The sequence below is a fragment of the Zalophus californianus genome, chromosome 2, assembly GCF_009762305.2.
Source record: "Zalophus californianus isolate mZalCal1 chromosome 2, mZalCal1.pri.v2, whole genome shotgun sequence".
NCBI classification, from domain to species: domain Eukaryota; kingdom Metazoa; phylum Chordata; class Mammalia; order Carnivora; family Otariidae; genus Zalophus; species Zalophus californianus.
In genome coordinates this window covers 149485534-149557622 of record NC_045596.1, presented here as the reverse complement: position 1 = coordinate 149557622, position 72089 = coordinate 149485534, and the positions used below count along the sequence as shown (strand labels likewise).

At 37.1% G+C, this 72089-nt stretch overlaps 2 protein-coding genes and 1 pseudogene across 2 annotated transcripts; all 3 read right to left on the bottom strand.

Moving 5' to 3' along the window:
• Positions 1-6429: 6429 nt before the first annotated feature.
• LOC113924103 (beta-defensin 43-like) lies at positions 6430-24809 on the bottom strand. Its single transcript, XM_027597404.1, has 2 exons — positions 24752-24809; positions 6430-6584 (listed from the first exon to the last, which is right to left on the bottom strand). Exons 1-2 carry the CDS (start codon positions 24807-24809, stop codon positions 6430-6432), a joined length of 213 nt encoding a protein of 70 aa, XP_027453205.1.
• Positions 24810-38738: 13929 nt separating this feature from the next.
• Positions 38739-40481, bottom strand: LOC113925430 (annotated as a pseudogene).
• A 10603-nt stretch (positions 40482-51084) lies between these two features.
• Positions 51085-51363, bottom strand: LOC113925431 (DNA-directed RNA polymerases I, II, and III subunit RPABC4-like). Its single transcript, XM_035726354.1, has one exon. It carries the CDS (start codon positions 51361-51363, stop codon positions 51085-51087), a length of 279 nt encoding a protein of 92 aa, XP_035582247.1.
• Between the last annotated feature and the right edge of the window lie 20726 nt (positions 51364-72089).

Genomic DNA, 72089 nt, shown 5'->3' with positions numbered 1-72089 from the left:
TTCCTATTGACAAAGGCACTGCTCCCCGACCTGGATTTTCTAAAGATACTAATGGAGACCTGAGAACTACACTTTTTCTTTTTTTAAGTAAATAGAAATAATTTTTTTGTTACTACAGAAATTAAATGTTAATTTTGGACAATTTATAAAATATTAAAAATTACAAAGAAGGAAGAGTTAACACTTGAGCCCCATCTCTCAGAAACAACCCATGTGTTTCTTAAGAAAGTTTTAGGTATGCCTAGTTTATTATTTAATATTTTGTTATGAATAGTTCTGAATCATATACTTGTAATCAGATATCCTGCTTTTGTAACATGATATATACCATAAGTATTTTTTGTCTCATTAAAATTCTTCATAAGTGATATTTTTCAAAGTTGCATAATATTCTGTCAAGGTCTTTTTAAATAGCTATCACTATTTAAAAAAACTTTCTTGAGATATAAATGCCGTAAAAATTTAAATATTAAAGTGTACAATTTGATAAGTTTTGACACATATACTTTTGTGAAACCATCATCACATTCAAGATAGTGAACATATCTGTTACCCCAACCATTCTTTTTAACTTTTCTTCCCCAGGTTTATTGAAGTATATTTAACAAATAAAAATTGCTTAGGTTTAAACAATCAAATGTGATGATTTGAAGTATATATACATTGTGAAATGATTCTCACAATCAAACTAATTAACACATCCATCACCTCAAATAGTTACAATTTTTTTTTTTGGTGGTGAGAATATGTGAGATTTATTTTCTTAGCAAATTTCAAGTATACATTGTTTTATTAACTAGAGTCACCATACTGTACATTAGATCCTCAGAACTCATTCGTCTTATAACTGAAAGTTTGTTTCCTTTGGCTAACATCTCTCCATTTCCCCCACTTTCCAAGTTCTGGCAATTACCACTTTACCTTCTAGTTCTATGAGTTTGACCTTTTTGAGATTTCACATATAAGTGAGATCATACAGTATTTGTCTATATATGGATTTTTTCACTTAGCATAATATCCTCTAGATTTTTCCATGTTGTTACAAATGGGTTTCCTTCTTTTTTTTTTATAGCTGAATAATATTGCATTGTATATATACCACATCTTTTTTTTTAAGATTTATTTATTTGAAGAGAGAGAGAGAGCATGGGATGGTAGAGGGGCAGGGGGAGAGGGAGAGAATCTCAAGCAGACTCCCAGCTGAGTGCAGAGCCCCCTGAGGGCTCGATCTCACTACCTTGAGATCATGACCTGAGTTGAAACCAAGAGTCAGATGCTTAACAGACTGTGCCACCCAGGCACCCCTCCTATATATTTATTGGAAAAAATCTGTGTGTAAGTGGAGCCATGTAGTTCAAACTCATGTTGTTCAAGAGTCAACTCTATACTATCTATTAGAAGTGAGTGGCTCAATAGGAAAGGATTACATAAAAGCATGGATACCAGGAGGCAGGAATCATTGGAAGCCATCTTAGAAGTTGCCTACCCTACACCTGAATTTTGTTTGGGAAATTTCTTACTAATTTGTTAGATTTTGATTTTAAGTTATATGAAATATATATGAAATATGTTAAAAAACATATTTCATCTGCTTTTTTCCCCTGTTTTCAAAAGTCTAAAACACTTAATTCACCAATATTATATTCTGAACAATGTGTACCTTTTCCCCTCGAAAAGAGAGAAAGCGCAGACTTCTGCATGTCAAAAGACTATGTTCAATATAACCAAAGTATGGAAAGAGCCCAGATGTCCATGGACAGATGAATAGATAAAGAAAATCTGGTGTGTGTGTGTGTGTGTGTGTGTGTGTGTGTGTGTATTTACAATGGAATATTATTCAGCCATCAAAAAGAATGAAATCTTACTATTTGCAACAATGTGGATGGAACTAGAGGGTATTATGCTAAGCAAAATAGGTCAGTCAGAGATAGACAAATATCATATGATTTCACTTATATGTGGAGTTTAAGAAACAAAACAGATGAACATAGGGGAAGAGAAGGAAAAATAAAATAAGATAAAAACAGAGAGGGAGGCAAATCATAAGACTTAATTATAGGGAACAAACTGAGGGTTGCTGGAGGGAGTGGGGGGATAGGGTAGCTAGGTGACGGGCATTAAGGAGGGCACGTGATATAAAGAACACTGGATGTTAAATACAACCGATGAATCACTAAACTCTATCTCTGAAACTAATAATACACTATATGTTAATTAATTGATTTTAAATTAAAAGAACTTAAGGAAGGTAAAAAAAATAAAAAAAAGAGTCCTAGGCTTTACTGACTGAGCCAGCCAGATCCCCCTAACAATCCAGATTTCTACTTCTATCAAATAAATCAGAAGATGTAGCAACATTCTTTTGGCATCCCTTGCATGGCAAGAATCTGCTAGAACTGAATAGAAGTTACCATTCATGTAAGGCCTATATGCTCCATGGTTCCCCTCTCCTCACCATTCCTCAAACTTGTCCCCAATACTGAGACATGCATTAATTCCCACTTGCCATAATGAACTTTTGTTTTCTTATAATAGAGAAATATATCTCTGTGCAAGACTCTCTCACAAATGGGGAAAGGAACTCAGAGCTGCCAACTCAGGGAAGTCTTTGAGGTACTCTGACATGACAAAGAAACTGTATGAAGTATGGAAGGGGGACCCCCAAGCCATTATGTACTGTTGTGAAATGCACCTCATTGCCTCTGTGAATGGTGCCCCGTAGGGTTGTGCAGTGAGCAATCTGCACAGCTGTTCAGTACATTCTGGAGACATGAGAAAGATACAGAGGTGGCACAGACCTGCGAGAACAGAGCAAGCAGGGGATGGCCCCAAATGGGGTGGGAACAAACTGAGCGTTGCTGGGTAGGGAGGGGAGAGGGTGTATGGGGTAACTGGGTGATGAGCATTAAGGAGGGCACTTCATGGAATGAGCACTGGCTGTTATATGCAACTGATAAATCACTAAATCTTACCCCTGAAACTAATAGTACACTATATGTTAACTAAATTGAATTAAAAAAAAAAAAGACTATGTTCTTTTGGGCACTGGAAGGAACCCTTGGATTCAGATTTTACGATAGATTTTGGAGAGTGCAGATGAATTTAGAGCTTATTCTTTCCCTAAACCAAGTCTTGAATAAGGTAGAGGAAGAGGGATAGAATAGGAGTGAAGGAAGATGAACAGTACAGAGAGTGGGGGGGAGGGATGTCACTGTTTTTCTCTCCAGTCCTGGGTTTCATATAGGGGGAGGCAAGGGAAATGGGAAGAGGTAATGGAGGATAGAAGCTCTGGGTAGTCTGATGGCATGGTGCACTGGTGTTTCTTTATGTGAATGGAGCTCAGTGAGGCGGCAAGACCATAGAGTAGCGCACGGATTGACTGGTTTTCTATGGTAGATAGGTCTGAGGTAGTCTCACAGCATTGGTCCCCCTTCCCTCACACAGGTTCTCCCAGTGTGGGAAGAGAGTAATAGTAGAACCCTTGTATGACTGACATCACCATGGATGTGGTGGAGCAATAGCTATTCCCACTGGAACGTCTGGTAAATTAGAATGATGCTGGGGTGGCAGAATTATCCCATACACTAACGAATGAGCCTCACCCAAAGAGTTTTAAGAGTTTTATGAAAAACAAGAAGCAACTTCGCAGTTCTACATTGGCAAGGGACTGAAGACCAAGAAGGAATGATGATTATGTTGGTAATGTTAACATAATCAATGCTCTCTCAGATGCCTCACCACTGTTTAAGTCCTCTTGAACTTACAAATAATTCAGAGAAAAGAAGCGACTCTGAATACACTGAGTTTAAGTTTCTGTGACCAGGAGGAATGAGGTTCATAATAGGAATTAGGTTCATTTATTAAAAAAATAAAGTTATGCTTTTGCAAATGTGCCCAGTGGACTGATATACATATCCTTTGCATGACTCTATTATGCTGAAACATCTCCTTATTGACTCTCCCCCGACTCCTAACCTACTTCTCTTCTGGCCTCTTCAGTTTAGTATTGCTAACCATCTCTTTGCCAGCTTTGAAATCACAGTATCATATTTCATACCTTCTTCTCATTATGTCCTATGGCCACTAAATTCTGTCAATCCAAAGCAGGAAAGAACGTCCAATGGAAAAAAGACAGTCTCTTCAACAAATGGTGTTGGGAAAATTGGACAGCCACATGCAGAAGAATGAAACTGGACCATTTCCTTACGCCACACACAAAATTAGACTCAAATGGATGAAAGACCTAAATGTGAGACAGGAATCCATCAGAATCCTAGAGGAGAACATAGGAAGCAACCTCTTCGACCTCAGCCGCAGCAATTTCTTCCTAGACACATCGCCAAAGGCAAGGGAAGCAAGGGCAAAAATGAACTATTGAGACTTCATCAAGATAAAAAGCTTTTGCACAGCAAAGGAAACAATCAACAAAACCAAAAGACAACCTACAGAATGGGAGAAGATATTTGCAAATGACCTATCAGATAAAGGGCTTGTATCCAAAATCTATAAAGAAATCTATAAAGATTCTATAAATCTATAAAGACCTTATCAAGCTCAACACCCAAGGAACAAATAATACAATCAAGAAAGGGGCAGAAGGTATGGACAGAAATTTCTGCAAAGAAGACACCCAAATGGCCAACAGACACATGAAAAAGTGCTCAACATCACTTGGCATCAGGGAAATCCAAATCAAAACCTCAATGAGCTATCACCTCACACCAGTCAGAATGGCTAAAAATAACAAGTCAGGAAACAGCAGATGTTGGTGAGGATGCGGAGAAAGGCGAACCCTCCTACACTGTTGGTGGGAAAGCAAATTGGTGCAGCCACTCTGGAAAACAGTATGGAGGTTCCTCAAAAAGTTGAAAATAGAGCTACCTATGACCCAGCAATTGCACTACTGGGTATTCACCCCAAAGATACAAATGTAGTGATCCGAAGGGGCACCTACACCCCAATGTTTATAGCCACAATGTCCGCAATAGCCAAACTATGGAAAGAGCCTAGATGTCCATCAACAGATGAATGGATAAAAAAGATGTGACACACACACACACACACTGGACTATTATGCAGCCATCAAAAAACCAAAATCTTGCCATTTGCAATGATGTGGATGGAACTAGAGGGTATTATGCTAAGCGAAATAAGTCAATCAGAGAAAGACAATTATCGTATGATCTCACTGATATGAAAAATTTGAGAAACAAGACAGAGGATCATAGGGGAAGGGAGGGAAAAATGAAACAAGACAAAACCAGAGAGGGAGACAAACCATAAGAGACTCTTAATCTCAGGAAACAAACTGAGGGTTGCTGGCTGGGGGGTGGGAGGAATAGGGTGACTGGGTGATGGACACTGGGGAGGGTAGGTACTATGGTGAGCTCTGTGAATTGTGTAAGACTGATGAATCACTGACCTGTACCCCTGAAACAAATAATACATTATATGTTAATTAAAACAAATAAAAGTTTTCCTTCAATGTGTCAAAAAAAATAAATTCTGTCAATCCTACTTCTGAAATCCATCCCGAATCTCTTCTTTCTTTAGTCCTCACTACCAGTGTTCCAGTCCTAGATTATTGAAATATAATAGAGTTGAATAAATATATTGGTTATATAAGATTGTATATCTCACAAATAGAAAATATACCTTATTTTCAAGACCACATGAAATTTTAGCAAATATCAATTTTATCTTAGATCACAAAGAATGATTCAATAAATTCCAAAAAGCTATAGAACAGATCACATTCTCTGGTCCCATGAAATTACAGTTAACATGGGGCTTACAATGGGGTCAGGCACTGCTTAAGAACTTCACATATACTAATATAATTCTCCTAACACCATGATGTAAGTACTACTGTTATCTCATTTTGTAGATAAGGAAACTGATGTAGAGAGAGACTCTAGAACTTACCAAAGGTCAGACAGTACATTATGGGCTGAGATACAGTATTATAGATGAAACAACAACATGGTAGTGGATATAAATGAAGTTAATGTAAAAGCACACACATGAAAAGAGTGTAAGCCTTCATAAAATTCATATTTACTTTAACCTTACCATTTAAACATATAATTATCATGAATTTCATTTATCCTTCATATTAATTATCCTTATATAGAAAAGAGAGTTTTAAATACTTTCAGTTTCTTTTCCTGGAATCTGAAGAAGATGGAGTTGGACATTTCACCACTTTTTTTTTTATTTAAGATTTTATTATTTATTTGTCAGAGAATGGCAGAGAGAGTGAGTGAGCACAAGCAGGGGAATCAGCAGGCAGAGGGAGAAGCAGGCTCCCCGTTGAGCAAGGAGCCCAAAGTGGGACTTGATCCCAGGACCCTGAAATCATGAAGAACCCCCGGGATCATGACCTCAGCCAAAGGCAGCTGCTTAACTGACTGAGCCACCCAGGTGTCCCTACCACTTCTTCTTTTTCTGAAGTTTAGTTTTCCTCCCTTTGCAGCAGATGGTCCAGTCAGCGCAGTATCTGATTGCATGTTCATCAGCATTGCACTTCATTCTGCAGTTATAGGCTTCTAAAGAGCACGTGTATTTAACAAATAAGGTCCTGGCTTTGAAAAGAGAAAAAAATTTATATTAGGTTATATTTTTGATTTTTATCTTTTAATGTCTAAAGTGTTCTATAATAAATTAAAACAACATCAGTAGAGAACTTTCTCAGAAAAAAGTAACAGAAAAAAATACAGAAGAGAAAAGCAGAGATACTGAATAAAGATTAATGAAGATCTTTTCCATAGGGTAGGTAAATGGGGCAGTGAGCTGAAGAGGAGAGTTTTCTATGAGAACTGTTATGGCATATTTCTGTGTAAAATGAATAATTTGTTTAGGGGTAGGGATTCATGATGCAAGAAACAATGTTTGACTTCATGAGTGAAATCTTTAAAAAGTGAGTGGGGATAAAAATCTAGTTGAAAGTGGAGGGGTTAACCTTAAATCAGAATGGAGAGAGGGTAGAGTAAGATAAAATTAGGTGAAGGCATATGGTGGTGGGAAAATGAGGAAGTTATCTCTTGGTACTTTTACTTTCTTGGTGAAATAAAAAGAAATCATCAACTGAGAATAAGGGAACAGAGGAAGCTGAGTCTTGGTTCTAACTGCCCAGTACATTTGGGCTCAAAGCCTTGTCTCCTTCACTGAGGAAATTTCTAAGATTGCACAAACTCCCATAAGTCGTAATTTCTCACTTTGGTTTCTCTCTCTCTCTCTCGGTGTCACATAGGCATTTCCTTCTATCCTTTGCTCCCAAAGAAATCTGTTTTTTTTTTTTTTAAAGATTTAGAGAGAGAAAAAGAGAGAGAGAGAGTGAGCATAGGTGGGGAGAAGGGCAGAGGGAGAGAGAAACTCCAACAGATTCCCTGCCTGACCTGGGGTTCAATCTCATAACCCTGAGATCAGACCTGAGCAGAAACCAAGAGTCAGAAGCTTAAATGACTCGCCACCCAGGCACCCTGAAATCTAAGTTTTATAATGATCATTTCTTACTTTAAAAAATAGTTTTATTACCTGGCTTTCATCCCTAGACACTATAGTTTAGTTTTCTTCTCATTACAATTTTTGATATTCCCTTTAAATCTACAGGTTTAGTTTAGTTTTCTTCTCATTACAATTTTTGATATTCCCTTTAAATCTACAGGTCCTTCCCAAATCCTTTCTTTACAATTTTCCTGTTGAGGAACTTGAGATGTTTAAGCTGTAGTGTTTCCCAGTTTATATATTTCTGATTGCATACTCTTAGAGAATTCAACATGTTCTTGTGTCCTCCATATTTCAGCAGACTGGCAACTGGATTGAGAGGCTTGATTAGACTCATGTTTGATTCCCAGAACCAGGTGTATGGTAGTTGGTGTTGTGTGTCTTATCATGATATGACTGACATGTAAAAGCTGTATATATTTAATTTTTTCAACTTGATACATTTGGGGGCAAGTATACACCTGTAAAACCATCACCACCATTAAGATCATAGATCTAACTATCACCTACCAAAATTTCCTTCCACCTCCATTATTACTATTATTGTTGTGGTTGTGGTAAGAATACTTAGTGTAAGATCTATCCCCTTAGCCAATTGTAAGTAAACAATACAGTATTTTTAGCTATAGGTACTATGTGTATAGTGGACCTTCAGAACTCATTTATCTTGTGTAACTGAAACTTTGTACCATTTGACCAATGACTCCCTCTTTTCTGTACCAGGCCCAGGTAACAACTATTCTACTCTCTGCTACGATGAGGTTGACTTTTTCAGATTCCATATGTAAGTGAGATCATGCAGTATTTGTATGTCTGCCTGGTCATGTCTTCTGCCCATTTCTTAACTGGATTATTTATTTTTTGGGTGTTGAGTTTGATAAGTTCTTTATAGATTTTGTATACTAACCTTTTATCAGATATGTCATTTGCAAATATCTTCTCAGATTCTGTAGGTTGTTTTAGTTTTGTTGATCGTTTCCTTCGATGTGCAGAAGCTTTTTATTTTGATGAAGTCCCAATAGTTCATTTTTGCTTTTTTTCCCTTGCCTCTGGATACATGTCTAGTATGAAGCTGCTATAGCTGAGGTCAAAGAGATTTCTGCCTGTGTTCTCCTCTAGGATTTTGATGGTTTCCTGTCTCACATTTAGGTCTTTCATCTATTTTGAATTTATTTTTGTGAATGGTATAAAAAAGTGGTCCAGTTTCATTCTTCTGCATGTGGCTGTCCAATTTTCCCAACACCATTTGTTAAAGAGACTGTCTTTTTTTCCATTGGATATTCTTTCCTGCTTTGTCAAAGAATAGTTGACCATATAGTTGTGGGTCCATTTCTGGGTTTTGTATTCTACTCCATTGATCTATGTGCCAGTACCATACTGTCTTGATGACTATAGCTTTGTAATATAGCTTGAAGTCCAGAATTGTGATGCCTCCAGCTTTGCTATGCTTTTTCAAGATTATTTTGGCTATTCAGGGTCTTTTGTGATTCCATACAAATTTAGGATTGTTTGTTCTAGCTCTGTGAAAAATGCCTGTAGTATTTTGATAAGGATTGCATTTAACGTGTAGATTGCTTTGGGTAGCATAGATATTTTAACAATATTTGATCTTCCAATCCATGAGCATGAAATGTTTTTCTATTTCTTTGTGTCATCATCAATTTCTTTAGTGTTCTATAGTTTTTAGAGTACAGATCTTTTGTGTCTTTGGTTAGGTTTATTCCTAGGTTTCTTATGATGTGTGGTGTAATTGTAAATGGGATCAATTCCTTGATTTCCCTTTCTGCTGCTTCATTTTTGGTGCATAGAAATGCAACAGATTTCTGTACAGTGATTTTATATCCTGAGACTTTGCTAAATTCATTTATCAGTTTTAGCAATTTTTTGGTGGAGTCATTTGGGTTTTCTTTTCTTAAAAGATTTTTTTAAATCTATCTATCATCTATCTATCTAACATCTATCTATCATCACCATCATCTATCTATTTAGAGAGAGCCAGGGAAGGGGCTGAAGGAGAGGGAGACAGAGAATCTCAAACAGACTGCGCTGAGTGTACAGCCTGATAAGGGGCTTGATCTCACAACCCCGAGATCATGACCTGAGCTGAAAAAAGGACTGGCCGTTTAACTGACTGAGCCACCCAGACAACCCTAGTCAGGTTTTCTACATAGAGTATTATGCCATCTGTGAATAGTGGAAGTTTGACTTCTTCCTTGCTGATTTGCATGCATTTTGTTTCTTTTTGTTGTCTGATTGCTGAGGCTAGAACTTCCAGTACTATGTTAAAAAACATTGGTGAGAGTGAACATCCCTGTTTCGTACCTGACCATAGAGAAAAAGCTCTCAGTTTTACGCATTGAGAATGATATTAGCTGTGGGCCTTTCATATATGGACTTTCTGATGTTGAGGGATGTTCCCTCAATCCCTAAAAAACCCTTTGTGGAGGGTTTTTATCAAGAATGGATGCTTTGTAATATATTTTGGAATCAGGAAGAGTGATACCTCCAGCTTTGTTCTGGCTCAAAATTGCTTCAGCTATTCAGAGACTTTAGTGGTTCCATATAAATTTTAGGATTGATTTTCTTCTTTCCTTTCTTCCTTCCTTCTTTTCATTCTTAAATTTTTGTCTATTCTCAAATTTTTAATCTTTGCTTTAAATATTTCCTTAAACAATGTTTTAGTGTTGTTTTTTTCTATTTATATAAAAAATGACATTGGGATTTTCATAAAGATTTTATTGAATCTGTAGATTGTTTTGGGTGGTATGCATATTTTAATAATATTCTTTCCACCCATGAACATGGGATATCCTTCCAATTATTTGTGTCTTCTTTAATTTCTTTCATTAATATTTTGTAGTTTTCAGTGTACAAATCTTTCATCTCCTAGGTTAATTTGTATTCCTACGTATTTTTTCTTTTGATATTATTGTAAATGGGATTGGTTTCAAAGTTTCTTTTTTGAATACTTTGTTGTTAGTGTGTAGAAATGCAACTGGTTTTTGTATGCTGATTTTGTGCTCTGTAGCTTATTGAATTCTTTTATTACTTCTAACAGTTTTTGGTGGTGTCTTAGGGTTTTCTACATACAAAATCAATGCATTTGTGCATTAAGATAAATCTTTTTTTTTAATTTGGATAACTTTTATTTTTTTACTTGCCTAAGTACTAGTTGAATGTTGAATAGAAATGGCAGAGGTGGGCATCCTTGCCCTGTTCCTAATCTTACAGGAAAAACTTTCAGTTTTTTACTGTTGAATATAAGTGAAGAATTTCTTTTGTTTTTGTTGTTTTGTTTTTTAAGTAGGCTTCATGTCCAGTGTAGAGCCCAACTGGGTCTTGACCATGAGATCAAGACGTGAGCTGAGATCATAAGTGAGGCACTCAACCAACTGAGCCACCCAGGCACCCCTGAAGAATTTAACATTTCTTGTAAGGCATTTCTACTAGTGACACATTCCCTCAAATTTGCCTTAGAAATTTTTTATTTCATAAGTCAGACAGAGAAAGGCAAATACTATATCTTATCATTTATATGTGGAATTTAAATAAAGCTGATCTTATAGAAGCAGAGTAAAGTAGTGATTACTAGGGGCTGAGGGAATAGGGGAAATGGGGAAATAAACTTCCAGTTATAAGATGAGCAAGTTCTAGTGATCTAATGTACAGCATGGTAATTCCAGTTCATAATACTGGATTGTATACTTGAAAGTTGCTAAAAGAGCAAATCTTAAATGTTTTCAGTACCAAAAAAAGAGGTAATTACATGCTGTAATGGAGGTATTAATTAACATTATGGTGGTAACCATTTTGTAATGCATAAGCATATCAAATCAACATATAGTTTACCTTAAACATACAAAATGTTATATGTCAATTATATCTCAATAAAGCCAGAAAAAATAAAATAAAATTTATGCTTAGAGAAGATAGAACAAAAACAAAGCCAAAACAGTTCCCAACTATGTTTCATAATAAGTTGTTCTCAGAGATGTGATTGTTTTGTGTAAAAAAATACAAAACAAAAAACCGTTTGCAATGAAATAAAATTGAAATCTTTGTAAGAAAAAAAGGAAATTATTTCTCTTTCAGTTTTAAGGTATAATTTTTCTGGAAAGAAAAATTCTAGGTTGGTAGAGTATTTTTTTTTCAACACTTCAAATATTTCACTTCACTTTCTTTTTGCTTGCATGGTATCTGAGGAGAAGTTTGTTGTAAGTCTTATCCTTGCTTATCTATAGGTCAGATTATTTTCTATTGCTTTTTTCAAGATTTTGTCTTTTATTTTTCTTCAGGTTGAATATGATATTGCTAAGCTCAGATTTTTTGGTATTTATCCTTGGTATTCTCTGAGTTTACTGGATCTATATTGTGTCTATCTTTAATCTTGGGAAATTCCCAGTCATTATTGCTTCAGTGATATCTTTTTTACTTTTCTCTCTTTCTTCTCTTCCTGGTATTCCCATTAGACGTATTTTACACCTTTTATAATGTTCCTCAGTTACTGGATATTCTGTTCATTTTCATTCTGATTTTGCCTTTCTACTTTGGAAGTTTCTAATGACATTTTTTAAGCTCAGCGGTTCTTTCTTCAGGTGTCTCTAGCCTGTTGATGAGCTGTTGTGTTCTCCCAAAATCTGTTTTCATATTCCAATGCCTAGAACTTCAGAATGTGACCATATTTGGAGACAAGTTTTTAAAATAGGTTAAATTAAAATGAGACCACTATGGTGATCTTGGACTTTTAGATTACAGAACTATGAGAAAATAAATAAATAAATAAATAATAAATAAATTTTTGTTTAAGCCACCAATCTGTGATATTTTGTTATGCAGCCCTAGCAAACTAATACACCCATCAAAGGCATTCTTTATTTCTGTTACAGTGCTTTGATTCCCAGCATTTTCTTTGATTCCTTCTTAGAGTTTCTATCTCTCTGCTTACATTATCCATTGGCCATTGCTTGTTTGTCCTCAGCTAAGGGACCTTAGCATATTAATCATAGTTGTTTTAAATCCCCAGTTTGATAATTCCAACATCTCTGCCATATCTGTGTCTGGTTTTGATGTTTATCCCATCTCTCCAAACTGTGTTTTTGGTCTTTTAGTATGTCTCATAAATTTTTTGTTGAAAGCTGGATGTGATGTAGTGTGTTGAAGGAACTAAGGTAAATAAATCTTTAATGTGAGGTTTTATGTTTCTCTTGCTAGGGGTTAGGCTGTGTTTACTTTTTGCTTCAGCAGTTGCTATTAGAAATTAAAATTTCCTAAGATTTCTTTGCTTTTGTATTCCCAGTTGCCTTTGGATTTCCCTCGAGATGACTTCTTGAATAAGGTCTGAGACATGTAGTTCTTTCAGTTGTATTCCCCTATTGTGATATTTTGGTGTGGGGGCAGAGAAACCATTTTACAGTCCCATGATTAGATATCAGTTTTTTAGTGAGCCTATGCCCTTTAAAGGGCTATGACCTTCACAAATTGTTTCTCAGCAACCCCCCCTTAGGTGAGACTAAAAGTCTGGGGGAGACTGGTTGGGTATTTTCCTTCCCCACCATGGAAGGCTAGAGTTGGGTGTTTCACTTTCACCTGGCCACTGAGACCTTGGTAAAACCCCAGGTGGTTAGGTTCCAGTAAAATAGTTCCTTTTGAGGACTGGCTTTGTTAAGAAGAACAGATTGCTCTGGGTATATTTCAAAATGATTACTTTTGCCTCCTTCCCCTAGAAATATGAAAAGATTTTCTTCCCAGTCATCATTGTGAAAACCTGCTAGTCCTCTGGGAGGTAAAATTCACAGTAGTGTGAGAGCACCCCTAAGTCTGTTTTTCTATTTTTTTATCCTTAGAGTGTCTTTTTTTTTTTTTTTTAATCCTTGGTGTTTTAACTCTCAAATTTATATTGAGCTTCCTACAATTTGTCAGTTACCCTGCTACTGATTCTCATGGATATTGCATCTGGGGTTCTTTTCTTGTAAGTTTTGACTCTCTCTGTATCCACCTGTCTATCTCTCTAATTTTGGGGACTGTGGTTTGCCCTGTGACTTCACTTGTCTGAGGTATCTAAGAAGAGTTGCTGGTTCTCAGTTTGTTCAGCTTTTTTCTTTCTTTCTTTTTTTTTTTTTTAAGATTTTATTTATTTGTTTGACAGAGAGAGACACACAGCGAGAGAGGGAACACAAGCAGGGGGAGTGGGAGAGGGAGAAGCAGGCTTCTTGTGGAGCAGAGAGCCTGAAGCAGGGCTCGATCGCAGGACCCTGGGATCATGACCTGAGCCGAAGGCAGACACTTAACGACTGAGCCATCCAGGCGCCCCTGTTCAGCTTTTTCTTGCTATGAAAATTACAGTGATGGTTCTAAGCTCCTTACATGATAAACCAGAAACCAGAAGAAAGTCTCTATAGCAATTTTAAATTGTTTATATTAAATTTGGAATTATAGTTAAGAGCTTAATGTTGTTTTAAAAGAGCTTTTCAGAAACCCAAGTAGTGTAATTTACATATGTACTTTTTCAGTGGATTGATTGCTGAAATTTATATGAGCTGTTGCAATGAATTTATAGAATACATTTTTAAGGTATTATTTCTATTTACTATATGTAAAAGAAAAGCTCAGGCTTTTAGCAAGTATTTGATGATGTAGTATGTTATGCTTAATTCACCTGTTTCACAAATAGAGCACAGAGATTATATGCTTGCCATGTTTATGGACACTGAAATATACAGTGAATAAAAAGTTCTTACTGTCCTGGAAAGGTGGTAGCAATGAAAGAAGTAGGAGGAGTAAATCCCAAGCATGCAACTCTAACATGATGATTTGCTTTGAGGGTTAATAAATGGTTTAAATTCTTTCAATAATGGCAAATTCTAACATTTATTGGAAGGAAAATAAATCTTCCGATAATCAGCTTTGAATATGCTCAAATGTTGGAATGAAAATTCTGTTCACTTGCTGGACCAGGGAAGACTGCTGTAGAAAGTTTTTTCAACCCTTCATTTTAGTCTGTATGTATCTTTCAGTCTGGAGGAAGTCTTTTCTAGGCAGCATATAGATGGATCTTTTTTTTTTTTTTTAATCCATTTAGACATCCTATGTCTTTTAATTGGAACATTTAGTCCATTTACATTTTAAGTAATTATTATAGGTATGTACTTATTGTCATTTTATTAATTGCTTTCTGGTTGTTTTATAGTTCTCTGTTCCTTTCTTCTTCTGTTGTTTTTTTTTGTGACGATGACTTTTTTAGTGTTATGCTTGATTTCCTTTCTCTTTATTTTTTTGTATCTATTATAGGTTTTTGGTTTGTTGTTACCATGAGGTTCCTATATAACATCCTATGCATATAGCAGTCTATTTAAAGTTGGTAGTTGCTTAAGTTCAGGGATATTCTAAAAGAACTACATTTTTATTCCCCATTCCATGTTTTGTGTATATGATGTGACATTTTACATCTTTTCATTTTGTGTGTCCCTTAAGTAATATTGTAGATATTACTGATTATTACTTTTGTCTTTTAATATTCATACTAGTTTTATAAATGATTGATTTACTACCTTTATTATGTATTTACTTTTACCAGTTAAACTTTTTTCCATTCATAATTTTCTTCTCATTATGGCCTTTTTCTTTCCACTTGAAGAAGAACCTTTAACATTTCTTATAAGTCTGGTTTAGTGGTGATAGACCCCTTTAGTTTTTGCTTGTCTGTGAAATTCTTTATCTCTCTTTCAAATCTGAATTATAGTCTTGCCGTGTAGGGAATTCTTGGTTGGAACTTTTTTCCTCCAGCACTTGGACTAGTTGTGCCACTCTCTTCTGGCTTACAAAGTTTCTGCTGAAAAGTTTGCTTGTAGCCTTATGAGTTTCCTTTGTATATAATAAGTTGTTACTACTTTTAAGATTCTTTTTTTCTAACTTCAACTTTTACCATTTTAATTATAACATGTCCTGGTGTGGGTCTCTTTGGGTTCATCCTATTTGGAAATTTCTGGGAATCTGTATGTCTGTTTCTTTTCTCAGATTAGGCAAGTTTTCAGTCATTATTTCTTCAAATAAGTTTTCTTGCTCTTTCTTCTCTATTTGGTCCCTTATAATACAAATGTTATTACAGTTGATGTTCCAAAGGTCTCTTAAGTTATCTTCACTAATTTATTTTCTTTTTGCTGCTGTGTCTGGATGAGTTCTATTGCTTGTCTTCTAGCTCACTGATCTGATTTTCAGATTCACCCAGTCTGTTGTTGAATCCCCTAGCATATTTTTTAGTTCAATTATTGTATTCTTCATCTCTGTAATTTCCATTTGGAACTTTCTTATATTTTTTATCTCGTCATTGAGGATCTCACTGTCTTTATCCATTCTTCTCCTGAGTTCATCAAGCACCATTATTACCATTACTTTCAACTCTTTACCAAGTAGATTTCTTATCTCTGTTTTACTAATGCTTTTTTTTTTTTTCCTTTTTTGGTGTTTTGTTCTCTCATTTGGAACATATTTGTCTGTCTTCTCATTTTGCCTAATTCTGTGTTGGCTCTATTTAATAGGTAAATTAAGTACCCTTCTTAGTCCTGAAGGATCAGTCTTTGTAGAAGATGTCACCTGGAGCCCTAGAATGCAATCCCCCCTGGCTGCTGGAGTTGCGTGTTCAGGAGGTGTCTCCTGTATGGGCTGTACACACCTGTGTGCTGTGGTGGGATATGTATGTGGTGGAAGGGTGGGTGGGGCTGCCACACATGGCTGCACTGTGGGAGTTGGCCTGACTGTGACACATGGCTATGCTGAGACATGGGTGCTGGCTGAGCTGTTACCTGACCCAACAGTGATGTACAGTTGTTCTACAGGGATTGATGGGGTTCTCAGCTGGGCATGCCCACTGTCCCTAAAAGGCTATAGGGATACTTTCAAAATGTCACATGCCATTGCCAACCTTAGCAAGATAGAATGAGGTCACAAATATAGCCTCAGCTAGTGGCTCCATCCCTGGAAAAGTCCCAGTGGTTGCTTGCTTTTCTGGCAGGTATTGTAAGAATATTAAGTAGGTTTTCATCACATATGGTCCAGGATCTTTTCAAATTGGTGTTTTTGCACTGGGTCCCAGTGTGAATCTGCCATCAAGCCCTTGTACGGGGTTCCAGAGTCAGTCTGCCATCAAGCCCTTTAATAGTGGGTTCTTATTCCCTACAGTTCTATGGTTTTTCTGAAAATAATTCCCATTAGTTTTCAAAGCCCAGTGTTTAGAGGGTTTGTGAAACATCTAAGGGTTGTGGTGCCTGATGTGGAGCACACGTCCCTTTCTTCTCAGGGAAAATTTCCATATTTTTGACATCCCCTCAATTGTGGATCAGCACACCTGGGGTGGGGCTTACTTGGTAAGATGGTGTCTCTGCCTCTCCTACCCATCTTCATGCTGTCCCTTTGGTCCTTTGTTGTGGTGCCCTGTTCATCTAGTTTCCTGGTCTTTTTCAGTGGAAATTAGTACATATATGGTTGTTGTAGCCTTGGGATGGAGTGAATTCAGGATCTTCCTATGCTATCATTTTGAACCCAACTTACATTTTCTTGTTTTTTTTATGGTATTGTGAGTGAGATAGTTTTCTTTATTTCTTCTGATATTTAGTTGCTAGTATATAGAGATGAAACTGATTTCTGTATGTTGATTTTATATCCCGAGTCCTTACTGAATTTGTTGATTAATTCCAACAGTTTTATGGCTGAGTAAGGTTTTGCTTTATATGATTATATCATCTGCAAATAATGACACTTTCACTTAATCTATTCCTATTTGGATGCCTTTTATTTCTTAGTCTTGCCTAATTGATTCAGTTAGGATTTCCAGAACTATATTGAATAAGATCAGTGAGAGTGGAAACTCTTGTCTTGTTCCTGATCTTAGAAGAAAAGCTTTCAACCTTTTATATTTGAATATGGTTTGTTGTGGGTTTGTCATGTGGTCTATATTATGTTGAGGTATGTTCCTTCTATACCAAATTTTTTGAGGGTTTTTTAAATCATTAATAGATGTACTTTGTCAAATAATTTTTCTGCATCTATTGAGAATATCATATGATTTTTTCTTTCATTGTATTAATTTAGTGTATTACATTTTTTGATTTGGATATGTTGAACCATCTTTGCATTTTAAGGATAAATCCCACCCGATCATGGTGTATCATACTTTTAATATGTTGTTTAATTCAGTTTGCTAATATTTTGTTGAGAATTTTTGCATTTGTATTCGTCAGGAATATTGGTCTGTGATTTTACTATTTTTTGTAGTGTTCTGTGTCTGGCTTTCATGTCAGCATAAATTCTGGCCAGATAAAATGAGCTTGGGAGTGTTGCCTCCTCTTCAATTTTTTTGACACTTTAGGAAAAATTGGTGTTAATTTTTCTTTAAATAGCTGGTAGAACTCACCCATGAAGCCATTTGGTCCTGGGGTTCTTTGTGTGAGAAGGTTTTTGATTATTGATTCCATCTTTTTACTTATTATTGATTTGTTCAGATTTTATATTTCTTCCTGATTCGGTCTTTGTAGGTTGTATGTTTCTAGAAATTTATCCATTTTTTTCTAGGTTATCCAATTTATTGGCATATAATTGTTCATAATAGTCTCTTATGATCCAAGTATTTTTGTGGTATCAGTTGTAATGTCTGCTGTTTCATTTTTTATTTTATTTATTTGCAGCCCCTCTCTTTTTTTTCCCTGAAGGTAGTCTAGCTAAAGGTTTGTATATTTTATATTTTCAGAAAAACAGCTCTTCATTTCACTGATCTTTTCTATTTTCTTCTGGTCTCTATTTCATTCATTTCCACTTTAATCTTTGTTATTTCCTTCCTTTGGCTGACTGTGGTCTTCGTTTGTTTTTCTTTTTAGTTCCTTGGATATAAAGTGAGCTAGTTTACTTGAAATATTTCTGTTTTCATTTTTTAAAAATTGTTTTGAGGATAGTTGGCACATAATGTTACATGTTTCAGGTGTATAGCATAGTGATGCAGTATCTCTATATATTATGTTACGCTCACCACAAGTGTAGTTACCATCTGTTACCATACAATACTATTACAATATCATTGACTATTCCCTAAGCTGTGCCTTTTATTACCATACTTATTCTTTCCATAACTGGAAACCTGTATCTCCCACTTCTCTTCACCCATTTTGTCCATCCTCCTATTCCCTTTCTCTCTGGCAACCATCAGTTTGTTCTCTGTATTTATAGAACTGAGTCTACTTTTTGTTTATTCATTTATTTTATTTTTTAGATTCTACATATGAATGAAATCATGATATTTATCTTTCTCAGTCTCACTTATTTCACTTGGCATAATAACCTCTAGATCCATCCATGTTGTTGCAAATGGCAAGACCTCACCTTTTTTTATAGCTGTGTAATATTCTATGTGTGTGTGTCTGTGTGTGTGTTGTGTGTGTGTGACATTTTCTTTGTCCATTCATCTATTGATGGGCCCTTAGGTTGCTTCCATATTTTGGCTATTGTAAGTAATGCTGCAATAAACATAGGGGTGCATATATTTTTTCAAATTAGTGTTTTCATTTTCTTTGGGTAAATACCCAGTAGTGGAATTACTAGATCATATAGTAATTCTATTTTTAACTTTTGGAAGACCCTACATACTGTTTTCCACAGTGCTGTACTAATTTTCATTTCTACCAATAGCGTATGAGGGTTTCTTTTTCTCCATATCCTTGCCAACACTTGTTGTTTCTTATCTTTTTGATTTTAGCCATTCTGATAGGTATAAGGTGATAACTCATTGTGGTTTTGATTTGTATCGCCCTGATGATTAGTGCTGTTGAGCATCTTTTCATATGTCTGTTGGCCATTTGTATGACTTTGGGAAAATGTCTATTCAGGTCCTCTGCCCATTTTTAATTGAATTGTTTTTTTGGTGTTGAGTTGCATAAGTTCTTTATATATTTTGCATATTAACCCCTTATCAGATATATCATTTTGCAAATATCTTCTCCTATTCAGTAGGTTGCTATTTATTTTGTTGATAGTTTCCTTTACTGTGCAAAAGCTTTTTATTTTGATGTAATCCCAATGGTTTATTTTTGCTTTTGCTTCCCTTGCTTTAAGAAACAAATCTAGGAAACTGTTGCTATGGCTGATGTAAAAGAAATTACTGCCTTGGTCCTTTGTAAGATTTTTATGGTTTCAGGTCTCACATTTAAGTCCTTAATCTATTTTGAGTTTTTTTTTTTTAAAGCTTGTATCTTTTACTTATTTTTTGTTTTATATTTGTTTTGTTTTATTTGTTTTTTGTTTTAAACTTAAAATAAATTTTAAAAAAATTATTTTTTGTTTGACAGACAGAGACATAGCGAGAGAGGGAAGTTGGGGAGTTGGAGAGGGAGAAGCAGGCTTCCCGCTGAGCAGGGAGCCCGATGCAGGGCTCAATCCCAGGACCTTGGGATCATGACCTGAGCTGAAGGCAGATGCTTAACAACTGAGCCACCCTAGGCATCCCTCTATTTTGAGTTTATTTTTGTGTGTAGTGTTAGAAAGTGGCAGTTTCATTCTTTTATGTATAGTTGTCTAGTTTTCTTAGTGGCATTTATTGAAGAGACCATATCTTCCTTGTTGTGTATTCATGTCTCTTTTGTCATAAATTAACGGACCATATAAGCAAGGGTTTATTTCTGGGCTCTCTATTTTGTTGTATTGATCTATGTGTCTATTTTTGTGTCAGTATCATACTGTTTTGATTACTATAGCTTTGTAGTATATCTTGAAATCCAGAACTGTGTTATCTCTAGCTTTATTTTTCTTTCTCAAGACTGCTTGGCTATTTGTTTTTTTTTTTTTTGTGGTTTCATACATTTTTTAGGATAATTTCTAGTTCTGTGAAAAATGCTGTTGGTATTTTGATAAGGATTGCATTGAATCTGTGGAATGCCTTGGGTAATATGGACATTTTAACAATATTAATTCTTCCAATCCATAAGCATGGTCAGTTGTGTAGTCTTCAATTTCTTTCATCAGTGTTTTATAGTTTTCAGAATACAAATCTTTCACCTCCTTGGTTAAGTTTATTCTTAGGTATTTTATTCTTTTTGGTGCAATTGCAAATAAGGTTGTTTTCTTAATTTCTCTTTCTGCTACTTTATTAAAGATTGTATTTTTTTTGGAATTTATCAATTTCTTCTAGGTTGTCGAATTTGTTGGCATGTATTTTTCATAGTATTCCCTTATAGTCCTTTGTATTTCTATGATGTCAGTTGTTAAATCTCCTTTTTAGTTGCTGAGTTTACTTATTTGGGTCCTTTTTCTTTTTTTCTTGATGAGTCTGGCTAAGGGCTTACCCATTTTGTTTATATTTTCAAAGAACCAACTTTTGGTTTAATTGACTTTTTTCCTAATTTTTTTTTTAGTCTCTATGTCAATTATTTTTGCTCATATGGAACCACAAAATACTTTGAACAGCCAAAGTAACTTTGGGAAAGAAAAGCAAAAAACAAAGCTGGAGGCATCCCACTTCCTGATTTCAAAATATTACAAAGCTGTAGAAAGATTTAATTTTGTAAAGATGCCAGCTCTCCCTAAACTGATCTCTAGATTCACTGCACTCTCAATGAAAATTCTCACTGAATATGTTTGTATGTGTACTTGAATAGCTTATTCTAAAGTTTATATGGAAGTTTAAAGGAGTGAGAATATTCAAGACAGTCCTTGAAAAAAAGAAAATGTAGGTATCTTTCTCTACCATATATGAAGATATCATAAACTGTCATTAATTAAAATAGTGTATTATTTGTACCAAGAGAGACAAACAGAACAAGACACAGAGTAGATAGCCTAGGATATACACTAGGTTTATGACAAAAGGGCACTGTAAGTCATTGAGAAAAAAATTTTTTTCCAAGAAAGGTTGTTGGATCAATTAGCTACATATATGATAAAAACAAATTTCAGAATAAATTTTGACCTCAATTTCATGAAAATCAATACCAGGTGGAGATTTGCAATCTAAATTTGACAGGCAAAATAATAAACCTTTTGGAAGATAAAGCATTTTGAGGAAGATATTCAGAGAATACCTTTATGACCTTTAGGTGAGAAAGAACACAAAAAAGCCCAAATTAAAAAAAAGTCTGATGAATTGGACTGTGTTGACATTAAAAATTTATTTTTATAAAATGACATCATAAAGGAGGTAAAAAGACAAGCCATAGAGCAGAAGATGGTTTTTAAAACATGTAATAAAGCATTTGCGTCCAGAATTTATAGTGAAACCCTACAGATTGCTGAGAAAATAACAAATAACCCAATGGGATAATGGACAAAATAATTGAAAGGTACTTTGGGAACTGGTATTAAAATGGCAAAAAAACCAAATGAAAGTATCTTCAATCTTATTACTAATATAGGAATTTGAATGTAAAGTGCATTCAATTGCGACCATAGTTTGCTGAATGGCTATAATTTAACACCTTGATCATATAAATTGTTAGTGGGGATGTGGGCCAATAAGAGCTGTTCTTCACTGCTGAAGATAGTGTAAATTTGTTCAACTGCTTGGGAAACTCTTTGGCATTATTTCCTAAAGTTGAAGATACACATGTTCTATGAAAAAAGTTTAATTCCTAGGTATATACCTGATAAGTATGTGTTCATATATACAACAAGAATTATTGAGCAAAAATTCATAGCAGTAATAGTATTTATAGCAGCCAAATCCTAGAAACAATCTAAATGTTCATCAACAGTAAAATGAATAAATATACTGTGGCATATTACTATGATGGAACACTATATAGGAATAAAAACTAATGAACTTCAGTAGTACACAGCAACATAGTTGAATTCCATGCATGTCATATGGAGTAAAGTAAGACAGTTACAATATCATTTCATTTGTATAAATTTTAAAGCAAGGTGACAAAATTAAACAATAGTGTATAGATATATGTGCTTAGGTGACAGAATCCTAATATATATTCTTGCAGCCAGAATCCTAATGTTTGGTTGCCTACCATTCTTCTAGATATCCTAGGCATAAATTTGTATTAGTTTAAGCCAATGATAGTGTTCTCTATTTCTTTGCCCGTGATTAGTTTGAGGGTGGGTATGCAATTCATTCCTGGGGAAATTCTGAGAAAGTATTCCTTGTCAATAAAGAAGAAATGTACTCCTTTTACTTTGGTGTAATGTGGTGGATCTGGATATGACGTTCAAAACAGTGACAGGTATCTTGCGACCATAGGAAAAGCTAGTCAAGGATAAATCTGACTCTTTTCCAATACTTGATATTGTGGATGATCTGCTGCATTAGCCAATTTCAGAATTGTCTGAACTTTGGACTTCTTATCTGCAATAATATATTTTCTTTATTGTTTAAGCCAGTTGAATCTGAGTTGTTTGTTGCTTGAACCTGAAAACATACTCACTGGTACAGCAAGCGTTTACAGTAAAATATAAAAAAAAAAAAAACCCTCACAGAATGGGAGAGGATATTTGCAAACCTATGTCTGATAAAGTTTTAGTGTCCAGAATATACAAAGAACTGGCATCTCAATAATAAAAGACAACCTAATTAAAAAAGGAGTAAAGGATTTGAATAGACATTTTTACAAAGAAGATATAAAAATGGCCAATAAAACATGAAAAGATGATCAATATCATTAAGTAGCAAATTAAATACAAATTAAAACTACAATGAGATATTGCTATAGCAACTAGGATAATGATAATAACAAAGACAGACAAAAGCAAATGTTGGTGAAGATGTGGAGAAATTGGACCTTCATGCACAGCTGGTGGGATTATAAGATGAAGCATGCAGCTGCGGAAAATTGTTTGACAATTACTCAGAAAGTTAAACATAGTTATTTTTAAAAAAGATTTATTTATTTGAGAGAGCGAGCAAGGGGAGGGGCAAAGGGAGAGAGACAAGCAGACTGCACACTGAGTGGGGAGCCCGATTCAAGGCTCGATTCTAGGACCCCAAGCTCATGACCTGAGCCAAAATCAAGAGTCAGATGCTTAATCGACTGAGCCACACAGGTGCCCCTAAACATAGTTATTGTATAACACAGCAATTCTATTCCAAGTTATATATCAAGAGAATTGAAAATATGTCCACAAAAAAACTTGGCTTTAAGTGTTCACAGCACATCATTCATAATAGCTCCAAAGTAGAAACAATCCAAATGTCCATTAACTGATGAATGGATGAGTAAAAGGTAATGTATCCATTCAATAGAAAACCATTCATCAATTGAAAGAAATTGAGCACCGAAGCATGCTACCTGGATGAATTTTGAAAAACATGCCAAGTGAAAGAAAACAGACTCTAAGGGTCACATATTGTTTGATTATATTAAATATCCAGAATAGGTAAATTGATAGAGACAGGAAGTAGATTAGTGGCTGCCAGGGTCTGAAGGGAGGGGAGGATGGGGAATGACTGTTAATGAACATGAAGTTTCTTTATGGGGTGATGAAATGTTCTGGAATTAGATAGTGGTGATGGTTGCACAACTTTATGAATATATAGGAAACCACTGAAATGGTATACTTTAAAAGAGTGAATTTTATCTCATTAAATACATAAAAAAACAAGAACAATGAGGGGAATCTTGAATTGCCAGCTATTAAAATGTGCTCTAAGGTAATGGGTGCATCAGAAGAGATAGGCAAGCCCATAGATAATAATATAAATCCCATTTATAAATCCAATGATTAATATATTTTTATTATATATTATTGGTGAATTTAAAAATTAACTTGGGAAGGTTAGATTGATTATTCAATAATATGCCTGTATAATTGGTCATCTGGATAGTGTTAAGATGGAATCTTAATTCCCATCATACACAAAGTCATTTCTACTGAGGCCCTTACCAAGATTGGTGATCAGAGTTCTGTGAACCACAGATAATGATGCGGCAGCCTCCTCTTCACCCTTGGCCATTCTAATCATCACTCACTTCCATTGTTTCAATTTCCCAAGTTTCCTGTGTTCTGTGAAAAACCTCTCACCATCTTTGGATCAAACAATAGTCCTCAAGTTAGAGTTCAAAATAAGTGAAATCACTGAAGGGGACCACCTTATGAATATGTCCTTAGCAGCAACTCTCCATTCCTGTTAGGGCCAAAGCACTCCTTGACATTCTTCATTGTGTGGTATGATCTGCACCTGACTAATTTATTTTCAAATTCTTGGAAGACCTTTTATTCTCTCTCATTTATATTTTCATATCTCTGCAATGAAAGATTTCTGTCTTACCTTGAGGAACTATGGACAGCAAAGCAAGGACTCCAAGGATGGAATGCAAGACCCTCATGGTTGAATAACTGGAGAGAATCAGTAGCTGTGATGAAGAGAACTTCTTTGTATATTTAGTACTCAAGAGATGAGTTGCTGTATGATTATTGAACCTTTTAGTAGCAAGAACATTTCTGTGTTCCAATGAACCTTTATATCAGGAGACAGCATGCAATGGACATGACTATCAGTCATTCAAAGTACATTTGTCAAATGTTGACAGGTTGTAGGCAAAGACAGTAGGATGCACAGCACTTACAGAGGAGGGGCAGCCATAATGAAGGAAGAGGAGAAAGTCTGTGAAAAACCATTATCTTATGGCTCCTGGCAGAACTGTTAAAGGTTAAGGCATTTCCAGAGTTAAAGTATTCCAATTTATTTCCTCAGGAGAAACATTATTATAACAGCATGTCTATTTATTGATATATTTTGGAATGTATCTTACCAGACTTAAGCAATGAAATTACATCTGAAAAACAAACTGAGGTTTCTGGAGGGGAGGGGGGTGGGGGGATGGGTTAGCCTGGTGATGGGTATTGAGGAGGGCACGTTCTGCATGGAGCACTGGGTGTTATGAACAAACAATGAATCATGGAACAGTACACCAAAACAAATTATGTAATATATGGTGATTAACATAACAATAAAAAATTAAAAAAACCATATATACAGGCTGAGAGATAAAAAAAAAGCTTCTATTTGATTGCCTTCTGTCCAACTACCTGAATGAAACTAATTTTTATATCTAAAGTCTTAGTGAATACAAATTGTTTACACATCACAGTTATATGTAATGTGAGAGGAATCAAAAAGGAAGAGTGGAACTTTGATGCACTTAGGACAGCAAGTAATACAGAAAAATCAATGGCAATGCAACATGAGCATATGGCTGACAAAGTGGCATAAATGACCTCAGAGACACAAATGAAATGAACATAAGGGAACACCAGAGTAGTTTGGGTGGCTTAGGGACTGTTTAAAGAAGGCACAGTAAAAATACCAATTTTAGAAACTGCAAAGTGCATTCACACTCATGATCTTATTTGATGTTTCTATTTTTTTAGATGGTCTTACTCCAGCTCCTTTCTGCTATGGCTTCCTCTGGGTACTGCTTCTATTTCAGGATTTCAGTGAATGGGACACACAGTTTCATTATTGGAGAAGGTCCTCCCTGGTTATTGAGACTTTGAAAATGATTTCTTGAGCTGACTCAGGATATGGGATTGGTGGAGGCTTGTGGTGCTATTAACATAGGTCTTGAAAGAGGTAAACCTCAAAAGTCTTAGCCGAAGCCAGTGAGGGTGCTGGAAGCTCTGAGGATGACTTTCCCTAAGTCTGGGTTCATGTTTTTTCTCTGAAATTGCTGGGACAGTGGTACTTGGGAATAAGCATCTCCCAGCACCCTAAAAAGTCACAGTGGGATTTTAGGGTCATTGGGGTGTGTGCTGGTTATTACAGACTACTCCATTTACTTAAATTTATCTGACCTGGAGTCTTTAGCATCTCTGATTATAAATTCAGAAGTTACTGATTTTTCTTATATGTCTTGGAATTCTTGCCTTCTTGATCATGAGGAAAAACTTTGGAAGTATAGCTTACATTGCAAAGAAATCAAATATATGAGCACAAGTCATTGAGTTCCCTTATGGAATACTGAGGGCAGAATTTTCAGTGATACTTTGACATTTTCTATAAATACCTATTTCCCATCCAGGTAAATCTGGGGCCAGAAGGTGGGCTTGAAAGGCTGCTCAGGAGGCCCAAGAACATTGTGTGATCCATGGGCTGGCAATCAGGGACATCAAAGGAAGGATGGGAAGAAGGTTCACTGCATTCTGGGGGTGGGTTGGTGTGCACCAGGTGAGTGTTGAAAGGTAGCTTATCACCAAATTGCTTAGGGCCTCAGGAAAAAAAAGGCACATTGACAAATGCCTTTCCTTAAAAGAACACAGAGAAGAAAATCAGATAGCCATCAAGTTATCAAAGTACAAATTGTCACAGGAGAAGTAGAAAGGAGTTGATTTACCATGAGATAGTAAATTAGAACTAGGAATTACTAGGTTTTATTGGACTTAGCTCTCCAGAAAGGCACTAAATACTCAATGAATAATTTAAAATCAAGTGTTTATTGTCTACATCCCCTCCCTCTACTAGTAGTATTGAAAGCTTTGCAGTCCTTTTTTTTTTTTTTAAAGATTTTATTTATTTAATTGACAGAGAGAGAGAGAGAGACAGAGAGAGAGGGAACACAAGCAGGGGGAATGGGAGAGGGAGAAGCAGCCTCCCCGCTGAGCAGGGAGCCCGATGCGGGGCTCGATTCCAGGACCCTGGGATCATGACCTGAGCCGAAGGCAGTCGCTTAACCAACTGAGCCACCCAGGCGCCCCGAAAGTTTTACAGTCCTTAATACCTCAATTATTTCTTTCTCTTCTTGTTTCTGCACTCTTTCTAAATTAAATGTTTCCTTACCTTTAGTCTATAAACATCCTCAAGTTCTTGTACTTTAAAAACAAAATATAAAATTACTTTTCTTTTGCTTAGTTTACTTTTTTTAAATTAAATCTTTTTTTAAAAGATTTTTATTTATTTATTTAATTGACAGAGAGAAAGAGATAGTGTGAGAGGGAACATAAGCAGGGGGAGTGGGAGAGGGAGAAGCAGGCTTCTGGCTGAGCAGGGAGCCTGATGCGGGGCTCAATCCCAGGACCCTGGGATCATGACCTGAGGCGAAGGCAGTTGCTTAACCAACTGAGCCACCCAGGCGCCCCTGCTTAGTTTACTTTTTATGTAAGACTCTAACTTTCCCCCCTTCCTCTCAGGAAAATAGTAGTATATGTTCTGTTTCCAATTCTTTGCATTCACTTCCTACCTTACAGATTTCTGACATTTCCCCTCATTTTTCTACTGAATATGCTTGTGCTAAGTCACTAGTAACTTTTTCTCTGTATGTAAACAAATATATGTTCACACATAGATGCTTATAAACTCTGTTATATTTTTTATTTTGATTCCTAAATAGTATTTTTTATTTTAAAATTGGAAAACCCATAAAACTACTAAGATAATAATAAATATAATGCATTATTCTACCACTTAAAGGTTCATTATTATTTTGGTTTATTTCTTTTCCATTGAAATAAGAGGTAGAGAAGAGTTTAAAAATTATAACACAATACTACAAACTTCCTATATTAAATACCTGAGTGAAATGGACACTTTTAGGGAAATATAAATCAATAAAGTTGGCTAATAAAATAAAATTGCAAGTAGTCAAAGTTCTATCTTTTCACATTCAAGCTAGAATTTATGTACAACTTTCAAGGAAGGGATAATTTCTATTTTATGAGAATAACTCACACAACGGTTTAAGATAGCTACTCAACACATTTTATGAAATAGAATAGCCACAATATAGAAATGTCACAAGGACAATGTATTACATATTAATTGCGTGACAAACACTCCAAAATGTAGTGGCTTAAAAAAACAAACATTTATTACCTTATGGTTTCTGTGGGTCAAGAATCTGGGTGTGGCTTAGCTGGGTGACTGGCTCAAGGTCTATGAAGTTGAGAAAATTTTCAGCTGGGGCTGTATTCTCATCTGAAGGTTGTGGGAGGTCTCTCTCTAAACCCACTCACGTGGCTGTTGGCAGACCTGAGTCCCTTGCCACATGGGCCTCTTCATAGAACTATATCATAACATGATAGCTGCTTTGCTCAAGAGCAAGTGATCTGGGGGACACCTGGGTGGCTTATTCAGTTGAGCGTCTGCCTTTGGCTCAGGTCATGATTCCAGGGTCCTGGGATTGAGTCCCGCATCGGGCTCCCTGCTCAGTGGGGAGCCTGTTTCTCCCTCTCACTCTGCCCACTTGTGCTCTCTCTCTGTCAAATAAATAAATAAAAAATCTTAAAAAAAAAAGAGCAAGTGATCTGAGTAAAAGTGAGAGAGCATACACAAAAGGAAAGCCATAGTTTTCATAATGTAATTTTGAAGATGGCATCCCATCTCAGGTGATATACTCTATTCATTATATCTAAGTCATTAAGTCTAGCCCACACTCAAGGGGACAGTTTGCATGTGAGTGTGAATGTAGGGGTAGGGATAATTAAGGATTACTTTAGGTGCTACTTACCACAGACAGCAAAAGATAAAAATAGCCAATCAAACCTATCAACATACATACAAATGCTACATAAACTATTTTCAAGTTGAATTTAACTTCAGAGTAAAAGAATAATATATCATGACCAAGGAGTGGTTGTTTGGGAATGAAAGGTTGGGCCAACTTGAGAAAATCAATTATTTTAATACAGAAATTTATTCCATTTTTATTACATCTTCTTTATTCACTCATCCATTGATGGACACTTAGGGTCTCATATCTTGGATATCGTGAATAATGTTGCAATAAACAGGGGAGTGCATATATTTCTTTGATATCCTGTTCTCATTTCTTTAGAAGTAGAATGGCTGGATCATATTATAGGTGTATTTTTAATTTTTTGAGGAAACTCTATACTGTTTTTCATAGTGACTGAACCAGTTCACGTTCCCACCAATAGAGTACAAGTAGTCCCTTTGCTCCATATTCTCAGTAACACGTGTTACTTTTTGTCCTCTTGATGATAGCTGCTCTAACAGGTGTGCGTGATGTGTCATTGTAGTTTTTATTTGCATTTCCCTGGTGATTAGTGATGTTGGGCATCTTTTCATGTATGTACCTAATGGCCATTTGGGTGACTTTAAAAAAAATGTCTGCTTAGTTCATCTGCCCATTTTTTGGTTGGATTGTTTGGGTTCTTTTTGTTATTGAGTTATATGAGCTCTTTATATATTTTGGATATTAACCCCATACCTGGTATTTGGTTTGCAAATATTTTCTCCCATTTTCTAGGTTGCATTTTCATTTTATTGATAGTTTCTTTTACTGTGCAGAGATTTTAAGTTTGAGGCAGTCCAACTTGATTTTGTTATTGTTGTTTGTGCTTTTGGTGTCATATCCAGAAAATCATTGCCAAGACCAATGTTGAGGAGGTTCTCTATGTTTTCTTCTAGGAGTTTTATGGTAGCAGGTCTTATAATTAAGTCTTTGATCCATTTTGAGTTGATTTTTGTGAGTGGTGTAAGAGAGGGGTCAAACTTCATATTTCTGCATGTGTTTGTTCAGTTTTCCCAACACCATTGGGTTGTCAAAGAGACTATCCTTTCCTCTTTGGGTTTTCTTGGCTCTCTTTTATATTAGTTGACCATATCTGCAGGGGTTTATTCCTGGGCTTTCTATTGTGCTGTGTTTCTGCTGTATGTGTCTATTTTTATGCCAGTAACCTGCTGTTTTAATTATTAGCTTTGTAGTATAGATTGAAATCAGAAAGTGTGATGCCTCCAGCTTTATTTTGTTTTTCTTTTTTTCATGATTATTTTGGCTATTCAGGGTCTTTTGTGGTTCCATAACATTTTAGGATTGTTTTTTCTATTTTTATGAAAAATGCCATTCAAATTTTCATAGGGGTTGTATTGAATCTGTAGATGGCTTTGGGTAGTATTGATATTTTAATAATATTAATTATTCTGATCCATGATATAGATGTCTTTTCAGTTGTGTCTCCTTTGATTTCTTTCAACAAAATCTTGTAGTTTTGTCATACAGATCTCTTACCTCCTTGGTTAAACTTATTCCTAGGTATTTAATTTTATTTTTGATGTTATTGTAAATTAGTGTTCTCTATTTCCTTTTATCTGTTTCATTATTAGTGTATAGAAATGCAACTGATGTCTGTATGTAGATTTTATATCCTGTAACTTTATTGAATTCTTGATTGGTTCCAACAGTTTTCTTGGGTTGAGTCTTTGGGTTTTTCTATATGTAAAATCATATCATCTGTAAACAATGATAATGTAACTTTTTTTTTCTGATTCGGATGCCTTTTATTTCTTTGTCTTGCCTGATTGCTCTAGTTAGGACTTCCAGTACTACATTGGATAAGAGTGATGGGAGTGAGCATCTTGTCTTGTTCTTGATCTTAGAGGAAAAGCTGTCAGTCTTTCACCATTTAGGATGATGTGAAGTATGGATTTGTCATATATGGCCTTTATTATGTTAAGGTATATTTCTTCTATATCCAGTCTAGTATATTCTTTTTCTAGTTCCTTGAGGTATAAAGTTAAATTGTTTATTTGAGATCTTTCTAATTTCTTAATATATTTATTTATCACTATATACTTCCTTCTAAGAACTGCAGCATCTCATAGGTTTTGGTATGTTGTATTTCTTTTTCATTTGTTTGAAAATATTTTTTGATTTCTCTTTTGGTTTCTTGTTTGACCCATTAGTTGTTTAGGAGCATGTTGTTTAGTTTCCACATAGTTGTAGATTTTACAGCTTTCCTTGTGTTGTCAGTTTCTAGTTTCATACCATTATGGTCAGAAAAATACTTGGCATGATACCAGTCCTCTTAAATCTGCTAAGACTTGATTTTGCATCCTATCACTTGATCTATTCTGGAGAATGTTTCGTGTGTATTTGAGAAGAATGTGTATTTTGTTGCTGCTGGATAGAATGTTTTATATATGTCTGTTAGGTCCATTTGGCCTAAAGTATGGTTCATGTCCAATGTTTCCTTGCTGATTTTCTCTCTGGGTTTTCTATCTACTGCTGAAAGTGGGTTTCTGAGTTCTCCTACAATGATTGTGTTATTCTGTATTGCTCCTGTCAGATCTGTTAGTATTTGCTTAATGTATTTAGCTGTTCTGATGTTGGGTGTGTATATATTTCTGATATATCTTCTTGATGAATTCACATCTTTATCATTATGTAATGGGCTCTGTCTCTTGTTACCATTTGACTTAAGTATATTTTGTCTAACTTCGGTTATACCCACTTTTTTGGTTTGTTTGTTTCTACTTGCATGGAATACCTTTTTCCATCCCTACACTTTAAACTTATGTGTGCCCTTAAAATTGAAGTGAGTCTCTTGTAGGCAGCATATGATTGGATCTTTTTTTTTTTAATTCATTCAGCCACTCTGTGCTTTTCAGTTGGTGAATTCAATACATTTACATAAAGTAATTATTGATATGTGAGGACTTACTAATATCATCTTATTGATTACTTTCTGGTTGCTTTGTATTTGCATTGTTTCTTTTTCCTTCTGTTTCTGCCAACCTTTGTAAATTGGTGATTTTCAATGTGGCATGCTCTGTTACCTCTCTTTTTTTTTTAATCTGCTGTGAATCTACTCTAGATTTTTGCTTTATGGTTGTCATGAGGCTTACGTAGACCATCTCATAGATAAAACAATCCATTTCATGCTGATAACAACTTACCTTCAATAGCTGACAAAAGCTCTACATTTTTACTCTCACCTTTTATATTTTTGATGTCACAATTTACCTCATTTTATGTTGTGTATTTGTTAACAAATTAAAGTCACTGTAATTATTTTTATTACTTTTTTCCTTTAACTTTTATACTATAGTTAAGTGGTTAACTCACTATCCTATTATAGAACTAAAGTTTTCAAAACTTGACAATATATTTTTCACTTTTACCTGTTTGTTGTACACTTTCATACATTTTCATGTTGCTGCTTAGCATCTTTTTATTTGAGCTTAAAGAACTCATTTTATTTTTTTTGTAAAGCGGTTCTAGTGATGATAAGCTCCCTCATCTTTTGTTTATCTGGGGATGTATTTATTTCTCCATATCTGAAGCAAAATTTGCCATAGACTATTCTCTTTTATTTTATTTTAGTTATTTTATTTTATTTTTTTATTTTTTGCCATAGACTATTCTTGGATGCCAATTACTATCTTCCAACACTTTGAGTAAACTATTACACTCTCCTGGCCTGTGGGGTTTCTGCTGAGATAGTCACTGATAGACTAATAGTGGTTCCTTTGTGAGTTATGCACTTTGTTCTCTGAATTTCTTTAGGATTCTTCTTTATTTTTGATTTTCAATAGTTTTGTTATAAAGTTACTTGGAGAACATCTTTTCACATTGAGATAATAGGGCACATATAATAATCTATTAGCTTTGCAAACTTGAATGTTTAAGTCTCTCCCTTGGTTTGGGAGACTAATCAACTCTCACATCTTTAAATAAACTTTCTGTCCCATAATTCCTCTTTCTCCTTCTGAAATACAGATTCTTCTTCTTCTTCTTCTTTTTAAAGATTTATTTATTTATTTTGGAAAGAGAGAAAGAGTTGGGGTAGGGGGAGAGGGAGAGGGAGAGAGAGAATCTCAAGCAGACTCCCTGCTGAGCATGGAGCCTGACAGGTGGCTCTATCCCAGGACCCCGAGTTCATGACCTGAACTGAAATCAAAAGTCAGTTACCCAACGGGCTGAACCACCCAGGCACCCCTGGCATCCAGATTACTCCAATATCTTTTTGTTGGGATGCCATAGATCATTCAGGCTTGTTTTTTTTATTTTTAATTCTTTTGTCTTTGGTCTCTTCCAACTGTGTTATTTCAAAATTCCTATCCTCTAACTTACTTACTGTTCTACTCTACTACAGACATTCTCTATTAATTCTTCATCTCATTCATTGAATCCTTTTTTAAAGTTGAAGGATAATTGACATACAATATTGTATTAGTTTCAGTTGCATAACATAGTGATTTGGTATTTATATATTACAAGGTGGTCACTGCAATAAGTCTAGTTATCTCTCATCATACAAAGTTGTTACAATTATTGACCATATTTTTTATGCTATATATTATATCTCCCTGATTTATTTATTTTATAACTGGAAGAATATACCTCTTAATCCCCTTCACCTCTTTTGTCCATTCCTCCCCTACTGCCCCTCTAGGAACTATCAGTTTTTTCTCTCTATCCATGAGTCTTTTTCTGTTTTGTTTTGTTTCTTGTTTCTAGATTCCATATATAGGTGAAATCATACTGTATTTTGTCTTTCTCTGTCTGACTTATTTCATTTAGCATAATACTCTTTAGATCTATCTGTGTTGTCTCAAATAGCAAGATTTCATTCTTTGTTATGGCTGAGTAATATTACTTACACACACACACACACACACACACACACACACACACACACACACACCCCACATCTTTATCCATTGTCTATTGACAGACATTTAGGTTGCTTCCATATCTTGGTGATTGCAAATAATGCTGCAATGAACATAGGTGTGCATATGTCTTTTTGAATTCTTATTTTCCTTTCATTGGACAAATACCGAGAAGTGAAATTGTTGGACAGTATGATAGTTGTTTTTTAATTTTTTCAGGAACCTCAATTTTGGTTTTCATAGTGCTATACCAGTTTATGTTCCCATCCGCAGTGCATGAGAATTCTTTTTCCTTCCACATCTTTGCCAACCCTTGTTATTTCTTGTTTTTTTGATAATAGCCATCCTGACACGTGTGAGGTGATACCTCATTGTGGTTTTGGTTTCCATTTCTTTGATGGTTAGTGATGTTGAGCCTTTTTTTCATATGTCCGTTAGCCATCTGCATGTCTTTGGACAAAATGTCTGTGCAGATCCTCTTCCCATTTTTTAATCAGATGGTTTGATTTTTTTGATATTGGGTTTTATGAATTTTTAAAATATATTTTGGATGCCAACCCCTTATTGGATATATGCAAATGTCTTCTCCCATTCAGCAGGTTGCCTTTTTGTTTTGTTGATGGTATTTTTTACTGTGCACAATCTTTTTGGTTTGATGTAGTCTCATTTGTTTATTTTTGTTTTTGTTGTCCTTGCCTGAGGAGACAGATTCAAAGAAATTACTAAGACTAATGTCAAAGAGCTTACTGCCTATGTTTTCTTCTAGGAATTTCATAGTTTCAGGTCTTATATTTAAATCTTTAATTCATTTTGAATTTATTTTTGTATGTGGTGTAAGAAAGTGGCCCAGTTTTAGTCTTTTGCATGTAGCTGTCCAGTTTTCCCAACACCAATTAATGAAGAGACTGTCTTTTTTAAAAAATTTTTTATTGTTATGTTAATCACCATATATTACATCATTAGTTTTTGATGTAGTGTTCCATGATTCATTGTTTGTTCATAACACCCAGTGCTCCATGCAGAATGTGCCCTCCTTAATACCCATCACGAGGCTAACCCATCCCCCTACCCTCCTCCCCTCTAGAACCCTCAGTTTGTTTTTCAGAGACCATCATCTCTCATGCTTCGTCTCCCCCTCTGACTTACTCCCCTTCATTCTTCCTCTCCTGCTATGTTCTTCTTTTTCTTTTTTCTTAAAATATGTTGCGTTATTTGTTTCAGAAGTACAGATCTGTGATTCAACAGTCTTGCACAATTCACAGCGCTCACTGTAGCACATACCCTCCCCAATGTCTATCACCCAGCCACCCCATCCCTCCCACCCCCCACCACTCCAGTCACACTCAGTTTGTTTCCTGAGATTAAGAATTCCTCATATCAGTGAGGTCATATGATACATGTCTTTCTCTGATTGACTTATTTCACTCAGCATAACACCCTCCAGTTCCATCCACGTCGTTGCAAATGGCAAGATCTTATTCCTTTTGATGGCTGCATAATATTCCATTGTGTATATATACCACCTCTTCTTTATCCATTCATCTGTCGATGGACATCTTGGCTCTTTCCACAGTTTGGCTATTGTGGACATTGCTGCTATAAACATTGGGGTGCACGTACCCCTTCGGGTCCCTACATTTGTATCTTTGTGGTAAATACCCAGTAGTGCAACTGCTGGATCGAATGGTAGCTCTAATTTCAACTGTTTGAGGAACCTCCATACTGTTTTCCAGAGGGGTTGCACCAGCTTGCATTCCCACCAACAGTGTAGGAGGGTTCCCCTTTCTCCACAACCCGCCAACATCTGTTGTTTCCTGACTTGTTAATTCTAGCCATTCTGACGGGTGTGAGGTGGTATCTCATTGAGGTTTTGATTTGGATTTCCCTGATGCCGAGTGATGTTGAGCACTTTGTCATGTGCCTGTTGGCCATTTGGATGTCTTCTTTGGAAAAATGTCTGTTCATGTCTTCTGCCCATTTCTTGATTGGATTATTTGTTCTTTGGGTGTTAAGTTTGATAAGTTCTTTATAGATTTCGGATACTAGCCCTTTATCTGATATGTCATTTGCAAATATTTTCTCCCATTCTGTCGGTTCTCTTTTGGTTTTGTGGACTGTTTCTTTTGCTGTGCAAAAGCTTTTTATCTTGATGAAATCCCAATAGTTCATTTTTGCCCTGGCTTCCCGTGCCTTTGGCAATGTTTCTAGGAAGAAGTTGCTGCGGCTGAGGTCGAAGAGGTTGCTACCTGTGTTCTCCTTTAGGATTTTGATGGACTCCTGTCTCACGTTTAGGTCTTTCAACCATTTGGAGTCTATTTTTGTGTGTGGTGTAAGGAAATGGTCCAGTTTCATTCTTCTGCATGTGGCTGTCCAATTTTCCCAACACCATTTGTTGAAGAGACTGTCTTTTTGCCATTGGACATTCTTTCCTGCTTTGTCAAAGATGAGTTGACCATAGAGTTGAGGGTCCATTTCTGGGCTCTCTATTCTGTTCCACTGACCTATGTGTCTGTTTTTGTGCCAGTACCATACTGTCTTGATGATGACAGCTTTGTAATAGAGCTGGAAGTCCAGAATTGTGATGCCGCCAGCTTTGCTTTTGTTTTTCAATATTCCTCTGGCTATTCGGGGTCTCTTCTGGTTCCATACAAAGTTTAGGATTATTTGTTCCATTTCTTTGAAAAAAGTGGACGGTATTTTGATAGGGATTGCATTGAATGTGTAGATTGCTCTAGGTAGCATTGACATCTTCACAATGTTGGTTCTCCCAATCCATGAGCATGGAACGTTTTTCCATTTCTTTGTGTCTTCTTCAATTTCTTTCACGAGTATTTTATAGTTTTCTGAGTACAGATCCTTTGCCTCTTTGGTTAAATTTATTCCTAGGTATTTTATGGTTTTGGGTGCAATTGTAAATGGGATCGACTCCTTGATTTGTCTCTCTTCTGTCTTGTTGTTGGTGTATAGGAATGCCACTGATTTCTGTGCATTGATTTTATATCCTGCTACTGTACTGAATTCCTGTATGAGTTCTAGCAGTTTTGGGGTGGAGTCTTTTGGGTTTTCCACATACAGTATCATATCATCTGCAAAGAGTGAGAGTTTGATGAAGAGACTGCCTTTTCCCCATTGTATATTCTTGCCTCCTTCATCATAGATTAATTGACTATTTAAGCCATAGATTTATTTCCGAGCTTTTATTCTGTTCCATTGATCAATGTGTCTATTTTTTGCCAGTACCATACTGTTTAGATTACTATAGCTTTGTAGTATAATTTGAAATCTGGGACCATTTTTGCCTCCAGCTTTTTTCTTTCTCAAGATTGCTTTGGCTATTCAGGGTCTTCTGTGCTTCATAAAAATTTTATGATTATTTGTTTTAGTTCTGTGAAAAGTGCCTTTGGTATTTTGATAGAGATTGCATTGAATCTGAGGACTGTTTTGTGTTGTATGGACATTTTAACAATATTATATCTTACAACCCATGAGTATAGTATATCTTTCCATTTACTTGTGTTATCTTCATTTCTTTCATCAGTGTCTTATAGTTTTCAGAATACATGTGTTTTACCTCCTTGGTAAATTTATTAAATTTATTCCTTGGCATTTTATTTTATTTTATTTTTTGATATAATTGTAAATGGCATTGTTTCCTTAATTTCTCATTCTGATAGTTCATTATTAGTGTTTAGAAATTAGTGTATAGCAACAGATTTCCAAATATTGATTTTGTATCCTGCAAATTTACTGAATTCATTTTTTATTCTAATAGTTTTTTGGTGGTGGCCTTAAAGGTTTATATATATATGGTATTATATCATCAACATGTAGTTAACAATTTTACTTCTTCCTTTCCAATTTGGATACCTTTTATTTTGGTTTAGGTATCACAGTAATGCTGGCCTCATAGAGTGAGCTTGGAAGAATTCCTTCCATTTCAACTTTTTGGAATAATTTGAGAAGACTAGGTATTAACTGTTCTTTAAGTATTTGGTAAAATGCAACTGTGAAGCCATCTGGGCTTGGATTTTTGTTTGTTAGGATTTTTGGTTGCTGATTGATTTGCATTACTAGTAATCAGTCTGTTCCGATTTTTATATCTTCCTGTTTCAGTCTTAGAGTACTGTATGTTTCTAGGGATTTATCCATTTCTTCTAGGTTTTCTAATTTATTGGTGTTTAATTGCTTGTAGTAGTCTTTAGTAATTTTTACGATCCTTTGTGTTTCTGTGTTATAAGTTATAACTTCTCCTTTTTCACTTCTGATTTTATTTATTTGGGCCCTCTCTCTTATTTTCTTGATGAGTCTTGCTAAGGGTTTATCAATTTTGTTTATCTTTTTGAAGAAAAGTTTTATTTTTTTAGTCTCTGTTTATTTCTGCTCTCAGTTTTATTATTTCCTTCTTTTGACTAATTTTGTGCTTTTTTTTTTCCTAGTTCCTTTAAGAGTAAGTTTGTTGAATCACAGACCTGTACCTCTGAAACAAACACTATATGTTAAAAAAAAGAAGAAGATAGTAGGAAGGGAAAAATGAAGGGGGGGAATTGGAGGGGGAGATGAATCATGAGAGACTATGGACTCTGAGAAACAATCTGAGGGTTCTAGAGAAGAGGGGGTGGGGGGATGGGTTAGCCTGGTGATAAGTATTAAAGAGGGCACGTTCTGCATGGATCACTGGGTGTTATATGCAAACAATCAATCATGGAACACTACATCAAAAACTAATGATGTAATATATGGTGATTAACATAACATAATAAAATAAAATAAATTAAGTTTAGATTGCTTACATTTGAGATTTTTCTTGTTTCCAGAGGTGGACGTATATCACTATAAACTTTCCTTTTAGAACTGCTTTTGCTGTATCCCACAGATTTTGGAACATTGTGTTTTCATTTTTTTTTTAATAGTAAAACAAATTTATTAGATATGTCCAGTCAGCAATGGTGATCTTCTTGCTGGTCTTGCCATTCCTGGACCCAAAGCACTCCATGGCTTCCACAGTACTCATGCCCTCTTTCACCTTGCCAAGGACCATGTGCTTGCCATGCAACCACTCAGTCTTGGCCATGCAGATGAAACACTGGGAACCATTTGTTTTGGGTCCAGCATTTGCCATGGGCAAGATGCCAGGACCCATATGCTTCAGGGTGAAATTCTCATTATCAAATTTCTCCCTGTAAATGGACTTGCTGCCAGTGTCATTATGGCACGTGAAGTCACCGCTCTGGCACATAAATCCCAGAATAATCCTGTGAAAGCAGGGATCTTTATAAACAAATACTTTCTCCCTAGTGCTCATGAAAGTTCTCTGCTGTCTTTGGAAACTTGTTTGCAAACAGCTCAAAGGAGATGTGGCCTAAAGGCTTGCCATCCATGGCGATGTTGAAGAACACAGTGGGGTTGACCATGGCTGGGTGGCACAGGTGGCTCTAGAGCAGCTGTCTGCAAAGCCTGTGTTTTCATTTTCATTTATCTCTAGGTAGTTTTTGATTTTCTTTGAATTTTTCATTGACCCATTGGTTGTTTAGTGGTATGTTTGTTTCCGTGTATATGTATGTTTGTTCCAGTTTTATTGTAATTGATTCCTAGTTTTATATCATTGTGGTTGGAAAAGATGCATGATATGATTTCAATCTTCTTAACTTTATTGAGACTTGTTTTGTGGCCTCATATGTGATCTATCCTGGAGAATGTTCCATGTGCATCCATTCTTAAGAAGAATGTGTGTTCTGCTGATTTGGGTTTGAATGTTCTATGTATATGTTTACTAGTTCCATTTGGTCTAATGTATCATTTAAGACCAATATTTCCGTATTAATTTTTTGTCTGGGCGATTTATCCATTGATGTAGGTGGGGTGTTAAAGTCCCCTGCTACTATTGTATTATAGTTAATTTCTCCCTTTGTGTCTTTTAATATTTGTTTTGTATGTTTAAGTGCTCCTCTGTATGTAATGACTTTCTTTGTCCTGTTACACTTTGTTTTAAAGTCTCTTTTGCACAATGTTTATAGCAGCATTATCTTCAATAGCCAGATTATGGAAACAGCCCAAGTGTCCATCAACTGATGAATGGATAAAGAAGATGTGGTATATATAGACCATAGAATATTACTCAGTCATAAAAAAGAATGAAAGCTAGCCACTTGCAAAACATGGATGGAGCTAAAGAGTATATTGCTAAGTGAAATAAGTCAGAGAAAGACGAGTACCATATGATTTCACTCATGTGGAATTTAAGAAACAAAATTGATGAACATATGGGAGAGGGGAAAAGAGAGGGAAACAAACCAAGAAACGGACTCAACCTTAGAGAACAAACTGATGATTACCAGAGGGGAAGTGGCGGGGGGGGGGATGAGTCAAATAGGTGATGGGGATTAAAGAGTGCACTTGTTGTGATAAGCACTAGGTTTTGTATGGAAGTGTTGAAACACTATACTGTACACATGAAACTAATATTACACGGTATGTTAACTAACTGGAATTTAAATAAAGATTTAAAAAACAAAAAGATATGATTTATTTATTATTTATTTATGTATTTATATTTTTAAAATATTTTATTTATTTATTTGAGAGAGAGAGAGAGAGAAACAGCATGAGAGGGGAGAAGATCAGAGGGAGAAGCAGGATCCCCACTGAGCCGGGAGCCTGATGTGGGACTCGATCCCAGGACTCCGGAATCATGACCTGAGCCGAAGGCAGTCGCTTAACCAACTGAGCCACCCAGGCGCACCAAAAGATATGATTTAAACAAAAGATTTATTTAACTAACTAACTAGGAAAAAAAGTCTATTTTGTCTGATATAAGTGTTGCTACCCCAGCTTTCTTTCCATTACCATTTGCATGAAATATCTTTTTTTTTAAAGATTTTATTTATTTATTTGAGAGACACAGACAGAGATAGCAAGGGAGCATGAGTGGGGAGGAGAGGGAGAAGCAGGCTCCCACCAAGCAGGGAGCCCAACATGGGACTTGATACCATGATCTTGAGATCATGACTTGCGCTGAAGGCAGACACTTAACCCACTGAGCCACCCAGGCATCGCTGCATGAAATATCTTTTTCTACCTTTTCACTTTCAGTGTGTGTGTGTCTTCAGGTTTGAAGTGAATCTCTTGTAGGCAGCATGTAAATGGATCTTGGTTTTTTTTTTTTTTAATTCATTCAGTTACCCTATGTTTTTTGATTGGAGCATTTAGTCCGTTTACATTTTTTTATTTTTTTTAATATTTTTTATTGTTATGTTAATCACCGTACATTACATCATTAGTTTTTGATGTAGTGTTCCATGATTCATTGTTTGTGCATAACACCCAGTGCTCCACGCAGAATGTGCCCTCTTTAATACCCATCACCAGGCTAACCCATCCCCCACCCCCAAAGTAATTATTGATAGGTATGTACTTATTGTCATTTTGTTGATTGCTTTTGTGGTTCTCTGTTCTTTTCTTCTCTTGTTCTCTTCCCTTATAATTTGATGAGTTTCTTTAGTGTTATGTTTGGATTCCATTCTCATTACTTTTTGTGTATCTATTATAAGTTTTTTGTTTGTGTTTACTAGGAGGTTCATGTAACAACCTATGTATACAGCAGTCTATTTTAAATTGGTGGTCGTTTAAATTTGAATGCATTCTAAGAGCTCTACATTCTCCCCTCTCCATGTTTTATATTTTTGATATCTTTTAAGTCTTTTTATTTTGTGTATCCCTTAACTAATATTGCAGTTATACTTGATTTTATAATTTTTGTCTTTTAACAACTTCACACTAACTTTATAAGTGATTGATCCATTACCTTTATTATATGTTTGCCTTTACCATTGAGATTTTTTTCTTTCATCTATTTTCTTATTTCTGGTAATGGTCTTTTCTTTTTCACTTAAAGAAGTCCCTTTAGTATTTTTTATGCAACCTTCCTATTGTGGTGGGGCCGTGACTGCTGGGGGATGTACTGATTTGTGGGACTACTCCTGTGCCTGGCTGGCTGCATGGTTCATCCATGACTCCTAAGGCCATGCTGTTGGATGGGAGTAGCCCACCAGCCAGGCTGGCTATGAAAGCCCAGTTGTGACTACTGTGGGTGCACTGGTAGCTGAAGATGTTGTCTTGTCAACTATAGTTCTGACCAAGGTGCACGTTGTGCATGGCTGTCAATGGGGCAGGCCACCTGGTGTTAATAGCCTAAAGGGAGGATTTTAAAATGTTGCCTGCCAGCTCCAGGATCAGCAGAGCAGAACAAGATAACAAAATGGCTGCTACCAGCGTCTCAGTCTCAGGGAGAGCCCTGTCTGCCTACTCCCTCTCCAGCAGGTACTCCAAGATTAGTCAGTTGGGTCTCCATCACCTATCAATCTGGTGTTTTTGTGCTGGTTTCCAGGTTGAGTGTGTTTGTGAATGAGTCCTTAAGAGTGGGTTTTCCTTTCCCTTCAGTTCTATAGTTTTCCTGGAGATATTCCCTGTTGGTTTTCAAATCCATGTGTTTTGGGGGCTTTTCTCTCCTATGCAGGATCTGAGGGTTGTGGAGCATCTTTTATCTCTCTGGGTGCTTGCTGTCCCTTGTTGTAGAGGCTTCGTTGATTCAGTTTCTAGGTCCCCTTCAGAGGGAATTATTCCATTTGTAGTTGTGGATTTGTTGGGTCTACGAGAGGAGGTGAGCTCAGGATTTTCCTACGCCACCATCTTGAACGTTGTCCTCATTCGTTGACTTAACTCTGGAATTTGTTGGTATCTTTCGTGGCAAGCTCATTTTGGTTGTGTATTTTTTCCCTTATATCATTAAGCTATTTGAGTTTTCTTGTGGCCCACTGAGTTTCTTTTTTTCAAACCAGCTGTTTTTGTTTTTTTTTTTGTTTAAAATTCCCAGTTTTATTGAAACACAACTTATATCCATCATTGTATAAGTTTAAGGGGTACAGCATAATGGTTTTACTTACATATATTGTGAGATGATTACAATAAGTTTAGTTAGCATCCATCATCTCATATAGATACAATAAAAAGAGAAAACAAAGAAAGAAAAAAATTTTTTTTTCCTTTTGATGAGACTCTTAGGGTTTTCTCTCTTAACTTTCCTGTATATAATACAGCAGCATTAACCATAGTCATGTGTACATTACATCCCTTGTACTTATTTATCTTGTAACTGCAAGTTTTTATCTTTTGACCCCCTTCCTCCATTCCCTTTCCTCCTACTCCCCTGCTTCTGGTAACCACAAATCATATATTTTTCTGAGTTTGGTGTGTTTTTTGCTTGCTCGTTTGTTTTAGATTTCACATATAAGTGAGATCATATAGTATTTGCCTTTCTCTCTCTATTTCACTTAGCATAATGCCCTCAAAGTTCATCCATGTTGTTGCAAATGGCAGGATTTCCTTGTGTTTTTTTTTTAATTTAAATTTTATTTTTTTAAGATTTATTTATTTGAAAGAGAGAGAGAGAGAGCATGAGCAGGAGGAGGGACAGGGGGAGAAAGAGACAGAATCCTCAAGGAGACTCCTGCCTCAGAATTTGATCCCAGGATCTTGAGATCATGACCTGAGCAAAAATCAAGAGTTCGCTGCCTAACCAACTGAGCCACCCATGCGCCCCTTTTGTGTGTGTGTGTGTGTGTGTGTGTGTGTGTGTGTGTGTGTGTGTGATGGCTAAATAATGTTGCATTGTATATATTTGTACCACAACTTCTTTATCCATTCATCTGTTGATGGACACCTGGGTTGTTTTCATATGTATGTCTATTGCAAATAATGCTGCTATGAACATGAGGGTGCAGATATCTTTCTGAATTAGTGTTTTCTCAAAGCAGCTATTTTAAATTCTTTATCATCTAGATCACAATATTCCATGGTTTTGAACCCAGTTGTTGGGAATTATTATTTTCTTTTTGGTGATGGCATATTTCCTTGATTTCCTTATGCCAATGAATGTGGCACTATTCATTGTTGTTGCTTTATCTGGGGTTGCTGAGGATTTGTGCGGGTAGAACTGCTCCACTCTCTCTCCCTCTTGTGGCAGAATTCTAGATTCTTTATGTTTTCTCACATTCTTACAACTTACTAGGCTCGCTGCTGGAAACTTCTTTTTGTTTTCCAGAGGGTGGCACTAAAGCATCAGTTTGTAGTTTTTCCCTTGCTGACCCTGGTCTGTTTTTCTGAGAGCGTTCTAGTTACCAGACCTGCTCACCGCGGAATGTGGGAGCAAGTCTGAGGGTCTGGGGTGGGAGCGGGGCTGGGGTGGGGTGTTGGTTTAACACTGTGGAGGGGGGTGTTGGGGGTGCCCTTGTGGGGTGATCCTCCGGTGGGTTACTCCCAAAGGCTTGTGTGCAGACTTCCTGCTGAAGTCCTGAAGCAGTGAGCAGGGGCTGCATCCCTTTAATGCCCTTTGAAATTCTTATTTGCTTCCTTTTTTTCCTCCTCCCTCGCAGACTTGGAGGTCATGCCTCAGTACTCTGAATGCTGCTGGAGAGAAACAAGACTTCTCTGGCCGTGACTGACACAGCTGGGAAGACAAGCGCGGTTATTGGAAAATTATTATTTTCTTTTGGTGATGACATGTTTCCTTGATCTTTCATGTTTCTTGTAGTTTTGTATTACTGTCTTTACATTTGAAGCAACAGACACCTACTGAAATCTTTGCTAGTTACCTTTGGATGAGGTGTTCTGTTTGATGGTGTTATTACTAACTGAGGCTTTCTCTTTGTATCCACACACCTGCTCCACTCTTTTTGCTCTCTCCTTTGGCAGAATTCTTAAGCTTTTATGTCTTCTCTGGTTCTTGCAACTCACCATGTTGGCAACTGGAAACCTCTCTTGTTGTTGTTGTACAGAAGGTGGTGGTAGAGCTCAAATGTATGGCTTCTTCCTTTCCCACGGACCATGGCCTGTTTTGTGAGCACACACCTTATCCATACTTTTGTGTTTTATTCGTGCGTGGAGGAAAAGTGTACACCGAATAGGAAAATGCACATGCTTTTCTAAAGAACGGGGCCAGTTAAAAAATTATTGGAAAAGAAGAAAAAAAAAACATAGGTAGGATTAAGGCACATAGTTTTCCTAATTACTTCAAAATTAGTTGCAATAAATACCTAAGGAATGTCACAAACAAAGCAGCGACCTTGAAATTATATGTGATTCCCATCAAAGTTTTGAAATGTCACTGTGTTTAATTCTAGGAACTACGTGACCAAAGCATCTTCTACAGCCATTGTTTCCTCTTTTTAAGAAACAGTGCAATTACTAAACTGAACCTACAGTGAAGATCAAGGTTCCTCACAGGGATCAAGCCCCAAGCACGGAGACACCTTGATGGTGAGATGCTAGGGATTCCCTGGCTGCTGCCCCAGCTGGCTTATGCCAAATACGCCTTCAGCGACTTAAAGAGGTTTCCTTGTATCTCTAGCTGTTTAGGATTTTGTTAAAGGAGCATATGTTGCATTCTATCAGTTGCAATTTCAGTATCTAGTGTGATTATCAGAGGTTGCTCTCCTTTAATCTGTTGACACTCATTCCTTAGTAGTTTTCCCAATAAATTGCAGTCGTCTTGCATTTCGAGGACAAAACCTTTCTTGGTCACAATACGTTAGGCTTTCGGTACAGTGTGTGGGTCTCACTTTGCTAATGTTTATTTAGGAGTTTTGCACATATACCATTTTAACCACTTCTTTCTTCTTCGTGTGCTATCCTTTGGGTTTTTTTTTTTCCTTCTTTTTAATTGGGTTAAAGTACACATAACTTAGATTTCCCATCTTAACCATTTTTAAGTGTACAGTTCGTGGTATTAAATACATTCACATTGTTGCACAACCATCATGCCATCTGAGCCGCTCTTTTCTCTTGTGAAGTTGAAATAAAGCTGAAACTCTGTACCTTTTCTCCCCTTTCTCCACCCCTGGCAACCACCACTGTACTTTTTGTCTTTATGATTTTGACAACTCTAAGTACTCATATAATGTTGGTATATAAGATATCTCCATCTCCCTGTTGACACTGTGTGAAAAGCATTTTGTTCTTCATTTGACTCATTCAGCATAACGAGATGGCATTGCTAATAAAATATTATGTTCATCCTCCAATAAATTCTGTATACATGAATCAGCAATCAACCTTAATCTGAAAAAAAATATGTTCCACAAAATATAAACACTATACACTAAGCTCAGTTCAGTTTTGGTTATGTTTTCTCTTCCAAAATGAGGATACATTTACTTAAATCTAAATAACTAATGCTCAATATTTACTTTCCTAAGTGTTTAACTTTCTTTAAATGTGACAAAAATATGAGATTTAGGGAGATTGAAATTTTAACTACTTTTATATCCTACATTATTTAACTTAAGTTTTTACCTAATACTCTTCTTGTATTATAAATGTTTTAAAAACATTTTTCCATATGGATGCTTCTATTTAATCTTACTCTCTCTGTCTAACAAGGGTTTGGGACTTGCCAGTATGTTTGTAGAAGATACCGTTAGCTATTTAACAAGCTGACATTGGATTCTGCTTGGCGCTCATAATTAAACTGTATATCCAAGCCTCCAGTGCAGGTAGATGAGGCCATGCTGCTGAATTCTAGCCAGATAGTGTGAGCAGAAGTGGTGGGTATCCCTTCCAGGCCTGGTCAGAAGGAAGTTCTATGTATATTCCTCCATGTTCTTTCTCTCTTCTTATTGAACGGGGTGAAAATGACATCTGTTACATTGAAAACCACATATTGGAGATGGCAAAGTCACTGTTAGCTGGGTTCTGGAGTGACCACCTGGAGGTAGACTCAGCCTGCTAGAAACACCTTTCCTAGACTGTGCATGTCAAGAGATTCTGTGCATGTGAGAGATTCTGCAGCATATTTGCTACTTTTTATTATAACTAGTGTTATCAATTTTTTAAAAAAGATTTTATTTATTTATTTGAAAGAGAGAGAAAACAAGCAGTGGAGAGGAGCAGAGGGAGGGAGAGAGAGAGAGAAACTGACTTCCTGATGAGCAGGAAGCCCCATGTGGGGCTCGATTCCGGGACCGAATATCATGACCTGAGCTGAGGGCTTACTGAGCTGCTCAGGCGCCCCTAGTGTTACCAATTAATACCGGGATTCCTTATTTGAGGCAAGACAAAAGGAGAAAATAAAATAGGGTGGGGATAATAGATTAAGAATGCGGCAAACAAAACAAAACAAACCCCACACTATTATAACCTCTATACTTACTTGGAGAGGCATACAGATTTGGATCTAAGACAAAGGAGACTAATTCTGATTAATAAGCAAATCACAATATAAGAACACAAATGCGAGCAATTTCACAAGACAAAGTATGATAATGTAGGGATTTCTCTTGCCATTCAACCTAAAGTGGTAATTATGTAAAAGTGTTTCCCACAACCTTTGGGTCAATATTCTTATAGTGTTTCAAAGACTGTTTTAATAATCCCCAATATATGTTGATATCATTACATGGGAGCTCCATTTTTTTTTTAAAGATTTTATTTATTTGTTTGACAGACCGTGAGAGAGCACAAGCAGGGGGAGCAGCAGAGGGAGGGGGAGGAGCAGGTTCTCCACTGAGTAGGGAGTCCAATGAGGGGCTCGATCTCTTGACCCTGGGATCATGACCTGAGCCACCCAGGTGCCCATACACTGGAGCTCCTTTTAGTAAAAATAATTTGGATGGGGTAAAAATGAAATAGTTTAAATCCACATCTCTCCACTGATCTAGAATGATAGAAGAGCAGGTACAATATTATCTAGTCCAGTGGGCTAGTCTCTGAAAACTAGTTCCTGTAGCTCTTTGAATGCCGGTTGAATTCACAAGCATATGTCATTCTGATGTGTCAGTAGGCTTAGTATTCTTTTATGACAGCTGAGAATCCCAGCAATCCTGGGTGCCATATCAGCAGGTCTTCCCTCCTCTGCTCAGAATAATGTCAAAAGAAGAACACATTTTATGTTTTAAGATTTTTTTTAAAAAAGTGCAACTCTCTCCTCATTTATTGAGCATCTATGTTTGATCCACACTGGACCCAGCTTTGATCTTAACAACAGTTTTTCTTGTTCAGAATTTATAATCTAGATCAGATGTTATGGGGCCTCTTAAGAGAGGACTCTGTACCAGATTGTTAAGACAGGAAAAGCTTCCTGAAGGAGGCTACAACTCAAGTTGAGTCCTGAAAAGAACCCCAAAAAAGGTAAAAGACAGAAAAGCACGAGAAAAGGCGTGGGCAGGAAAGAAATAAGGCCTGTCACCTCTTTAGGGAACTGTAAATGTCTCCTTAGAGCCCAAGGGTTAAGTAAGAGGTGGGTTGAAGTGGTGACAGAGGTAAGAAAGGAATCAGATTATCAAGGACCAAATATACTATTCTCCACCGTTGATTTCATCTAGATGGGGAGCCACTGAAGATTTTCAACAGGACAGAGCTATGAAATTTGTATTTGAGAAAGAGCAATTTGAAGAGTGTGGAAGACAGGAAGGCCAGTAGCTGGGAGATCAAGTGGTAGTGGTGATAATAATAGTGAACGTTTATTAGACTGGAAGCAGTTATGTATTATTTCATTCTATCTTGCAACAAACCTTTGAGATCGGTGATATTAGCTCATGTTTATCTTACAAATGAGGAAAGTGAACCCTGGGAAAGTCACACTGCTAACAAGGGGCACTGTGGGTATTTGGACTCAAAGCCTTTCACCAAAGTCCACACTGTCTACTGAGCATTGGAGCCAATCCTTCAAATAGGTCCCATTAACTCAACTTCAAAATGTATCTCACAACCAGCTATTTCATATGCCCTCCAAGCTGTCACTCTGGCCCAGCCCCTGTTCTTGTTAGCCTGAATCATCACAGGGGCCTCCTCATTGGGCTTCCTTACTGTCACCCGTCTCTGTATTGTCCATTGTCACAGAACTTTCAAGTCTTAAACTATGTCAGTCTCCTGCTTACTGTCCCAATGGCTTCCCATCCCAAGGCCCCAAGTGAGCTGGCCTCCATCTACCTTTACATTTGTGTTGCCTGGGCTTCATTCTGAAGTACGAACAAGGCAAGCTTACTTTCTACCCATAGCTTTTCCACTGGCTGTTTCCTCTCTCAGGAATGCTCCTTCCCCTTGTCTTTCTCCTACAGGTTTCCTGTCATCCTTGAACCCTGTGCTCGAACAACCGTGCTTTCTTGACTAATTTCCTACATGACACTCTCTCTAGGAGGGATGGAGATGTGCGTGTATTTATATATGTGAAGAGGCACCTTACTTTTACAACTTCTCAGTTTACACTTTCTTACCTTATATGGTATTTTATTCTTCCTTAGGACTGGTCATTTTTTTTTAAAGATTTTATTTATTTATTTGAGAGAGAAAGAGAGAGAGTACAAGCAGGGGGAGTGGCAGGAAGAGGGAGAGGGAGAAGCAGACTCCCCACTCAGCAGAGAGCCTGATGCAGGGCTCAGACCCAGGACCCTGAGATCATGAGCTGAGCTGAAAGCAGACGCTTAACCCACTGAGCCACCCAGGCACCCCAGGACTGGTCATTTCTGATTTCATCTGCTGTTTTTGAATTTTTTGTAAATTCAATCTCTGAATATAGCTTCAGAGTCTCACAGCACGGTTTCCTTCATGTACTGATCACCATAATTCCTCCACTTTGATAACGAAGCTGAAGCTAAAAGAAATGAAGTGAACTGGCCCATCAGTGAGTAGCAGGACTAGATTTTAACCCATTTCCAGTGTTTTTCCCATAGACCTGGATATGCTTTTCCTGAAGTCCATGGTTGTTGGTAAACAGTTTAGTATGGGACAAGTTATGTGTTAACTTCAAGCTCAGGTACTGATATTTATGTTTATGAGCACTAGTCCAAATAATTTTTTAAAAACAATTTTATATTTTTCCATTTTTTTCCCTTAAAACTGTCAAGGTAAGCAAGAGGTCAAATTACCCTGATTTTATAGGTGAAGGAGACACAAAAAGGTAGGTGACTGTCTGAAATGGCAGTCTTGTGTTCCAGGGGTAATACTTTTTCCATTAAATTGCTCTCTAGTTAACTAAATAATAATATTTAATTAAACTATTGGCATGCAAAGGACCCGTGATCAAATTAACAGTGAAGAGTAGAGTAACTACATTTTCCAATGAGTTAGGGTTTGTTGTAAGGGCTTTCATAGAGAAATCACATTTATGGGACCCCTCTGTCTGAAAATAACAAGGTCTAGAATTAATATGGTACAATGACAGAATTACAAAAGACATGGCTAAAGAAAAACCTGGATCAATGAAAGACTGAAAATTTGAGCATAGCAGTATTTGTAGAGCACGTAATACATTTATAGAACTTAGTATTTGAGGATGGGAGTAGAAAGACAGGTGTTTTTAAAAAATTGGCGTAGATAAATTTTCAAATGTCAGAGACATAGATATTAGTAAAAATAATAATTGGAATATATCTAGTCTTCAAAATGAATGTTAAGGAGGCCACCACGACCTTCCATAATGATGCAATCCTGGGATAGATTGAGTATAGGTGTGACCATCAGCTCCTCATCCCTAAGATCAAGGCAGAAGTTTTAAGCATTTATCCAATAATTCAGTGTAAACTAATCCCTTTTATTTTTATATTCTGAAAGAATTTTTTACCCTAACAAATGATTACACTTAGGAAACTGTACCTGCCTTACTAGTCTGCTTTATCCACTTTCCCTTGGGGTTGATTTTGCTTTACAGAAAAGAACCATTAAAATTTCTTTCCTATGGAAGTGTTGAATCACTATATGTATACCTGAAGCTAATATCACACTGTAATTAGCTGGAATTAAAATAAAGATTTAAATAGATAGCCAAGCATTATATGCAGATACAGAAAGGCCTATATCAAGTAACAAATGAAAAATATAACTCCAAATCATGTGTGCACACTGACAGTAAGTGCATCTGTATATCCTATACCATATGATGCTAGAGAGTTAACAGTTGGTGATGCCAAAGAGTGGTTTCCGAGGAGCTTACTTAATCAGCCCTTTAGAGGGCTCTAGAAACCCTCATTTTTAACAGTAGCCCCCGAGGATTTCAGGTTTTGATTAAAAGTGTAGTTTGGGGAAGCTCTTTTAACCTCCTTTGTGTGTCAGATTACACACCCAGTAATTGAACAAAAAAATAAGTTCTTATTGTTCAAGTAGTTGAACAGAAGTAATTTTCTCATAAAAACTACTAATAGACACCTAAATGCAATGTGGTTGAAATATGAAATCATGTGTATTTGGTATTTGATATTTGTATTTTATTTCATAAAGGTAAGTGTCCTGATGAAAATCCATACAACAATGAGAAGCAAAACAGCAAACCCAAATACAAACAAAGGCATTTCTCTGAATTCTGTGTTTTGTTGAGTGTCAAAAGCCACCAACCTTTTAATTCTTTTCTTGTACATTATTCTGTATGCACAATCTCTGCATCTGACTGGGTTCCTGGATTTTATGTCATTTTCTGTGAGACATTTCCCACAGATAAGTGTCATTGGCTGCTGCTTTGTGGGTTGAATGTCCTTCTGAGTGTCCATTATTCGTCTCCAGGTAGCAGGGAGACAGTACCCACGCTGCACTTACAGGTTCTGGCTCGTCATGGTGTCGCCAAGATATTCTGTTTTTACCAGTCTTGCAAAATTACCTTCCCATCACATTTCTCATATAAATACAAATTTAGGTATTTTCACTGTGACATTTGTCATATTCATGCAATTTCACACAGTAAAGACAACAAAGGTAAATCAGTTATTTCAATATGATATTAAAAACCCAGTGAAATTCTCTGGGTTTGTTTATGTTTCTTACAGTCTTGTTCTAAATAACGGATAGAAAAACACTGTTATTTAAATGACCTTTACATGTTGAAAAATCCCAGGACTTTTGGACATGGAGGTAATGAAAAAAAGCCTACATCAGATACTCCTCCACAGAGAGTTTATAATAAGCAAATTATGTAGCAGCATATAGTTCAAAGCAGACAGAACATATCCTTTTCTTTTTTATGTCGACTGGTTAGTTGCTAAGGAAACTGGTTTAACATTATTTATTTATTTTCCCCTTTATCTAACCTATTGTGATGTTCTGCAGTAAGTTATCAGTGTCAATTCATTGTGTTTCCCTTTTATATCCACACAACTTCAGTCAACTCAGATCAGTTATTTGTGTACTTGGTTAGAGTATACCTAAGTTGAGTAAACATTCGCATTGTGACAATTTCTGTTTTTTTTTTCTCTTGATGCTGAACAGTTTTGATTGCTTTGAAAGGGCACACAGCTCAAGCTGTCTTCATTTCGGTTATGTCAAAATCATCACTGTCAGAGTCATCAGTGTATTTTATGTGTTGGAATGTTTTGTTTGCAGATTTGGTGTTATTTGGAACACAGACTTGAAGTTCTAATTCCGTTGAAAACAATGTGCTGTGAGTGTCCAAACCCCAAAAAGACAAAATGTGACTTGGAGTCTGGCCACATGCTGAAACCATAGCATTCACATATTTATCGCTGATATCAAACATTCAAAACATGGACTTTGATACAAGATTTAGAATGAATGAAATTCAAAATATGATGTTTAATCTTATTAAATAGTTAAAAATTTCTTCTTTAGGGCACCTGGGTGGCTCAGTTGGTTAAGCGACTGCCTTCGGCTCAGGTCATGATCCTGGAGTTCCGGGATCGAGTCCCGCATCGGGCTCCCTGCTTAGCAGGGAGTCTGCTTCTCCCTCTGACCCTTCCCCCTCTCATGTGCTCTCTCTCTCTCTCTCATTTTCTCTCTCATATAAAATAAAATCTTAAAAAAAAATTTCTTCTTTAAATTCAGAGTGATGGCCTCCAGCTAAGATGGTAACTTGTAATGTTTGAAATTGCCATTTGACACATATCACATTTATATAATCCAATCTTTTTTCACAGGAAATAGAATATTAAGCATGAGTTTTAGCTGTCAGAGAAAATTTCACTATGATAACTTATATCTCTAGAAGTAAAGAGAGATGTGGGAATAAGAAGTCAAGAATAGCTTCATGACTTCCAATTCTAAAAGTGTGACAAAATGAATTTAAAAATAACCTTTACGTTTTTTAAATGTGTTGATATGTTATTTGAAGAAAGTGCATGCAGTGAGGTTAGCTAAACCCATCAGAGGCAAAATTTGCCTTTCCTGCATCTACATGTAGAATTGGTTGACCTAATAGCCTCATGTTAGTTAAAGTAGGAGATGGACTTTCATTTCCCTGATAGGCATCAATGCTCCTATAAGATAAGTCACTGGTATAATATTATGATTTTTAAAAATGAATACACTTATTCTATAAAAATCAAATGAATTTATGAAGGATAAAGAGTCATTTAATGATAGTCAGAGGGAAGTCCTCTTTTATCATACTTGAAGAAAATGCTGACTGTTGAGTTTGGGTTTGAAGTTTTTTTTGGGGGAGGGGTGAAGTTCTTTATTGAAGTTTATATGACGATGTGATTTTGGGGGGCTGGGGGTGTTTGGAAGGCTTTTCTTATTGTTTATACCAGTATAAGGTTTCAGAAATTCTTGGAATCACAGTAAGCACTATTTTACAATACGTTTCTTATTCTTTTGTTGTACATAAGGAAGAAAGACCTCAATGTGAGTTTCATTTCATATTTATCTGTAAAGACTATAATCATGTTTTCTGTATAAATAGTTCTGTTTTGTTAATTAAATATAACACCAACTTGAAAAAAAATTATGGAGGCTGTTAATGTTCATATATGTGTATCAAATTCTAATTAGTATATAATGGCCCAAAATGTGGTTAAAAAGGAGCTAAAGATAAGTTAGTTATTCTTTTTGTAATTTTTTATTGTTATGTTAATCACCATACATTACATCATTAGTTTTTGATGTAGTGTTCCATGATTCATTGTTTGTGCAAAACACCCAGTGCTCCACACAGAATGTGCCCTCTTTAATACCCATCACCAGGCTAACCCATCCCCCCACCCCCGTCCCCTCTAGAACCCTCAGTTTTTTTTTCAGAGTCCATTGTCTCTCATGGTTCGTCTCCCCCTCCGACTTACCCCCTTCATTCTTCCCCTCCTGCTATCTTCTTCTTTTTTTTTTCTTAACATATATTGCATTATTTCAGAAGTACAGATCTGTGATTCAACAGTCTTGCACAATTCACAGTGCTCACCATAGCACATACCCTCCCCAATGTCTATCACCCAACCACCCCATCCCTCCCACCCCCCCACCACTCCAGCAACACTCAGTTTGTTTCCTGAGATTAAGAATTCCTCATATCCGTGAGGTCATATGATACATGTCTTTCTCTGATTGACTTATTTCACTCAGCATAACACCCTCCAGTTCCATCCGTGTCATTGCAAATGGCAAGGTCTCATTCCTTTTGATGGCTGCATAATATTCCATTGTGTATATATACCACCTCTTCTTTATCCGTTCATCTGTCTATGCACATCTTGGCTCTTTCCACAGTTTGGCTATTGTGGATATCACTGCTATAAACATCGGGGTACACGTACCCCTTAGGATCCCTACATTTGTATCTTTGGGGTAAATACCCAGTAGTGCAATTGCTGGATCATATGGCAGCTCTATTTTCAACTGTTTGAGGAACCTCCATACTGTTTTCCAGAGTGTTTGCACCAGCTTGCATTCCCACCAACAGTGTAGGAGGGTTCTCCTTTCTCTGCATCCCTGCCAACATCTGTCGTTTCCTGACTTGTTAATTTTAGCCATTGTGACTGGTGTGAGGTGGTATCTCATTGAGGTTTTGATTTAGATTTCCCTGATGCCGAGCGATGTTGAGCACTTTTTCATGTGTCTGTTGGCCATTTGGATGTCTTCTTTGGAAAAATATCTGTTCATGTCTTCTGCCCATTTCTTGATTGGATTATTTGTTCTTTGGGTGCTGAGTTTGTTAAGTTCTTTATAGATTTTGGATACTAGCCCTTTATCTGATATGTCATTTGCAAATATTTTCTCCCATTCTGTAGGTTCTCTTTTGGTTTTGTGGACTGTTTCTTTTGCTGTGCAAAAGCTTTTTATCTTGATGAAATCCCAATCGTTCATTTTTGCCCTTGCTTCCCTTGCCTTTGGCAATGTTTCTAGGAAGAAGTTGCTGCGGCTGAGGTCGAAGAGGTTGCTGCCTGTGTTCTCCTTTAGGATTTTGATGGACTCCTGTCTCAGGTTTAGGTCTTTCAACCATTTGGAGTCTTCTTTTGTGGGTGCTGTAAGGAAATGGTCCAGTTTCATTCTTCTGCATGTGGCTGTCCAATTTTCCCAACACCATTTGTTGAAGAGACTGTCTTTTTTCCATTGGACATTCTTTCCTGCTTTGTCAAAGATGAGTTGACCATAGAGTTGAGGGTCCATTTCTGGGCTCTCTATTCTGTTCCACTGATCTATGTGTCTGTTTTTGTGCCAGTACCATACTGTCTTGACGATGACAGCTTTGTAATAGAGCTGGAAGTCCGGAATTGTGATGCCGCCAGCTTTGCTTTTCTTTTTCAATATTTCTCTGGCTATTCGGGGTCTCTTCTGGTTCCATACAAAGTTTAGGATTATTTGTTCCATTTCTTTGAAAAAAGTGGATGGTATTTTGATGGGGATTGCTTTGAATGTGTAGATTGCTCTAGGTAGCATTGACTTCTTCACAATGTTTGTTCTCCCACTCCATGAGCATGGAACGTTTTTCCATTTCTTTGTGTCTTCCTCAATTTCTTTCATGAGCATTTTATAGTTTCCTGAGTACAGATCCTTTGCCTCTTTGGTTAAATTTATTCCTAGGTGTCTTATGGTTTTGGGTGCAATTGTAAATGGGATCGACTCCATGATTTGTCTCTCTTCTGTCTTGTTGTTGGTGTATAGGAATGCCACTGATTTCTGTGCATTGATTTTATATCCTGCTACTGTACTGAATTCCTGTATGAGTTCTAGCAGTTTTGGGGTGGAGTCTTTTGGGTTTTCCACATACAGCATCATATCATCTGCAAAGAGTGAGAGTTTGACTTCCTCTTTGCCGATTTGGATGCCTTTGATTTCTTTTTGTTGTCTGATTGCTGTGCCTAGGACTTCTACAACTATGTTGAATAGCAGTGGTGAGAGTGGACATCCCTGCCGCGTTCCTGACCTTAGGGGTAAAGCTCTCAGCTTTTCCCCATTGAGAATGATATTCGCTGTAGGTTTTTCATAGATGACTTTTATGATATTGAGGTATGTATCCCTATACTCTGAAGAGTTTTGATCAAGAAAGGATGCTGTCCTTTGTCAAATGTTTTTTCTGCATCTATTGAGAGGATCATATGATTCTTGTCCTTTCTTTTGTTAATATATTGTATCACATAGATTGATTTGTGGATGTTGAACCAACCTTGCAGCCCAGGGATAAATCCCACTTGGTTATGGTGAATAATCCTTTTAATGTACTGCTGGATCCTATTGGCTAGTATTTTGGTGAGAATTTTTGCATCCAAGTTCATCAAGGATATTGGTCTGTAATTCTCCTTTTTGATGGGATCTTTGTCTGGTTTTGGGATCAAGGTAATGGTGGCCTCATAAAATGGGTTTGGAAGTTTTCCTTCCATTTCTATTTTTTGGAACAGTTTCATAAGAATAGGTATTAATTCTTTAAATGTTTAGTAGAATTCCCCTGGGAAGCCATCTGGCCCTGGGCTTTTGTTTGTTGGGAGTTTTTTTTTTTTTTTAAGATTTTATTTATTTATTTGAGAGAGAGAATGAAATAGAGAGAGAGAGAGAGCGTGAGAGGGGGGAGGGTCCGAGGGAGAAGCAGACTCACTGCTGAGCAGGGAACCTGATGCGGGACTCGATCCCGGGACTCTAGGATCATGACCTGAGCTGAAGGCAGTTGCTTAACCAACTGAGCCACCCAGGCGCCCCTGTTGGGAGATTTTTGATGACTGCTTCAATTTCCTTAGTGGTTATCGGTCTGTTCAGGTTTTCTATTTCTTCCTAGTTCAATTTTGGTAGGTGAAACATCTCTAGGAATGCACCCATTTCTTCCAGGTTATCTAATTTGCTGGCATAGAGTTGCTCATAATATGTTCTTAGAATTGTTTGTATTTCTTTGGTGTTGGTTGTGATCGCTCCTCTTTCATTCATGATTTTGTTGATTTGGGTCCTTTCTCTTTTCTTTTTGATAAGTCTGGCCAGCGGTTTATCAATCTTGTTAATTCTTTCAAAGAACCAGTTCCTAGTTTCGTTGATCTGTTCTACTGTGCTTTTGGTTTCTATTTCATTGGTTTCTGCTCTGATCTTTATGATTTCTCTTCTCCTGATGGGTTTAGGTTTTATTTGTTGTTTTTTCTCTAGCTCCTTTAGGTGTAGGGTTAGGTTGTGTATTTGAGATCTTTCTTGTTTCTTGAGAAAGGCTTGTATTGCTATATACTTTCCTCTCAGGACTACCTTTGCTGTATCCCAAAGATTTTGAACAGTTGTGTTTTCATTTTCATTGGTTTCCATGAATTTTTTGAATTCTTCTTTAATTTCCTGGTTGACCCATTCATTCTTTAGTACGATGCTCTTTAGCCTCCATGTATTTGAGTTCTTTCCGACTTTCCTCTTGTGATTGAGTTCTAGTTTCAAAGCACTGTGGTCTGAAAATATGCAGGGAATAATCCCAGTCTTTTGGTACCACTTGAGACCTGATTTGTGACCTAGGATGTGATCTATTCTGGAGAATGTTCCATGGACACTAGAGAAGAATGTGTATTCCGTTGCTTTGGGATGGAATGTTCTGAATATGTCTGAAGTCCATTTGGTCCAGTGTTTCATTTAAAGTCTTATTTCCTTGTTGATCTTTTGCTTAGATGATCTGTCCATTTCAGTCAGGGGGGTGTTAAAGTCCCCCACTATTATTGTATTGTTGTCAATGTGTTTCTTTGCTTTTGTTATTAATTGGCTTATATAATTAGCTGCTCCCATGTTAGGGGCGTAGATATTTACAATTGTTAAATCTTGTTGGATAGACCCTTTAAGTAGGATATAGTGTCCTTTTTCATCTCTTATTACAGTCTTTGTTTTAAAATCTAATTTGTCTGAAATAAGGATTGCCACCCCAGCTTTCTTTTGGTGTCCATTCGCATGGTAAATGGCTTTCCACCCCCTCACTTTCAATCTGGGGGTGTCTTTGGGTCTAAAATGAGCCTCTTGCAGACAGCATATTGATGGGTCTTGTTTTTTAATCCAATCTGATAGCCTGTGTCTTTTGATTGGGACATTGAGCCTATTTACATTCAGGGTAACTATTGAAAGATAGGAATTTAGTGCCATTGTATTGCCTGTAAGGTGACTGTGACTGTATATTGTCTGTGTTCCTTTCTGATCTATGCTGCTTTTAGGGTCTCTCTTTGCTTAGAGGACCCCTTTCAATATTTCTTGGAGGGCTGGCATTGTGTTTGCAATTTCCTTTAGTTTTTGTTTGTCCTGGAAGCTTTTTATCTCTCCTTCAATTTTCAATGACAGCCTAGCTGGATATATTATTCTTGGCTGCATATTTTTCTCGTTTAGTGCTCTGAAGATATCATGCCAGTCCTTTCTGGCCTGCCAGGTCTCTGTGGATAGGTCTGTTGCCAATCTAATGTTTCTACCATTGTAGGTTACATATCTCTTCTCCCGAGCTGCTTTCAGGATTTTCTCTTTGTCTCTGGGACTCGTAAGTTTTACTATTAGATGTCGGGGTGTTGACCTATTTTTATTGATTTTGAGAGGGGTTCTCTGTGCCTCCTGGGTTTTGATGCCTGTTTCCTTCCCCACATTAGGGGAGTTCTCTGCTATAATTTGCTCCAATATACCTTCTGCCCCTCTCTCTCTTTCTTCTTCTTCTGGGATCCCAATTATTCTAATGTTGTTTCATCTTATCGTATCGCTTATCTCTCGAATTCTGCCCTTGTGATCCTGTAGTTGTTTATCTCTCTTTTTCTCAGCCTCTTTATTTTCCATCATTTGGTCTTCTATATCACTGATTCTCTCTTCTGCCTCATTTATCCTAGCAGTTAGTGCCCCCATTTTTGATTGCACCTCATTAATAGCCTTTTTGATTTCGACTTGGTTAGATTTTAGTTGTTTTGTTCTCCAGAAAGGGTTTCTCTAATAACTTCCATGCTTTTTTCAAGCCCAGCTAGTATCTTTAAAGTCATGATTCTGAACTCTAGGTCTGACATCATACTAATGTCCGTATTGAGTAGGTCCCTGGCAGACGGTACTACCTCTTGTTCTTTTGCTGAGGTGATTTTTTTCATCTTGTCATTTTGTCCAGAGGAGAATAGATGAATGGGAGAACAAAATGCTATCAGGTTAACAACGTCCTCAGCAAATATACTCTATACAAATCAGAAAAGACCTGAAACCAGGGGAAAAGAAAGGGAAAGAAAGAAAAAAGAAAGAGAAAAAAAGAAAAAGATAAAGATAAAAACAAACAAAAACAGAACAAAACAAAAAAAACCAGGATATGATCAAATATGATCAGACTAGTGTATAGATCAGTGCCACACACTAGATTTTGGGCGTATTTTGGTCTGTTAGAAGAAAGTGCTTCCTAATATTTTAAAGGAAGAAAGACTTATATATGTACAAAATAAGGGTTGATACAATGAAGGGATGGAAGATTACTGTAAAGATGAAAATTATAAAAGATTTTATAAAAGGAATTGATAAGATAAGAAGTTGTTTGAAAAAAGAAAGAAGAAGTTAAAAAAACAAAGAAGAAAAGAAAAAAAAATGGGAGAGAATGTGATCAGGCAGGAGACTAGAACAAAGCCATACACTAGTGATTTAGGGTATATTTTGATCTGTTAGAAGAAACTGTATCTCAAAATTTTAAAGAGTGAACAACTTATATATAGATGCCAAAAATAAGGGTAACTACTATGAAGGGATAAAATATGACTCTAAAAAATGAAAAATAAAAAAATTAAAAAAAAAGAGATTGATAAGATGTTGGTTGAAAAAAGGAAAAAGAAAAATTCAAAAAAAAGAAAAAAACAGTTAAAAAAATCAACTTCGAAAAACTAATGAATCATGGTAAAAAAGCCATGAATTCTATGTGCAGTATTCCCCTAGCGCTGGAGTTCTCCCATTCTCCTTGATCAGTAACCTTGGTCTTGGCTTGCTGGCTGTTCATGCTGATCTTCTGGGGGAGGGGCCTGTTGCCGTGGTTCCCAAATGTCTTTGCCAGAGGCGGAATTGCCCCGCCCTTGTCGGTCCGGGCTAAGTAATCTGCTCGGGTTTGCTCTCCCTGGTGCTTTTGTTCCCTCCAAGCTCTCAGTATAGCTTTGGAGGACCAGAGTACAAATGGTGGCCTCCCAATCTCCGCCTGGAGGAGCTGAGAACTCAGGCCCCGCTCCTCAGTGTACCCCCCAAGAGAAGCAGTCACTCCCGTGTCCCCGGTCTCCGGCCGTACTCCGTGCTCACCCCGCCTGTGACCGAGCGTTTGTATCTCTGGCACCCCACCCCCTGTGGAATCTACAAACCCAGCAGATCCCTGCGGTGCGCTCTCGAGCCGCTCCTCCCGGGGGAGGAAGGGGAGTCTTCCCGGCTCTGCCGCTTGTTGGGTCTCTGCTGGAGGAGCAGTGGCCCGACTGGGCCGCGGATCACAGTTTATGGCAACCCCGACCTGAGAGCCCGCACCTCGGCTCCGTCTCTGCAGCCGGCTTCCCCGCTCAGATACCTGGGAGCTCTGCCGCACTCAGGCACCCCCGGTCTTTCTGTGACCCCCGAGGGTCCTGAGACCACACTGTCCAGCGAGGGTTCCACCTCCCGCTTAGCCACTGGAATGACATCCCTCAGCGGAGCCAACTTCTAAAAGTTCCGATTGTGTGCTCTGCGGCTCTATCACTTACCAGAAGCGGCTGACGGAGGCCCCCTCCCCCACTGTCTCTCCTCTGGAATATCGCCTCCTATTCACTTCTCCGCACTTCCTACCTTCCAGTAAATGGTCGCTTCTCTGTTCAGAGAGTTGTTGCTATTCTTTTCTTTGATCTCCTGTTGAGTTCGTAGGTGTTCAGAATGGTGTGATCCCTATTCAGCTGAATTCCTGAGACCAGACGAAACCCAGGTCTCCTACTCCTCCACCATCTTGCTCGATAAGTTAGTTATTCTTAATAATAATGTAGTAGAGCAATTCATTTATCACTGAGCTTCTTGGAATCTAAAGCAGAACAGTAAGTAAATGTTAATCTATACTACTTCTTTTTTTCAAACAATCTATACATCATTTTTCCATATTTCATGAGCTACTGGTAAACCCCGTGAACGGTAAATGCATTTTACCAACCCAGAGTTTAAACATTAAGTGAAAAGCTTAAAGGTAGTACAGCATGCACCAGAGCTGTCTAAAGCGGAGGTCTTGCTGGATAGAAAAAAAGCACACAGAAATTTCAGCCTGACTCAAGAGTTTCAGCAAAAATATGTTAAAAAATACACTTTACAGACATCTCCCATTTTTCTCTAACTGGTGAAAAATGGAACAGGAAATTCAGAGTGAGATCATTTTACCCTTCTTTTAAGGTTAAAAAAAAGTTATTGTTAGTTGTGGGGTATCCCAAACTCCAGCCATTATTTTTTCAGATTCCAGAATTGCCACTAGCTGTGCATGAGAAAAAAAGAAAGAAAGAAAGACAGAAAGAAAAAAACTAACAAATTTATCAAAGGAGTCGACAGGATAAAGGAGATAGGGGTAAGAGAAAGAGATATTTTGGAAAAGACCGCTATAGAAAAGAAACAAACAACACAGACTTACTTGACACCTATTTTAAATTCTTATGAACATCAAATACAGTATAAATTCTGAAAGCTGCTATAACTTAAAAGACAAGAAATCTGGAAAATTTTAAGGGAAAATCTTACAGAAATAATAATTCCATAGTAGTTTAATCAGAAAAAATGATAACCGACATTACAGAAATGTAGATACTTTGTGGATAATGTTGTAATATTAAGGGCAGTGACAAAGATGTACCTGTAGGTCCCTTGTGTGATAGGAAACAGATTCACTAAGGTCACACAAATAATCCTAAGGGTAATCTTATTCTCAAAGTATATGTGAAAAAGAAGTCAGTCTTCTCAGGAAAAGAATAGACAGAAAGCAGTCCTAATGAATGAAAGAAGAACCTCAGTGCAAGCGGACTTTACAAAAATTAGGATGTAATTTTGTTATCTGGTCAACAAAATTTAATTTGTACTTACTATATGTATTTGGGTTCTCCAGAGAAACAGAACCAATAGGGTTTGTGTGTGTGTGTGTGTGTGTGTGTGTGTGTGTGTGTGTGTGTGTGTGTGTTTAATTTTTCCAGGACCATTTGTTGAAAAGTCTGTCCTTTCCCCACTGGATTGCTTTTATTCTTTTGTCAAGTTAGTTGACTCTCTTTATGTAGTTTTATTACTGGGCTCTCTCTTCTGCTCCATTCATTTGTCTGTTCTTTTACAAATACCACACTATTTTGATCACTGTAGCATTATAGTAAATCTTGAAGTCACATAGTGTAAGTTCTCAGACTTTGCTATTCTGAAATATTGCATTGGTTATTTTAGGTCCTTTGCCATTCTGTATAAACTATAGAATCCATTTGTTGATATTCAGAAAACAACTTACTGGCATTTTGTGGCATCTATAGATCAAGTTGAGGAGAACTGACATCTTAACAATATTGAGTCTTCCTCTCCATGAACATAGAATATCTCTCCTTTTTTCTTTGCAAGTCATCTTTGTTGTGTTTTTAATTTCAAATTCCAATGGTTCATTGCTGGTATATAGGAAAACAATTAACTTTAGTATATTAATCTTGTATTCTGCAACCTTACTGAAACTGCTTATTAGTTCCAGAATTGGCCTTCTTACTTTTTATCCATTTTGGAACCATTTTAAATTACTATACAAATGTTAACTGATATTCCTATTATTTTAAAATAAGGATTAAAAAATCTGTCATGTTGACCTTCCAGATTTGTAATCAGTATAACAGGAGACCATATTAAATTAGATATTTGTTTAATATATACATTTTATAAGGCACTATACGAAGTATTGTTCAAGAAAGTGAAAACACATGGATCAATTTAAAGTGTTTTCAGTCCAGTGGAAAAGAAAATCATACTGTTTTAGTTATCTGTCAGTGCATAACAATCCACCTGAAATCTTAGGAATTTAGAACATAACTTATTATTTTGCATGATTTTGTGAGTTGAGTAGGTCATTCTTTTGTCCATGTGGTTAGGAAACTGGTGAATGGGTTGGGCTAAAATGTTGAAGGAGAACTCTCTCATGTGTTTGGGTCTTGGTGATGACCATATGTGGAGCATTTCATTTTTTTTTCTAAGTGATCCCTTTCTACATCTAGTGTACAATCTTCCAGGGTTTTTTGACATGGGCCCTCTTTAAGCAGGATAGTCTTAGAAATTCTTTTAGTATAACAACTTCTTGAATTCTAAGAGGAAGTTTCCCAAGGAGATAAGGGCCAAGTCTCTACTTGTATCACATCTGCTAATGTCCCATTTTACAAACTGTAATGTTGCCAAGTCCAGGGTCATTGTAGGAGAATATGAATATAACATAAGACATGAATACTATGAATACTAAGGGCAGCATTCATTGGACTGTCAATGTAATGTTAACCATATACCTGCAATGACAATAAAAAGGGAGAGTAGAATATTGTTTTCCAGTGGGATTAAAAAGTCAGGAGTGATAATTTCTAAGTGAGGAATAATGTGGGCTAGTGATGAACATGAGATTTGAGATTGATAAGATTTCAAATTATAGGGGCACCTGGGTGGCTCAGTTGTTAAGCATCTGCCTTTGGCTCAGGTCATGATCCCAGGGTCCTGGGGCGCTCCCTGCTCCGCGGGAAGCCTGCTTCTCCCTCTCCCACTCCCCCTGCTTGTGTTCCCTCTCTTGCTGTGTCTCTCTCTGTCAAATAAATAAATAAAAACATAAAAAAAGATTTCAAATTATAGGCTTGATAAACAGTTTTCCAAGTGTCAATAACATTTCTTTTTTTATTTTTATATTTAAATTTAATTAATTAACATAGAGTGTATTATTAGTTTCAGAGGTAGAGTTCAGTGATTCATCAGTCTTGTATGAAACCTAGTGCACATTACATCACCTGCCCTCCTTAATGTCCATCACCAAGTCACCCCATTCCCCTCAGCCCCTCCCCTCCAACAACCCTCAGTTTGTTTCCTGTGATTAAGAGTCTCTTATGGTTTGTCTCCCTTTCTGATTTTGTCTTGTTTTATTTTCCCCTCCCTTCCCTTTGATCCTCTGTTTGTGTCCAAGAGTCGATAACATTTTAAGTGGAAAAAGCATTCAGAGAAAGCATGAAAATCTAGCTCTGCTAATGGATTTGCAAGCAATCTGATTTAAATGCAGTATAAAAGTTGAGAAAGAACAGTAAAAGTTAAGATTTGGATGTAGATTGAGGCCAGATGACTGAGAACCATGAGTGTGATCTTGAGGAGTTTGAATTTTATTGTATAATATTTTTGGGCAGAAGAGAAACAGGATCAGACTTATGAATTAAGAAGACGATTCTAACAGCAGAGTATGATAGTTAACTGAATGGTGTTAATTGGCTGTGGTGGAGTTGGAGGAAGAAATGAGTCAGGGGGTGCCTGGGTGGCTCAGTTGGTTAAGCGACTGCCTTCGGCTCGGGTCATGATCCTTGAGTCCCAGGATCGAGTCCCACATCAGGCTCCCTGCTCAGCAGGGAGTCTGCTTCTCCCTCCGACCCTCTTCCCTCTCGTGCTTTCTATCTCATTCTCTCTCTCTCTCTCTCAAATAAATAAATAAAATCTTTAAAAAAAGAAAAGAAATGAGTCAGAATTTGTTGAGAAGAAGTAAGAACTATTACATACTACCTATGTTGTATCCATACCTGATGAAAAATTGGCAGATCTGGTCTGGGAAAAGTAAAATGCAACATATTCAGGGAGGCATGGATTTGGAAAGAAGGGAAGTCATGATAGGTGGATATCCAATTCCAACTGGGACTCCTAAGTACTTCTTCAACATAGTTTAGGAATAGTTTCTCTTAATTTGCTTCTAGTGTGATCACATGGATAAATGGAAGCTTATACCCAGGGCTTAATGAGAAAGAAATGACTTTAACATTTTTTTTTCAGATAAAATAAGGAGGGACAAGGGACATCTTACGGTGCACTATATCCACGTGGGGGAAAAAAGACCCCATAAATGTGGAGTTCTTTTTCCTTTAGTGTGATACAGAGACCCTAGAAGGAGAAATTAAATTTGTAGGGCAAATATCTGAGATTATTTTTCCCTAAGAAATAGGAGGGTGGGGGAGGAAGGAAAGATGGCAGAAGAGTAGGGGACCCTATTTCAACTGGTCCCCAGAATGAGCTGGATATCTACCAGACCACTCTGAGCACCCACGAAACCAGCCTGAGATGTAAGAAGATCTGGATCTCTACAAACAGAATATCGCAGACGGTTGGTTTTGAGGTACTAAGCAGGGAGCTGTGATTCCACGGCCAGATATTGGAGGATAAACAGCAGTGGAAGGGTGCCTGGCCGTGGGGATCCTACACCGCCAGTGAGAGACAGCCTCGCGTGCTGGGGACAGGGCACAGACTAGCAGACTGGTAGCGGCGGGGAAAGGACTTTAGGGCAGCCCCTGGGGCAGAAACCCAGAGCGGCGGGGTTGCGCATGCAAACTGGGAGCGCCTGGCGGTTTTAGAAGCACAAAGGGCAGAGACATGCCTCGACCTGGAGGCAGGACTGGGAGTGCTGCGGAGGGGCGTACAACCTAGGATGCTGCAGTTTATAGCAGCAGGGACAGAAACGGAGACGGTGTGGCCTGGAGAGCTCACTGAAGAACAGACTGCGGTCTCTATGCTCTGAGGCAGAGGGTTGGAAACAGTCTCTTCTGCTCTGACTCATGGAAGAGACCAGAAAGCCACCAGAGAACAAAAGCCCCCAAAACTGATTCCCGCTGAGCCCATCCCCCACCACAGCAGGTCAGGGCAACTCTGCCCAAACAGGGTTGCCTGAGTAACAGGGCGGCAGACCCCTCCCGCAGAAGACAGGCTGGGAAAACAAGAGGCAAGCAACCCTAAGGTCCCAAGAAAACAGGTGCATCTTGCTTGGGTTCTGGTCAATAATTTGGACTCTATACATTCCCTCAAACACCCATTAACAGAATGACTAGGAGGAGGAACCCCCCCAAATAGAAAAGACTCAGAGATTATGACTTATGCTGCAGATTTACATAATGGATGCAGATATAACCAAGATGTCAGAGACGGAATTCAAGTTAGCAATTGTGAAGACAATGGCTAGAATGGAGAAATCAATTAATGGCAACATAGAGTCTCTGAGGGCAGAAATGAAAGCTGGATTGGCAGAATTTAAAAATGCTATCAATGAGATCCAATCCAATCTAGATAATCTAACAGCTAGGGTAAGTGAGGCAGAAGAACGAATAAATGACCTGAAAGACAATATAATAGATAAAAAGAGAAAAGAGGAGGCCAGGGAAAAACAACTCAGAATCCATGAAAACAGAATCAGAGAAATAAGTGATACTATGAAGCATTCCAATGTCAGAATAATTGGAATCCCAGAGGGAGTAGAGAGAGAGAGAGGACTAGAAGATGCATTTGAGCAAATCGTACCTAAGAACTTCCCTAATTTGGGGAATGAAACAAACATTCACATCCTAGAGGCAGAGAGGACCCCTCTCAAGATCAAGGAAAACAGGTCAACACCCCAGCATGTAATAGTAAAACTTGCAAATCTTAGAACCAAGAAAACCATCTTAAGGGCAGTTAGGGGGAAGAGATTCCTTACGTATAGAGGGAGGAACATCAGAATAACGTCAGACTTATCCACAGAGCCTTGGCAAGCCAGAAAGGCCTGGCAAGACATATTCAGGGTACTAAATGAAAAAAACATGCAGCCAAGAATACTTTATCTGGCGAGGCTGTCATTTAGAATGGATGGAGAGATGCAGAGCTTCCATGACCGGCAGAAACTGAAAGAATATGCGACCACTAAGCCGGCTCTGCAAGAAATATTAAGGGGGGTTCTATAAAAGGAGAAAGACCCCAAGAGTGATATACAACAGAAATTTACAGGGACAATCTATAAAAACAACGTCTTCACAGGCAACATGATGACAATTAATTCATCGCTTTCAATAGTCACTCTCAACGTGAATGGCCTAAATGCTCCCATAAAGTGGCATAGGGTTACAGACTGGATAAAATGACAGAACCCATCCATATGCTGCCTACAAGAGACTCATTTGGAACCTAAAGATATATCCGGACTGAAAGTGAAGGGATGGAGATCCATCTTCCATGCCAGCAGACCTCAAAAGAAAGCTGGGGTAGCAATTCTTAATAACAGACAAATTAGATTTTAAACTAAAGTCTGTAATTAGAGACACAGAAGGACACTATATCATTCTTAAAGGGTCTATCCAACAAGAAGATCTAACAATTGTAAATATCTATGCCCCCAACATGGGAGCAGCCATCTACATAAGCCAGCTGTTAACCAAAGTAAAGAGTCATATTGATAACAATACGTTAATTGTAGGACACCTCAATACTCCACTCTCAGCAATGGACAGATCATCTAAGCAGAAAATCAACAAGGAAACAAGAGCTAAGAATGATACACTGGACCACATGGACCTCATAGATATATATACAGAACATTCCACCCTAAAACAACAGAATACTCATTCTTCTCGAGCGCACATAGAACGTTCTCCAGAATAGACCACATACTGGGTCACAAATCAGGTCTCAACCAATACCAAAAGATTGAGATTATTCCCTGCATATTCTCAGACCACAATGCTTTAAAACTGGAACTCAATCACAAGAAAAAATTTGGCAGAAATTCAAACACTTGGAACCTAAAGACCACTCTGCTCAAGAATGTTTGGGTCAACCAGGACATCAAAGAAGAACTTAAACAATTCATGGTAATCAATGAGAATGAAAACACATTGGTCCAAAATCTATGGAATATGCAAAGGCGGTCCTAAGGGGCAAATACATAGCCATCCAAGCCTCACTCAAAAAAATAGAAAAATACCAAATTCACCCAACTAACTCTACACCTTAAAGAACTAGAGGAAAAGCAACAAACGATCCATAAGCCACGCATTAGAAGAGAAATAATTAAAATTAAAGCAGAGATCAATGAATTAGAAACCAGAAACACAGTAGATCGGATCAATGAAACTAGAAGCTGGTTCTTTGAAAGAATTAATAAGATCAATAAACCACTGGCCAGACTTATCCAATAGAAAAGAGAAAGGACCCAAATTAATAAAATTATGAATGAAAGGGGAAAGATCACGACTAGCACCAAGGAAATAGAAACAATCATTAGAAATTATTATCAACAACTGTATGCCAATAAACTGAGCAATCTGGATGAAATGGAGGCCTTCCTGGAAACCTATAAGCTGCCAAGACTGAAACAGGAAGAAATTGACCACCTGAATAAGCCAATATCCAGTAACGAGATTGAAGCAGTGATCAAAAACCTCCCAAAAAACAAGAGTCCAGGGCCTGATGGATTCCCTGGGGAATTCTACCAAACATTCAAAGCAGAAATAATACCTATTCTACTGAAGCTCTTTCAAAAAATAGAAACAGAAGGAAAACTTCCAAACTCATTCTATGAGGCCAGCATTACCTTAATCCCCAAACCAGGAAAAGACCCCATCAAAAAGGAGAATTTCAGACTGATATCCCTGATGAATATGGATTCCAAAATCCTCAACAAAATCCTAGCTTAACAGGATCCAACAATACATTAAAAGGATCATCCACCACGACCAAGTGGGATTTATCCCTGGGATGCAAGGGTGGTTCAACATAGGCAAATCAATCAACGTGATAGAACACATTAATAAGAGGAGGGAGAAGAACCATATGGTCCTCTCAATTGATGCAGAAAAAGCATTTGACAAAATACAACATCTTTCCAGATTAAAACTCTTCAGAGTAAAGAGATAGAGGGAACATTCCTCAAGTTCATAAAATCCATCTATGAAAAACCCACAGCGAATATCATCCTCAATGGGGAAAAGCTGAAAGCCTTTCCCTTAAGATCAGGAACACGTCAAGGATGCCCACTCTTGCCACTATTGTTCAACATAGTACTAGAAGTCCTAGCAACAGCAATCAGACAACAAAAAGAAATAAAACGTATTCAAATTGGCATCTCTTTTCACAGACGACATGATACTTTATGTTGAAAACCCAAAAGACTCCACCCCCAAATTACTAGAACTCATACAGCAATTCAATAATGTGGCAGGATACAAAATCAATGCACAGAAATCAGTTGCTTTCTTATGCACTAACAACGCAACTGTAGAAAGAGCAATTAGAGAAACGATTCCATTTACAATAGCACCAAAAACCATAAGGTACCTCGGAATAAATCTAACCAAAGAGGTAAAGGATCTATACTCTAGGAGCTACAGAACACTCATGAAAGAAATTAAAGAAGACACAAAAAGATGGAAAAATATTCCATGCTCATGGATCGGAAGAATTAACATTGTTAAAATGTCTATGCTACCCAGAGCAATCTATACCTTCAATGCCATCCCGATCAAAATTCCAATGACATTTTTCAAAGTGCTGGAACAAACAATCCTAAAATTTGTATGGAATCAGAAAAGACCCCGAATAGCCAAGGAAATGTTGAAAAAGAAAAACAAAGCTGGGGGCATCACGTTGCTCAATTTCAAGCTATATTGCAAAGCTGTGATCACCACAGCATGGTACTGGCACAAAAACAGACATATAGACCAATGGAACAGAATAGAGAGCCCAGATATGGACCCTCAACTCTATGGTCAAATAATCTTTGACAAAGCAGGAAAAAATATGCAATGGAAAAAACACAGTCTCTTCAATAAATGGTGCTGGGAAAATTGTACAGCCACATGCAGAAGAATGAAACTCAACCATTCTCTAACACCATACACAAAGATAAACTCAAAATGGATGAAAGACCTCAATGTGAGACAGGAATCCATCAAAATCCTAGAGGAGAACATAGGCAGTAACCTCTTTGACATAGCCTACAGCAACTTCTTTCAAGATACATCTTCAAAAGCTAGTGAAACAAAAGCAAAAATGAACTTTTGGGACTTCATCAAGATAAAAAGCTTCTGCACAGCAAAGGAAACAGTCAACAAAATAAAGAGGCAACCCACAGAATGGGAGAAGACATTTGCAAATGACAGTATAGATAAAGGGCTGGTATCCAAGATCTATAAAGAACTTCTCAAATTCAACACCCAAAAATCAAATAATCAAATCAAAAAGTGGGCAGAAGATATGAAAAGACACTTCTCTGAAGAAGACATACAAATGGCTAACAGACACATGAAAAAATGTTCATCATCATCAGCCATCAGGGAAATTCAAATCAAAACCACATTGAGATACCACTTTACACCAGTTAGAATGGCAAAAATAGACAGGGAAAGAAACAGCAAATGTTGGAGAGGTTGTGGAGAAAGGGGAACCCTCTTACACTGTTGGTGGGAAGGCAAGTTGGTACAGCCACTTTGGAAAACAGTGTGGAGGTGCCTCAAAAAATTAAAAATAGAGTTACCCTTTGACCCAGCAATTGCACTCAACCCCAAAGACACAGATGTAGTGAAAAGAAGGGCCATATACACCCCAATGTTCATAGCAGCAATGTCTGCAATGGCCAAACTGTGGAAAGAGCTGAGATGCCCTTCAACAGATGAATGGTTAAAGAAGATGTGATCCATATATACAATGGAATATTACACAGCCATCAGAAAGGATGAATACCCAACTTTTACATCAACATGGATGGGACTGGAGGAGATTATGCTAAGTGAAATAAGTCAAGCAGAGAAAGTCAATTATCATATGGTTTCACTTATTTGTGGAACATAAGGAACAGCATGGAGGACATTAGGAGAAGGAAGGGAAAAATGAAGGGAGGGTAATCGTAGGGAGAGATGAACCATGAGAGACTATGGACTCTGAGAAACAAACAGGGTTTTAGAGGGGAAATTTGAGACAGTATGAACAGACATTTTTCCAAAGAAGACATCCAAATGGCCAACAGATACATGAAAAAGTGCTCAACATTGCTCGGCATCAGGGAAATCCAAATCAAAACCTCAATGAGATTCCACCTCACACCAGTCAGAATGTCTAAAATTAACAAGTCAGGAAACGACAGATGTTGGCAGGGATGCAGAGAAAGGGAACCCTCCTACACTGTTGGTGGGAATGCAAGCTGGTGCAAACACTCTGGAAAACAGTATGGAGGTTCTTCAAAAAGTTGAAAATAGAGCTACCCTATGATCCAGCAATTGCACTACTGGGTATTTACCCCAAAGTAAATAGAGGGGAGGGGGGTGGGGGTATGGGTTAGCCCAGTGATGGGTATTAAGGAGGGCATGTATTGCATGGAGCACTGCGTGTTATACGAAAACACTGGATCATGGATCACTACATCAAAAGCGAATAATGTATTGTATGGTGACTAACATAACATAATAAAATTAAAAAAAAAACTTGAAAAATAAAGGACCTGATAAAAGTATTATAGGAAAATGCAAACAAAAGACAAAAACAAAAGCATGGATCTCAATACTAATATAAGAAACAGGAAAAATTTAGTTAAAAAATATGAAGAGAAAAATCATATAATAGTGACATATCGTACATTCTACAATAAAGATTTATTTACTTATATATATTTTAAAGATTTATTTATTCATTTTAGAGAGAGAGAGAGAGAGAGAGAGAGAGAAAGAGCATGAGCAGGAGGGGCAGAGGGAGAGGGAGAGAGAATCTCAAGCAGACTCCATGCAAGTGCAGAGCTCAATGCAGAGCTCAATCTCACAACCCTGAGATCAGGAACCTGAGATCACGACCTGAGCTGAAACTAAGAATTGGGCATTTAACTAACTACACCACCTGGGCACTCCTACAATAAAGATTTGAAAGACAAAGATTGTCACATGATTTTTTGGTCTCCAATAGTAGAATAGAAAAAATTATAAATTAAGATTTGGTTAAAGCATAAGAATTAATTGATAAAAACGTAATAACAATTTTGGGATTTCTCTCATGTAAATTAGGTAGAAAAAAATACCAGCATAACCATTCTGACTCCTATATTTTACAATTTTTTCCTTGAAAAATTAGATAACACAATAGGAAATATTAAAAAGCAAAAGAAAAAATGTAACAG

What these genes read in the sequence shown, in the direction of transcription:
- LOC113924103 (XM_027597404.1), bottom strand. Translation starts at nt 24,809, where the DNA reads ATGAGGGTCTTGCATTCCATCCTTGGAGTCCTTGCTTTGCTGTCCATA. An exon ending in GCTGTCCATAGTTCCTCAAG is followed by an intron (nt 6,585 to 24,751) that starts GTAAGACAGAAA and finishes CTCTTTTCAAAG; the next exon opens with CCAGGACCTTATTTGTTAAA.
- LOC113925431 (XM_035726354.1), bottom strand. Translation starts at nt 51,363, where the DNA reads ATGGACACTCAGAAGGACATTCAACCCACAAAGCAGCAGCCAATGACA.